Source organism: Ictalurus furcatus, chromosome 23, assembly GCF_023375685.1.
Source record: "Ictalurus furcatus strain D&B chromosome 23, Billie_1.0, whole genome shotgun sequence".
Taxonomy (NCBI): domain Eukaryota; kingdom Metazoa; phylum Chordata; class Actinopteri; order Siluriformes; family Ictaluridae; genus Ictalurus; species Ictalurus furcatus.
Window position 1 is genome coordinate 5,330,255 of NC_071277.1, and position 70,932 is coordinate 5,401,186.

Genomic DNA, 70,932 nt, shown 5'->3' on the forward strand with positions numbered 1-70,932 from the left:
GATGTCAGAGGAGACCAGTGTTGCTAACTAACTAACCTGGGGTTTGTTTTGGTTTTTGTCTATAAAGCAGCATCTGTGTTTGCTCTCATTATCTTCCTCATCAGCTGCTTGCTTTCCAGGGAATACTTCACTTTCTGGTGATAAGGGTTATTAGGTATTTTTGTTAAGTAGCCCTTGAAAATCTTGCTCTGTTTATATATATATTATAATATTAATTACCAATTAATATAAATGAATTTGTTAATTTTTCTATTGGCCATTACTGAGCCTGGAGCTCAGCTGGAAGTAAAGCATGAAGGGGAAAAACAAAGGACATTTTAAATCTGACACAACACGACTGAATTAAACAAACATCACTAGTGCGTACATTCATTCAACGTGAACCCCCTACTCATTCATACACTACTGCTTTAATATCCGTGCAGTTTGCATCCATCCGCCCTGTATGCAGGAGGAAACCACTGCTAGTCATCCTGTGGCAAGAACTCAAAATAAAGGCATCAATGGGTTTCATTCATGTTAGCTCTTCATGGTCTTCTGATTTGGAGGACAGCGTACATTCGGGCACATTTGGGTCAGGGTCTTTAAAGGAATATAATTGAAAAAACCCTCACAAAAATAGCAAGCAGGATAAAGCAAGATGGACGCTGCTTTTCTCTCCAGCGGATGATGCGAGGCGCGGATCAGTGAGCGCTCCGGCTATTTTTAGATCCCCATGGCTGCTTGGTTTTCAGCACACGTTCAGAATGCAGCAGAGAAGAGCGAGCCCCCTCGTCTCAGCCTCCTCCCTCACTGAGGGATGCCGCTGAGGCCTTTCAAAGGAGCACGCATTGTTTACAACAGCAAGTTTATCTACATTTTATGTACAGATGCTTGCCGTGAAAAGGTAGGCTTTGGTGGCAGTTTGGTGGCACCAGAGTGAGGGGGTACAAAGGCCATTTGGCAGTGGTCGAACTTACATCACAATAAGGGGAAGACGTAAAAGAAGGGCCACACATATATCCCCTTGTCTCACAACAGCATGCAAAGTCTAAGAGACGTGTACGTTAGACGTCGCTGGGCGTCCGTGCCCGCTGCACCACGCTGGCCGGGATGCAGCCGCAGCACACCATCCAGAGCGCCTTCTGGATCTCTTGGTTACGGAAGGCGTAGATGACGGGGTTGATGATGGAGTTGTAGGTGGCGGGAACCAGCGTGGCGTAGGTGTACAACGGCGGGTAGGTGTAGTCGGCAATAAGCGAGTAGACTGTGAAAGGCATCCAGCAGGCGGCAAACGTTCCCAGGATGATGGCGAGTGTGGAGACGCCTTTGCGCGTCGTGACGTAGTGCGGCGTGGCAGCCAGGAAGTGGTGCTGCAGGGCGATCTGGTGCGCATGCCGCATTACGATCTTGCAGATTTGCATATACAGCTGCAGCATGAGCCCGAAGAGCAGCAAGAAGGACACGGACAGAACAGCGACATTGTTCTTTGTGAGTGGTCGCACCACGCTGCAGGCATCCTCCTGACTCAGGCAGTTTACCCCGGTGACGGGCAGTAGACCAAGGCACAAGGACGCCCCCCACAGCAGCACTAGCATGGTGTAGGTGAAGGCAGCTGTGCGCTCTGAGTTGTACGTGAGCGCGTAATACAGCGACAGGTAGCGATCGATGGTGATGGCCAGCAAGCTGAAAACAGAGGCAGAGAACGAGGCCACCACCAGGCCGATCGTGAGCAGCTGGGCCGAGTCCGAGCGCAGCAGGTAGGCAAAGGTGAAGTGGAGCACCAGACCCACGCCGGCTAGCAGGTCAGCCAGCGCCAGGCTACCGATCAGCAGGAACATGGGAGCACGCAGAGCCGGGTTCTGCCAGATCACCAGGACCACCAGGGCATTCTCGCAGGCTATCAGGGTACCCGACGTGCACAGCACAATATCCCACGGGTTCACCAGCAGCTCAGCAGAAGACTCCGGGGGTAAAACAGCAAGTGGAGGAGGCGTTCCAGCCGTCAGGTTCTCTGTGCTCCCACCACCACTGCTGACCCAGCTGGGGTCAGGGGTCAGCCAGCTCGGGGTGACTGACACCTGCTCGCTCATTGTGCCTCCCGTCTGAAAGAAAACACACATTTACCATTTTAAACAACCGTATTCTCAAAAAACAAGGTTTCTTCAGACATCCTATACGCTGTATGTAGAACCCTAACACGGAGAGGTTCTGTTTTCAGAAAAGGTCCAAAGCAGGAAGGATACTAGAACACTTAACCATCCAAGGAGACACACACAAGGAATTTTTTTTTCTTTTTAAAAATGCAGGTATTTCATAAACACTTACAGAAATTTTCAAAGGAATCAAAGATTCTTTGGTTTCTGACTTCCATTAGGGGGGTTCTACTTCTACTTCTAAGGTTCTACACAGAACATTTAAGGGTTCTCCCAGAGGGGAGAAATCTCATAAGGGCTGTAAATCTCACTTTTGCCTAGAAGTGAGACATCACGATATAATTTATTTCAAGATGAGAAAGTAAAACGAGAAGTCGGCTGCTATATTATGGAAGTGCTTCAAAGTAAGCGTGTTGTTGGCGATACATTTCAGTTTCAGTTTTAACCAGAAACAGAATTTTGTATCACTTATGAGCGGCACAATCTGGTGTATATGTGACATTATTAATATTTTCATATATTTGGCTTACATACAGCCTGTGTAAAAGGAACATAAATCACCTGTTTTTCATTTTAGAACCCAAGAACGGTTAAAATATTGACTCTGCTCAGAAGGTTTTTATTATTATTATTATTATTATTATTATTATTCCATTTCTAAACGCTGCTTTGGACACATACAGAGTCTGAATCTCGCAGTGTTATAAAACTGCTCTTTAAAGAGGAATATGAACTATGCAATTAGAGGTCTAGTATCATTATTATCATTATCATCATCAACAGGCTGTTATTCTTTCTGAAACCATTATGATTATTACGAACGTTGTACTAATAACACTTTTTACTCTTGCTCTTGCCATCAGTTAATTATATTAATCTTAACACTATTGTAACCATTATAACAGACCTTTTCATCTTTTCGTATTGTTTAACTTCCTGTATGGCCTGATATTCTAGCGCTCATGACTACAGCACACTAATCTCTGATCCAGTCTGTCTAAATGAGACATTTGTTCAAATTTGAGGATGGTTGGACTTTATTCTATTTGAGTTTCCAATCATTCATATATACATATATGATATGTATGTATTTATATATATCATACATACATGCATACATACATATATATATATATATATTATATATATATATATATATATATATATATATATATATATCATCCTAATAAAATGATATGAATTGGTAATATTACAATCTAGCCCTAATTTTTCATCTTTAAATCATTTGAACTGTAACTCATCACATTATAAAGGAAATGTTATGACAAATGTAAACAGTCTCTATGGTACATTAAAGCCCTGGCTCAAACCCTGAGAGATAGCATGCATGCAAGACTTCACAGTCACTCTCAGCCTCTTTTATCTGAATCAGTATTCCTATCATATCGTATGTGGTTGAGTGCAAAATTTACCCCAAGCATACCCCTGGGACGACAGGAAGAAGACGCAATGCGGTTCATAGCAACACAAACCGTTCCAGTTTGTTGTTATTTCACATATTTCTTCATGATCACATTATAACTAGCTATGAGGACGCTGCGGTCTGGACCTCGGTAGTTTACAAAGGTTTTTTTTTTTTTTTACCTTTCACGTAGCTCATCTCAAGTTTTCAAATTTACACAGCCGATCAGGTAAAGCTACAATTTCCATAACGGGCTATAAATAAACACTTAACGCCAGGTCAATTTGAAGTTGCTGTTTTGTGTAACGTCACTCATCAACAACACGCAACGAACGAGATCAAATTCATTACTAACTAGTGTACTGATGGCAAAGTATCATCTAGCGTAAGTCGCAAATCAACAGGCTGTCACTTCAACCAAAACATTTAACTCAGTAAAATGAAAAACTAACAACTAACTGGACAGTTTATGGACAAACGGAAGGAAACTATAATGGAGGTTTTTTTTAAATTAGCAGGTGATGAATGTAAATCGCTCTGGATAAGGGTGTCTGATAAAGGCCGTAAATGTAAACGTAAATATAAGTGATGTAGTACACATTTTGCACTGTGATATATTTACTGACATATTATACTGATAAGGGCGCACAGTGGCTTAGTGGTTAGCACGTTTGCCCCACACCTCCAGGCTCGGGGTTTCCTCCGGGTACTCCGGTTTCCTCCCCCAGTCCAAAGACATGCATGGTAGGCTGATTGGCGTGTCTAAAGTGTCCGTAGTGTATGAATGGGTGTGTGAATGCGTGTGTGAGTGTGCCCTGCGATGGATTGGCACCCTGTCCAGGGTGTACCCCGTCTTGTGCCCGATGCTCCCTGGGATAGGCTCCAGGTTCCCCGTGACCCTGAAGGAAGGATAAGCGGTATAGAAGATGGATGGATGGATGGATTATACTGATAAAATAACACGTTAATGCAACCTCACGAAAATTTTGAGCCGGGTTACGGCCCTGATCACAATTAACAAAAAAAAACAGTCAGTATTTGGCGTGACTTGTGAGGGTCGGGGAAAAATTAAACCACAACAATTTTTAAGCTTAATTAGTGGTGCTTGCGTAACAAAGCATCCCTATCATTATCTCACATTCTTCTTCTTCTGGAAAAAACTTTGGCACATAATTTGTCCCACACCGTTTATGCGACGGACATCAGTGAAGGCTCAAATCCATCCATCCATCTTCTGTGCCGCTTACCCTTCAGGGGAACCTGGAGCCTATCCCAGGAGGTATGGGGAAAAAGGCAGGGTACACCCTGGACGGGTTGCCAATCCATCGCAGGGCACACGCACATACACGTTCACACTCTACGGACACTTTGGACATGCCAGTCAACCTACCATGCATGTCTTTGGACTGGGGGAGGAAACCGGAGTACCCGGAGGAAACCCCCACAGCACGGGGAGAACATGCAAACTCTGCACACACAGAGCAGCGGTGGGACTCGAACCCCAAACCCTGGCGGTATGGGGCGAACATGCTTATTGAGAAAAGATGTGCTAGGACTTTTATAAGCTATCAGACTTACACTGTTTGAACAGCGGACAAAAAAATTCGCATGTTTATGGCCCATAGGGAATGAATGAGGAATAAAACACGGGTGTCACAGCTCGGACGTCGTTTGGCTGACATGCTCGTATAATGTATCCTCTTGTACGTCTTAGGGAGTAGACCCGGAATGCCTTGGGGAGTAGACCCGGATCGTCGCGTTTCAGAATTTTCACCAGAAATGGTTGGAAAATAGTGTTATTCTAACCCCATAGACAAAAATGGGAACTTTTGGACCCCCGTAACTCCCACTCCGTCAGCGACACAGACATGAGTGACATGTCCAAGTGTTCGGCTAGGTCCAGATAATCAGAAAATCCCATTTGAGAATCGATCCCGTGTGGAATTTCCCGCTGGGTTTCACAATACACACTAACATAAAATGAGCAAACAGGCAAACAGATACACTGTTAGATTTATCTCTATAGAAAATCTTTGGCACCTGACTAGCACTAGTACCAAATTATTTACGCTTCAACAAACGCGTACACACATGAAGCGCCCCCTACTGACTGGCATGCGCAACTGCATTTCAGTGGCGAATTTTGCACAGATGAGCACCACTCACATTTTTTGTCATAAAATGTCAGTTCTAGTTTGCCTTATAACATACAGTCATTTGTATAGTTGTCTTGATTAGGGCTGGAACTAGCTGTGAGGACATTGAGGTCTGGGCCTCTATAGATTCAAAAGGTATTTTTCTTTTGTATAGAGTTTCATGGAGACCACCAGGTGGTTTGGGTCGAAAAAACTGCCACTCTTCTAAATGTAGATACTAGAAAAGTTAATAATAAGGAAGCACACTTTCTTATGAAGTACTGTAAGAAACACCATTTTTCCTAGAACACATAACTTATAAGAATCTTTGCTTTGTGTAAGTTTGCTCAACGAAAACAGTCCATTTTAATGTAAAACAATGAACATCTCAGATCTATTTACCATAACTAAATAAACTAGTCCACTAATGATAAGATTGTCAGAGCTACTGCATTGTTCTTTAATAGCCTACATAATCAGTTCACTGTGATGATGTTGTGATGAAACATGCAAATTACTCAAATTACACATGTGATGTGTTTTTGAGGCTCAGCTTCAATAAGGAGACAAAATAAATGCTATATTCATCCATCCATCCATCTTCTATATATCCTTTATCCTTTTCAGGGTCACGGGGAAACCTGGAGCCTATCCCAGGGAGCATCCCTGTCCAGGGTACCCCCTGGACAGGGTGCCAATCCATCACAGGGCACACAATCAAACACCCATTCATACACTACAGACACTTTGGACATGCCAATCAGCCTACCATGCATGTCTTTGGACTGGGGGAGGAAACCGGAGCACCCGGAGGAAACCCCTACAGCACAGGGAGAACATGCAAACTCCACACACACAGGGTCACAGTGGGAATCGAACCCCCGACCCTGGAGGTGTGATGCGAACATGCTAACCACTAACCCACCGTACACTCACAATTTTGTCTTTATTTTTAAGAAATAGTGAAACTGTTTGGAAATCAACAGGTAACTTATAGGCTTTCTTGCATGTAAAGCAAAATATTAAACTCAATAAAAGTAATAACGCTGTTATGGAAGAACGGAAGGAAAACATTACGCGGAATAAGAATGAGTTGTACACGTGTAGTACGCTTTCAGCATTGTGATGTATTATCCCTGACACATTTCTGCACATCATTCTGGACATCACTATAATTTACATCCGACTTTTTGATGCATGATACACCTCTGATTTGTTTTTAAATATCTTGCCTTGTTTTTTTTTGTGTGTGTGTGTTTTTTGTTTTTTTTTTTAGACCATTGTATTTTTATTTTTGTAATAGAGGTGCATTTTCCTGTTACACAGAAAGCATGAGGAGGAGGAAGGGGGGTGTTGGTGCTAACTTTGTTGTATGTTTCTATGATTTTATGCTTTAGACAAAGGACAAAGTCATGATGCTAATGGGATGCAGCTATTTATTTATTTTTTTAAACATAGGTGGGTTGGATTTACTAAAGATGGCACTGCTTCTCTCAAGGCAAGCATCAGTGAGATTTTATATGAGCTCTTAAGCTCTTAAAGCACTGCACTGCAATTATATAAAAAAAATCGTTTGACGTTTGAAGGCTTCTTTACTAATAAAATCACATAACCCTGATATTTGCACACATTTTTTAGAACTGGCCTGTTTAGTGCATGCACTATGCTGTTTTATACGCAGCCTATAGATCATACATCCAAGCATGCATGCATGCATATACTGTAGAATCTTTAAAATACCCCCCCTAGTAAAAAAAAAAAATTAAAAAATTAAATTTTTTTTTAAAAAATACTCGTTTACATCCTTCTATAAAGGAGTCCTACCGTGAAATTTTGGAGGTCGAGGCGCGTGATTCAGACGCGCTCGCGACCTTGTTGCGTGTCCATGTCCCCACGTCGGCGGCGGGGATCGGTGCCGCAAGAAGAAGAAGAAAAAAACGCGCTCGTTTATCACCGGGCTGCAGGCGCGAGGGACAGCATCTTCGCAGAGCGTCCTTCGTGCACGAGCACGAGAGAAACCGGATCTCTCCTCCTCCGCCCTCCTTCCTCCACGCACACACGCACGCACGCGCGCACACAAACACACTGTATATTGCGTTAGTCACGCTTTGTTTGCGTCGGAGGTCCAACTTGGAGAATAAAATCACAACCGACTGTCCAAAGGTCGCAGAAAGCCGGAGGAGTGAGTGAGGCTCTGTGTGGGCCGGGTTGCCAGACTGGATCATCCGTTTCTCAACCTAATCACGATTTAAATCTGTCTCTAGGGAGCTTTAAATCAATTGGAAATCAAATGAAATCAAATTCTAGCCTGTCTGAGCAAGGGAAATAGTTTTATGATGTGCCAACATGACAGCGCAGTTGTAGCTGCAAGTAGATTGGACAAGCAAGCACTGATTAGTTCATTAGTTCTCACAAAGCAAGACTCTGTATGTTAGGATCTCTAAGACACATGCAGAGCCTCCTCCTGTCTTAGTCTTCATGCAAGATTTATTACTGCATATTCATGACATGTTCGAAGAATTTACATCATTATGGAACAATAATACAATTTTATAATGTACAATATTATAGTGATTTTAATATTGGCCTAGTGGTTGTTGTAGAAATCAGAGAATCACTCCAATATGATCCTTGGTTGTTGTTGTGTTTTTTTTAAATCATTATTTTTTGGCTCATCAGCAGCAACTGGTTTTATTGGTGTCAGTTCTGTGTGGGTGGATCTGCTGAAGCGTTGAAACAGACCGCGTTTGCTTTTAAAGTTGCTCACTTCGCTGCTCCCCTGTGACTGTCTATTCTGAGGATGTGCTATTAACAGCACGCTGATCTGTGTCATCCAATCTCCCTTCCGATCATCCTGCATTTTTTCCTGTTTTTCTCCATCCTGTGTAACCCTTAAATTCCCTACAGCTCCTCACTTTTCGGTCTGTTTACTCTTCGAATGCACCGACTATGTCTGAGATAAGAATGTAGAGGAGATTGGGGTTAGTTGTAACATCCATCCATCCATCCGTCTGTCCGTCCATTTTCCATACCGCTTCTCCTCCACAGGGTCGCGGGGGAGCCTGGAGTTTATCCGAGGGAACTAGGGGCACAAAGCGGGGGATACCCTGGACGGGGTGCCAAGCCATCACAGGGCACAATCGCACACACATTCATACACAACGGACAATTTCGACATGTAAATCTTTGGACTCGGGGAGGAAACCGGAGTACCCGGAGGTAACCCTTGAAACACGGGATGAAAATGCAAGCTGGATTCAAGCCCCAAACCCTGGAAGTGCGAGGCAAACCTGCTAACCACTAAGCCACCGTGGCCCCTCGGGTTGTCATATATTTATTCGAAGTGAAATATTCTAAAGCTCCAGTTTTTTTTTTTTTACACCCGGTAAACTTCATTGAGACTGGATTCATTTTACATCCCATGGATGTAGGATTCCTCCCGGAATATCCCTGGGATTATAGTCCCGTCCAAATCCTACATACACGCCGCGCACAACATGTCCCGACGATCTCTGCTACTTCCTCCCAAGCTTTATTTTACTTCGTAACGTCTCTACAGACAGTTAACATGCAGTCGTATGTGACGGGATGAAAGGACATCGGGGTTAGAAGTTTTGCTTCCATTTTACACGTCAGTAAACGTAAATCGTTTGGATATCGCGTCAAACCCAATCGGCACAGAAATAAAGAATGGAAACGTCAACCGTTGCGCATTTGTCGCTTGTCGATGCGGCGCACACAAGTTCACAGAAAATGTCGCTTTCTAGTGTGAAGAAGATAGGGTTAGTGTCACCACTGTAGCCTGTCGATGATTAAAGCAATTGATAGCAGTACAGCTGACGCCTCTCCTCTACACACCGCAGATAGATTAATCCCAGACTAAACAGGTCGAACGTGTCTCATTGTGCATCTTGACAAATTTGCTCTGAACTTAATCAGCATCGCACTGCTTTACATTCCTCTGAACGGCCTGAAGGCGAATTGATTGAGCATCTAACGAGCACTTGAGTCATTCCAGACACTTTAAGCGATCGCTGAGCGGCCTCTGTGAGAATGGACGAGTCATCATGTCAAGCCAAAAAAAAAACCAATAAAAACCACACACACACACACACACACGACGGAGCTCCTGATGGATCCGCTGACACAGGCCAGCAGTGAGGTGGAAATTACATTTGATTTAAAACCAGGCTACGATCCAACAGCTCCGATTAGCAACAACGCCCAGAAATGATGGCACAGTGAAAAAATTTACACATTTTCAAACGTTTTTTTTTTATTCAAATGCCATAAATCAGCCTTGAGATGTTTGGTATCTGAAGTTCTTTAGTTTTGCACTGGAGCTCCGAGGATAAGATACAAATGAATATACATTTTTGTCCCGTCTTTTTATTATTATTATTATTATTATTATTAATAATAAAACAGAACAAGAATTAGAATATTTATTTTTTTTTAAACAAAAAACACAGAAATCCACAAATTTGAAAATGTGATGTAGGCGAATCTGGCAACAGTCCTCAACAAAAAATAAACAAGTTTATTTAAAAAAAAAAAACAAAAAAAAAAAACAAAACATCTAGAGAACATTTAACACATTCAGAAAGATAGATACCGATTTCAAAATAATGTCAACTCTTCTTAATTTTGTCTTTGGTGTGGGGTGTACAAATGTTTGCACTCGACCGTCACCCTAAATCTTTCCTACAGATATGTCTACAAGCTCAAATATGAACTATGTTATTATTCGCATAACCTCCAGCTTCCTGGTGTCATTCTGGGAGGCGGAGTGATACCGAACTGCACTGGAGTTAAAATAAATACATTTGAAAAATAAAACGGTGACGACAGTGACATTTTGTTCGTCCTCACAGATAGAATCAGCAAATCGGTGACTGCTTCTTTTTATTTTTTACTATTAACTGTTAGCAACAATAACACAGTAGCTTCAGTGCAGAACTAAAGAAGCAAGCGTCAGACCCCGAGCATTTTTACTAATAGCGTAAATGTGATATTTTTATTTCAACCTGATTTCACTGGGTTAAATGGAATCCAATTAAAAGGCTCACATTTATCTTTTATCTACATCTCGATCTATACGCTTTATTTCTTTTTCTTTAAAACAGAAAATTATTTCACAACAGGCCGTCTCAAGCAAACCCTCACACAAACCTGCCAAACACCTACAAAACTGTATCAAAAGTGCACCATAGTGTTATACATATTTTCAATGTTTCAATCTTTTTCACCTATATCAGTAATTAATATTATTATAATTTCATAATATTTATACAAATACCACTATGTACAAGGTAGAAATACATAAACCCACAAATAACCCCATATGTTCAGTTTATAGCCCCTCCCCTCTGTTCGGGACACGCCCCCTAATTTCCCCCCCATGCACAAGCCTTTGGTCAGAAACTCAGGCTTAGAAAGGTTGCAGCATGTCAGGACTGTCAGTATCACAGAGCCGAGTACATTTAACACATTTCAGCCAGTGCGATTAAACATTGTCACGATGTACACACAATGCTGTAACCGCATCACATCCGGATTGCCGCGGGGGGGAGGGGGAGGACGCTGGGGTGAAGGGTCGGGGGGGAAGAGGGAGGGGGGGGCGTCAGCGCGATCTGATCCAGCCTGCTCAGGGTGGGACGCAGCAGGACTCGGAAACGGAGGCCGGCACGTTCCGCAGGGTTCCACGAGGGGCCGCTGTGCTGAGCAATCTCAGTCTCTGGATTGGTAGAACAGGATGTAGCCCGACTCAGAGTTCTTGGAGATTTCCGAAGTGAGTCCGTAGAACTCCTCTATCGCCTGGGCGTCGATTTTCTGTCGAGAAAACCAAAAATAAACATCGAACCTAAAACATGCTGTCGCAAAGCAACCCGCGACTGTTGACTTTCTATATACACGTGCACGACACGGAGCCACGATTTCTGCGACAAATCAACATTTTAGCTAGGATGCAAATTACATAGGATGTGATAAAGCGACAAATCCAAAGGGCTGGCTTAAATCATTTCTCCAGCCCGTACAGGAGGTTTTTTGTGATTGTTGTGACCAAAAATGCTTGCTTTTGCTGTGGCTTTTAAAAAAAATAAAATAATAAAAACTAAAAATAATTAAAAAAAAAAAAAAATTGTGCTTTTCTTGCAGAAAACTACTTGAATCGGCAAAATCGCGATTGCATGAAATTATTTAGTGCGCTCTTTCGCAGTGTATGTTGCTAAACGAGACCTCATATTCGACACACATGAATTGAAAAGGGTGTTGGCTGAATGTGCGTTGTGGCGACGTCACAGGACGCGTCTCGGCCCGAATCTGCGGTAATTTAGAAAAATTGCGAGCGCCTCCGAATATTGCAGAGTTTCCTCGATTTTGCGTTCATTTCTGCCCTCGCAAAATCCTGGAGGGATTTCCGATTTCTCGGGCCAACCCTATGGCAAGCGTGGTCCGACGTTTTCCTCAGTTCCCCGCTCACGACTTTTAGTTCCTACCTGCAATTAGTTCCCGTTTACCACTTACAACTTGCTTTCCCATACGATACGTATAGAGACATTACAAAGAAAAATAAAGCTTGGATGGAAGTAGCAGAGAACGTTGGTGGCTCTGCACAGTCTACATACGTAGCGTCAGTGACGATAGTACGAAGCCAAGCACGTAAGATGTACACAACACACTCAGTACTGCCTGATTATATACTGTAGTATACAACCGTGGAAGAGTAATCATTTATAATCGCACTATCCAAGTTTCTCTTTGGAGTCTCAAGCTTTCTTCTTCATGTCTCTGGGGGTTTTTCCTGATGAGGGATCTAAATCTAAATCTCAATGTGTATTTCTCTAAAGCTGCTTTGTGATTGAACGAAATTAAAGGCGCTTTAAAAAAAAATAAAAGCATGCTGGTTTGGATCACATACATCTTGTGAATGTAGTTAATTACCTCTACGATGTCATCATCGAAAAGCAGCCAGAAGTCGTGACTCTTGACGATAGCGATGTAGTGTCCGCGATTGGGCCCGCTGTTAAGATGAGATCAAAATATATTAATCACACATAATACATGCCAATAATAATGAATAGAAATAAATAAATAAATAAATAAATAAATAAATAAAGTTCAAACATACTACTGAAAGAAAATGAATCAGGTACATAACAAGCATAAAATGTTCGGTTTGTTTTTGAGGTTTGTCAAACCAACCTCCCACAATGCACCACCACGGCGACGAGGTCGTAAAGCCTTTCGGGATTGGTCGCGTCTCCGGACGTGTTGAAGAGGCGGAGCTCCAAAGGGAAGACCACGCGGTAGCTTAGCTTAGTGTAGCGCTGGAGCTGCTCCATGTATTTAAATCTCTTCAGATGCAGGGCTAAAATCATGGGCAGCTTCTTCACCCTCATCCTACGACACACACACACACTTACCGTTAAAATACACGTAGACTGAACTAAAGCTCGAACAGAGGGGCCAGACGTTACAGACGTCCTCTTTACCTTTTGTGTGCCTCTTGTTTACTCCTACATTCCTCACAGTAGTATTTATATTCACTACACAGGGTCTCTGTATTACTGAAGCCCCTAGAGAGACAAAATGGTGGGTATTAAAACGTGGTTCAGGGTTAAACTACAAGCTGAAGTCGTCAATCAGAATTCGTGGTCAAAATAATCCAACGCGCTCGTGAGAAAAACCCGACACACACCTGAGGCAGTGCGTGATTGAAGTGTTCTGCTCAACGTCCACAGACAAATCCAGGAAGTCCTCGTCCTTGCTGCTTATCTACGAAATAAAAGAGAACGTTAAACGTTAGATACAAAAACATAACGTGAGTCTGATATCCGTGATTATTATTGTGTGTTATGAGGAGACCGAGCTTTAAAAGCTGACGTTTACTGTCCCCTCATACATTTCTCCACTAATCCAGGTTGCATTACCGTCTCGCAGGTGAGGCAGCGCGTCTCGTTGGTCAGCGTGCCCTGGAAGATCTCGTGTACCCATGTGGTGGACGGAGGAGTGCTGTTACTCTTCTGCGAGTCGAGCGTGCCGTTGGCCAGTTTGCCGTTCTGCTTGTCCTGCTTCTTCTCCTCCTGCAGCAGGTCGGCTATAGTGTTCAGCAGGTAGTTGAGGAACTCGTGTGCATCCTGCTGCATGTAGTTATCAAAGAGCTCTGCAACCCAGAGTGAGTGTTGTTAAACAGTGGATCGAATCAACGACAAATTTAAATTCACAAAACGATTTTAAAATTCTTTACACCGGACTAGGGCTGCAACTAACGATTATTTTCATAAGCGATTAGTTGGCTGATTATATTTCCGATTAATCGGATGGGGGGGCAAACTTTCAGGTTAGTAAAAACAAATGTGTTCCATTTGAGACGATATTACCTTTCTAAAATTCATAGACTAGACCAGTGGTTCTCAACCTTTTGTGAGCATCTTGGGACCCCTAGAATATTTTGAGCAAACAACAAGGACCCCCTCACGCCACAACAATTATAGGCTATATATTATACAGTCATTTCTATATATGTTGCCTTAATTTATTGATATTTAACATTAATAATATTAAAACTGAATCAAAACATTTCAAGATTTTATTTTTTACATTTTATTGTTGGTGCGACATTTAATTTGACTCTCTGAATTATCCTTTGTTTATTTTATCCATCAATGCAACACTTTAACTTGTCTACCACTCATAGGTTTTTGCAAATTATCATTTCATTTGTAAATAAATTTAAAATAAATCCATCAATGAACGATCGTCAGCTCAGCTAGCCTGATATTTGCGAATAACCAAATTGATTAATTTTAAAACATCTCATTTGAATGTTTTGATACATTTAACAAAATACACACACACACACATATATTATATATATATAATTTAAACATTTTTAAAACTTTCCTATGGACCCTCTGCAATTACACCACTGACCACTAGGGGTCACTGCACTAGACGGTAGTGCATAGTGTACGTCATTTGGGACACAACTTTAGAATTTGCTCTCCGAAGCGTGTTTTCGGAACAGAAGTAATGCAATGAGTAAATGTACCACGTGCAGACCAACTAATCGATAATGAGATTCGGTGTCAACGATTTTCATAATCGATTTTATCGATTAGTTGTTGCAGCTCTACACCGGACGCCATTTTCCAGACCGATACGACCGGTCGGCTCTTTCTGAAATCTTTTCACGCACTCCTTAGCTGACTCGTTTCCCCTCACCGTTCTCTTTGCGCAGCCGCGTGATGAATTTCTTCGGAGGGATGACGCCCACCTTCCTCTTCTGGTTGGCGATGCTGTGGAACAGGTCGGCCAGGCAGGTGAGCAGGTTCTCTTTGCGCCGCGGCTGACTCCTGTAGGCCAGGATCTTCTCCCGAAAAGGCCGGCAGAAGTACAGAGCCTGGAGCACAGAGTTGCAGTAGCAGGTGTTCCCGAACTGCGGGGTGAAAACGAAACGTGAGTCAGACGTGAACGCGGCGACGCGAAGACTAGATTAAACGTGCGCAGGCTTACGTTAACCAATCCAAAGTAGTGCTCGTTGACAGGGAACTGCTCCGAGCCAATTTCTTTCTCCAAAGCGGAGGCATTGGCGCCCTGAAAGATAAACATGCACGGCATGACGATTTCAGTGGCAATAAAATGTAAAACATCAGAAATTTTATTCCATCTTTTGATCAAAACTAATTCCAATCAATCAATTAAGTTATTACTTATCCAGCAAATCTTCCAAATAGGTTTCGCCATCAGACCCACGTCACCATGTGTAGCGTGACATCACATCACATGGTTTTAAAGAGAGGCATGACAAGAGGACTGACAGGTAAGTGGACTTGTGCTTTAAATAAACATACCTGTAACCCTGGGCTAACTCACAATACATAACATTTACATTCGCTGCAGGAAAATGTGACTAAAGAAGCCCAAAGCAGAGTTTTTTAAGGACATTGCAAACCAAAAACAATCACGTTCGATTCGATTTTTAATCCTGACCTACGCCACTTTTATATGTGGTACTAAATTCCGATACACTCTGCACTTTTGTGTAGCAATTAATCTCAGGTCCTGTCTGCATGCATACAGATATTTTTAAAACGTTGTTTTTAATCTACTGTTTTTCAAAAATCTCTCAATCCACACTCATGTGAGCCCAGTGACAGCACGGTAAGTCATAGTAACTGTGTGACACGCCTCAGGTAACAGTAAGAGTGTGTGTATTGAGTGGTACAGATGGAAAAACATCAACATACTATATGCATGCAGAGCATTTTCCAAAAACAAAGCTTTTTTTCCATTCATATGAAAATACTGAAAATGGCTTTTTTTTTTTTAAAAAAATATAGCTATACATATACATACATGTGTATTTTTTTTCTGGACGTTTTTGAAAAGTGTTCGAGCGACGTAAAACACCACTTGTGTGTGGATGAGAGGCCAAAACGCAGAGAAATAACTAGAGGACGACCGATAGTGGATTTTACCGATGACTTTATATACTGAATGAAAACAGAACAGTCAAAATAATAATGCGGAATTTGATTACGAAAATAAACAGTACTGACTGCACCATGAAAATCTACTGTATTATTTTTAAATGAAATAAACATTAAAATATATTAACGATTAATGGATATTAAAGTAAATAAAAGATATACATCTGAAGTGCGCTAAAAAGGAACACTCCAAATAACAAATAAAAACAGATATCCAAAATGAATAAAAAAACACTTTAAATAACACACCAAAATTAGTCGGTGAGTTTTTATCTTGCCTCTAGAGGCTGCTCTCGTACTGTATAATGACAGCGGACTCTACTTAGCTGCTCCAGCAACCAGGAAAAACAATCTGTGTGGATTTTTGCCGATAAGCCATCGCTCAAGCAATCGGTTATCAGGTAACCTGAAGTTATAACTTATTTATGTTACATAACTATGTTCTTTCTATATTATAAAAAATATGAGCGAGTGTACATGTAGAACAAGACCTCGGGTGAAGCATTCGGAAGGAGCGAACTTCTCATATTGCTCAGATGGAAAGAAGAGAAAATTTGAATCAGAGCATCATGTGATACTTGGTTTGGTTTCATACTGTATATAATTAAACAAAACAAAACAAAAAAAAAACATTGACTGAGGAATGGTGGGGCTGAAAACATACTCAACATACAAAAACTTTCATTCACTGGTAAAACAAACTTTAACCAAGTACGCGTAGAAATCACAAAAATCACCTGAGCATGATGAACACAGAGCCAGCACTAAATAAACCATTAGATAATTCTAGAAACTATCAAATCAACCATCAGTTTCTCTTTTTGTTTGTTGACCAAATCTCCGAAGCTTTCCGCTTCAGATGACTAGTTTTATCTTTTAAAAGCAGTTCCACTTCTTCTTTCTTTTGGTCGACACTGCACTTTTCCAACCTTAACCCTCATTCTTCTGCATGTGGCTCAGATCAGGCGTTCAGACTCGTGTCAGATATACAACACGTTAATATGATGTACGAATGTAAACGTCCTGGGAAAAGAAATCAGGTTTTTGCAGAAATCTAGAGAACATTTCAGAACATTTCTGATAAACAGACAGAGAGGTCTTCTTCCCCCACCTAAGTACACCATCTTCTTCAAAGGTGGAGGGGGGGGCAAACCTTAACTCAACACGGCGCTCATGATGTTCGTTCTAGCATGACATCTCTGACAAGTTCTCAGAAAAGTAAAACGATTCCACACCAGCCATTTCTTCTCTCAACCGAGGTATGAATAGAAAATGGAAAACTATGCGAGAAGACGCAGAGGAAAAAGAAACCACACCTACGATCCACGTTTACTGCTAACGGGCTGCTACTGTAGAGCATAAATGATCTAGAGGGCATTTAATTAAACAAACAGAAGACAAGCACAGGATGAGTCATCACATATTTTAATCAGCTTTTTTTTTTTTTTTTTTAAAATACAAACTTATTGATGTCCATAACACCGGTCCGAAACACGCATTTTACTTTCAGGAGCATTTTAAATACTTCAAATGAGATATGGTGTGTGTGTGTGAAATTAAATGTGTGTGCCATTATCTATCTATCTATCTATCGACAGATCGATAATAACAAAAATGGTGATTGTAATATCACACAGGTATGTGTTATGACAAGAATAAAGAGAGATTGAGATAGATAGAGATAGATTTACAGAGAGAGAAAGAGAGAGAGAGAGGGAGAAAGATTGAGAGGGAGAGCAAGAGAGAGCAAGAAAGAGAGAACGAGAGAGACAGAGAGAAAGCAAGCAAGAGAGAGAAAGTAAGAGCGTAAGAGAGAGAGAGAGAGATAGAGCTTGGATAAGGAGCCAGCATTTCTCTTTACTCTTTACAATCCATTAAATGTCAATGAGTCGGGCTTGAGGAAGTGTCAACACTAAAGAAATGGTACGGTCCGTTGTAGGGGTGTTCAAAAATTGTGATTTACGAGTCTTTCTGACACGGGTGGGGAAACATTTTTTTTTTTATCGTTAAATTCTACTTACTGCCTGTGATGTATAGGAACTATCAAACCTTTCCAGTTTACTTTATTTTGGGGGATAAAGTCTTAAATGAGGGCGTCAGATCCCGCCCAATAAGCCAAAGTGTGTTTCGATGGTGTCACCTACGCTACAAGCATCTTACACTATTACGGATGTATTCTTCTACCTCATATTATTATTATTATTATTATTATGATCTTCATTTTTTTACCCCCAATAACATCATAGCAGTACAGGATACATGATTAGGGGATTTATTACATACGAAGTGACCTTCCTGCGTCATTTTATGTCATGAAAAAAAGATTTAATCTCCATATTATTTTTGAACACAAGCAGTAGACAGTCTACCGCAACACCGCCATTAGTTTTCAGTGTTATTCACTGTTACAGTACCTTTCAGGGGAAAAAATAAGTAAACACTACAAACCCTACACTATAATCACATCCAACATAATCAATGTAATGTTTTAAATCGGGACGTGCAACACCGTCGTGCTTTACTGTTATTCAGTTGTCATTGCTGGCTGTGAATGTTTCATGCTAACCTACAAGCTGCAGCTTTAGTAGAGCACAAAACCGCAGACCTCCGCTTTGCGGTTACAGGTTTAAAACACAATCACACATGTGGAAAATCCCCCCAAAAAGCGCAATTAAACGCGAATTGTTACTCAGTTTACTACCAAAGCTTGTTATTAGGCCTACGGAAGCATCCATACTTGGCGCACAGGGAAAAAACAGCTCGCAACTGCAAGGAAGCAAAAAAAAAAAAAACCTGGAAGCTAAAACAGCTAATTGCTCTGGTTTTATGCTAAACAGGCAGGGGATAGCACAATAGGTTGTGCAGTCCATGTTAGAAACGGCAGTTTTATATTAAATTCGCTTACCATGGTACAAAAAGAGGCAAATTTGGAAACTGTCATTAGGATTTCCATTCGGCCAGCGCCATCTTCCACCCAATCACCGCGCGGAGGCGAAAACGAGTCCCCAGTCAGGACCGATCGCAGAGCTTAACCGTGGGCTGTGTCCTAAAACCCCTCTACATCGACAAATATGGCTCTACGTAGGACGCGGAAGTGCATCACAAACTACTCATGTAGTGCACTCATATGGAGACTGGCTTGTTATTTGGAATTCCGCCATGACGGACAAGCCACCGGGTCTTAGTGCTCGGTATTAAATCATATTTATCTGAGCACCTGTATGATTGAGATTTTTTTTTAAATAACAACGTTTCATTTCGTTTCTGATGCTGTTAGATGTACGCTTCATCAACTAAAAAAAAACACGCCTTCCATCTTGACGTCTGACGTATTCACTAAACTTGTATGCCATTTTAGATAGAAATGTATTCAACACTAGAGCCTTATCAACATTTAAATAGATGTCCGTGACCACTGACAACGGCATTTCAGCGAGAAAAAACAAACAAACAATCAGTTTAGGTCCAACCGCATAGCGTCACGTTTATAAAACGTGATTTTATTCAGGCAATCACTCGAGAGTCCTATTTTCCTCCTGAGAAGGCCGAGCTGCAGGACCCCAACATTCTCTTTCCGCCCTAACCGCCATCTTGCGAGCAACCGGGGGTAAGATGTACTCCCGTAATTGTTCTTAAAAACCGTGTTTTGCTAACATTTCTCGCCTCGTAATGCTCTAGAAACACGAAATAGTCTCTTCTGTTTGGTGTTGTTTTTAAAACGTGCAGCCTGAGTGCTTTTAAATGAGTTAAATAGTAAAATAAATGGAGCCGTGTAGCGTTCGCGTGGCTGAGCATGTGGGTTATGTGTATGATGAAAAGCACCATGGCGGTGATATTTTTCACTCTTTATTTAGCCCAGCGCGGAAAATGTGAATGTTCCGAATTTTATTAGTGTCCATGTGCTAGGCAATTCCTTATACAAGTTTACTTAATGCATTTACACATTTGTTATGCAGTACTCCGGTCTGATCTAACATGCGTGGAGTCCGAGTTAAATTAGAAGTCAGGATCAGTCATGGCTGGGTTTTTATATATATATATATAATATATCTATATCTCTAAAGTCATATTAGGCTTTTGATTAATGATGCAAAAATATCTGAATGTGATTAGAAATAGTCTTATAATAAGCTATCCATGAATTTGCTAGGGCCTCATCATCATCGTCCTCATCATCATAACAGCTTTGTCCTGGGCTGTCTTATTGCAAACTCAATCCAGTGATCTTTTATACTGTACAATTTTCAAAACTCTTAAATGTTACAAGGATATGTGTCTGATTATCTATAATCTCTCAATCCAGTAATCAGGCACCATGACGAACACAAGAGGCAAGAGGAGGGGAACCAGGTACATGTTTGCCAGGCCCTTCCGCAAGCATGGTGAGTGAAATAATAGGTTATAATCATTATAGGTGAAATTTGATCAGCTGTATTTCAGCAAAAAAAACCCCCACAAATGAACCTGTCTTTATAGCAGAACTCCCTTTACTCCACAGGCTCAGTTCCTCTGTCCACGTACATGCGCATCTACAAGAAGGGAGATATTGTTGATATCAAGGTAAGCAAAGAGACACGTGTGTATATAGATGTTTAAGCCTTAAAGTTTTGAATATTAAGTTTGATTGTGTAATGAAGAGGGGCAGCTTTAGATAGAGAACAAGAGCGTGTGTTGAGTTAGTCTCTTTACAGCAGCTGATTTGAGTATAGGATGATCACCTCCTTGCTAATATTCCAGGTTTGTGTACCGTTGAATTGACTAGGTCAAACACATACTCATTGTATTTCACAAGGACAATCTTTAGTCATAATGATCAAAAAGGCCTTACAAACTGACCACTATCGAACAATTTGATAACTAGTTGCAGTATTTTTGCTGAAGTTGTGATTTTTGACAGATTTTTGTATCTTTCAGGAAATTTAGATGTCGCATCCAGACCTTGAAAATGATTGATATTCTGTTAGCAAATTAATATAGACTTGAACATAATGACTAATTACTGTAAATCCTTTGTCACTCTCTAGAGACACCATTGTTTATTGCACTAACACATTCTCCTTAAAACATTTACAGTGTTTTGGCAGACGCCATTATCCAGAGCGACTTACATTTCTCATTTATACAATTGAGCAGTTGAGAGTTAAGGGCCTCGCTCAAGGGCCCAGCAGTGGCAGCTTTGCAGTGCTGGGACTTGAACTCATGACTTTCTGATAAATAGACCAACATCTTAACCGCTGAGCTACCACTGCCCTAAACACCTTACGTTTTCCTTCATGAACCATGGAATGGGTTTTTAATTAGAGGAGGTGACCCAACTCGAAAGTACATAATTTCTTACTTTACAGGCTGTTCAAACAATATCTGCTAATAAATATTTTGTTGTCGATTAGGGCACAGGAACCATTCAGAAAGGCATGCCTCATAAGTGCTACCACGGCAAAACGGGACGCATTTATAATGTCACACAGCATGCTGTAGGCATCATTGTCAACAAGCAGGTCAAGTAAGTACAACACTTGGTCTGGAATTAACTGTTAACTTTGTCGGGTGTTATGCCCAAAAAGTTTTGTGCTTTTCGTAGTGTTTGTGTGTGATTCTGCAAAGGTAGCAGTGTAAAATGTTTATAACAGTAGCAGATTACACAGTCAGAGGGGTTTCGTTGGTGCCTCGTACCTTCAGCTGAGAAACCGAGTTTGCTGCAGTATGATTTATGGGACTCTCGAAAGTTTTAGGGGGTCGCTGCTGGACACCTAAAAAGATTAGAACCACTGGCCTGAGGGATTTAGAGTGGGTAAAAAGAATTAAAAGTTAAGATTGTGGTATATTTTTTGGGGTAAAAAAAAAAAAAAAAATCAGCACTGAGATAATTGTCCTTTCACACATTTTTAAAAACCCCAATGCAGTGTGTTGATGTCATGGTCTAAAACCCCATCTTCACTTTGCCATGAGGACCTCTTTATGTCCTGTGTGGTCATTCCTGTGGGGGAGAGAAATCCTCCTTATGCACCCTGGCCAGACTGTGCCATGTCTACACCAGATTGTCAATAAGGACACACACATATATTTTATTTTTCCTGAATCAAAATCGAACCGCTTCACCTGTGAGCTCGTTCTCATCGACTTTCTATATTTTCTCCTTGCAAGGGGCAAGATCCTGGCCAAGAGAATTAACGTGCGCATCGAGCATGTGAAGCACTCAAAGAGCAGAGAGAGCTTCCTGCAGCGCATCAAGGAGAACGAGAAGAGGAAGCTGGAAGCCAAGGCCAAGAACTCCTGGGTGGAGCTCAAGCGCCAGGTACGCAGCGCTGCACAGCAAGCCAGCACACTTTCACAGTGGACTTTGTGTACTTATAAAGCATGTTATTATATTGTATTTTCCTCCAGTCTGCATGATTAGGTGAGAGTGTTGCTAATTAAAATATCGATCTAGAATATTTGCATCCAGGAGAGATGAACATTAGGATTTAGAGCTGCATGATGATGGATTAAAAAAAAATTAAAAAAATCACAATCTCCTTGGACAAATTGTACTAGGTTGTCAGGGATGGTGCTTAATGTATAGTATGTACAGTATTAGTGTTTTGTTAGTGAACATTGAAAGTACAAATTAAAAATGTAAAAGGCTGCTCAAGAAGTACAATAGTAAAATGGCACAGGTAGCTGTGTGCATAAACAAAAATAAGATTTTAAATGTATTGTATGAAATCAACAGTTTACAGTGCATTCACAATTCACCTTCTCTTTAGCCTCAACCTGGTGTAAATGTTTTAAATGTTAAGTAAAATATTAAGATTAAATGTAAAACGAATAAATGACATGGTATGCAAAAAACAGTTAAAACATGAGCACTTATTTAATACAAAATACTTCTAATGTTTGCCAACTAATTGGTGAAGCTATGTGCACTTCATTTTATTTTAATCAGGTAGACCTTGACAATTAGAATGGCTAGAAATCTATCTAGTTATTTATATTTTTTTAATAGACATACTGCAGTGCTACACAGGTTGATTGATTGCTCATGCTGCTGCTGAGCTGGTTCATAGGACCAATTAAGTGCTGACCTCTTTGTTTTACACATCAGTTTTGATTTGCTTAAATATTTCATTATAAATTTGTGGTAGTCTGTGTGATGCAATGTTTACACTGTTTGCCTTTCTTTTCCTCTCTTTCACCTTCCCATTCTGTCTTTCCTCTGCACAGCCCGCTGCCCCTCGTCCAGCCCACTTCGTCAGCACCAAGAACAACATGCCCCAGCTCCTGGAGCCCATCCCCTACGAGTTCATGGCATAAATCTGCTGACTAAATAAAGATCTTTATACACACGCATCTGTCTGGGCATCAGTTTTTGCTTCTTTGTCCTCATGTATTTACTACAAATTAACTTCTGTAGTAGTAAGGTGGGAATTGAGAGTTGTTAGTACCTGAAGTCGGTGTGGGTGACTCTAAAGTGGTCTCTGTTAGAGACAGGAGAATCAACATCATGTCTTTTTGTGAACTTTTCTGGCCACAACCTTCAGAATAATGAATGTTGTAATCTGATTGGCTCTATGCAATTTTCTGTGATGGGTTTTGTTGGAGTAAACAAAACTGGGCAAGCTTTTTCAAGTAATATTAGTCACAACCTCTTTTAAAGAAAAGTTGTTCAATTGTGATTCCTTCAATGGAAAAACATGTGTCAAACAACCTGTGAGAAAGTATGCGACTGCTGCATTTATGCACGTAGTGTACTTGATTCTTATGTGTTCACTCGTTATTAAATTTGCTCTGGGAATTTTGTTTAATTGCTATAAAAAAATTCTACAGGTTTCTTTAAACCAGTGCTCCCCACCCTGAGGATGCTACATATCAAATACTATGACTGAAATCTGTGAGGGGGTTTTGCTGCAGGAGGAGATGTTGGAGTGTCTCTGAGGGAGCCATTTAAAGCGGGTAGCATCTTCATGACCCGGATTCATTTTTACTGATTGTAACAAACAAGCTTGTGTTGTACAAATGTTTTGGATTCTCAAATATTTCATCCACGGGCTAGTTTTCAGCAACCACCAGGGGGCCGTGTTGGCAAACCAAACGCTTTTGCAGTTCTCCAAGTCAGAATTATTGATTGGGGACTTTTTGGCAGTGGTGTGTAGTCTTTCATAGAGGCAAAGTGAAAACAACTGGCCTTTTTTTTTCTTTTTTTTTTTTTTCTTTTTTTCTTTCTTTCTAAAGGTGTATTTTTAATATGCCACAATGCTGAATATGTACTACACTCTTTTCTGATTTTTAATGTTATGTTCCATTTACCATTTCAAATTAGACTCGAGTTAGACTGGTTAACTTTGTTGACTTAAATAGTTTGGTTCACAGTTTTCTCTCTTGTGTCACTGTTAGTTTACTTATTACTTCAAGTGTAAAATAAAATAAAAAAGAATGGCCCACAGCAAATGCACGGTACTTCTGCTAATTATTGAAACTTGCAAGCTGATTTGGCTAGAAATGTTACGAATAGTTTGTTTTATACAAACCTCTAATTGCCCTTTTTCCACTTTTGTATTCTCCAGCAATTTCACCAAATTCTGTATAAAGAAAATGAAAAGAAGAAAACATTTAGCCAGTTAATGTTTTTGAATCACCCTGTATGTGTGTTTCATACCTCCCACCAAGTGTAGCATCTTGTGTTATGTAAACATAATGGCTGATTAACTCTATGTGCAGACCTTCGGTCAGTTAAACCAGTCATCACTTTTGATTGGGTAATATTTGGAATGTTACATTTTTCTGGATATTGGACTAAATTTGACAGCTGGAGATTAAAATGTGGGAGGTAAAAATCCAGACCTCATTGTCTTCATAGCTACAGTATATTTGCAAAATGTATGTGGACATTTTGCATGTGGACACCCATATGGGGTTCTTCCCCAAACTGTTGCCACAAATTTGGATGCACACAACTGTATATAGGATGTTTTTGTATACTGTAGCATTACAATTTCACTTCACTGGAACTAAGAGGCACAAACCTGTTCCAGCATGGCGATGGCCCTGTGCACAAATCGAGCTCCATGAAGACGTTGGAGTGGAAGAACTTGAATGTCCAGCACAGAGGCCTGACCTCAATCCCAATGAACATCTTTGGGATGAACTGGAACACCGACTGCACCCCAGACCTCCTCACTCAGCATCAGTGCCTGACCTCACTATTGCTCTTGTGGAATGTGTGAATGAACACAAATCCCCACAGCCATGCTCTAAAATCTAGTGGAAAGCCTTCCCAGAAGAGTGGAGGAAAAGGGAAATAAATCTGGAATGAGATGTTCAACAAGCAGATGTGAGTGTTATGGTCAGGTGTCCACAAACTCTTGAACATATAGTGTAGCTATAGCCATGGTAGCAGGGTGTTTTAATCCAAAACCTGTTTGCCTCTCCCAGAAGGTTATGATTTCACCATATATGGATCATTTAGCAACATAATAACCACATCCAAATCGACACAAAAATGACAGCAGGAACAAAATCAATGATTTCAACGCCCATGTCAGTCGGTGAAATCATTTATATTGTGATTTTGAACCGAATTGGAAAGTGGTGGTTTAAATTAAAGAGGGAATCCACTGGTGCAAAACAGATTATAAAAGAGCTAATGTTCTGTATGGAGAACAGTCCATGCTACATCTACAAGTGTCTTCAACCTATTTTGACATGACAGGAAGTCACAGTGCGCGTTGATTTCTCCGTGGAAGCTTCACAGGATATATACAGTTTTGTAGAAATGTTTACAGCAATGTTTGCTGAAAAACTGCATTGCCTAAGAAAACTATATCATGTGTTTAAATAAAACTATATGGCATGTCTTTATGTTTTAAGTAAAGAATAATACATTTATGGATATACAGTGGTGCTCAAAAGTTTGTGAACCCTTTAGAATTTTCTATATCTCTGCATAAATATGACCTAAAACGTCAGCAGCTACATTACATTTTTTTAAAAAGAGAGAATGTACAGAAACAGATGCTTATTAACATATTTGTATTATGTGGACCACTTCAGGTGCGAACATCTAATGCGGTGTGTGTGTATGTGTGTGTGTGTGTGTGTGTGTGTGTGTGTACGGCCCACCTCTGTGTTGACGTTCTTTGTGTAACCAGAGTGGCTGAATGGTTGACTGGATATCTGACAAATATGTTATCTCATCCCTGCTCAGTAAATTTACCCAATATTTACTTCAATTAGGGTTTCCTGAGATAGGAGCCACACATATACGTGTGTGTGTGTGCGTGTGTGTGTGTGTGTGTGTGTGTGAGAGAGAGAGAGAGAGAGAGAGAGAGAGAGAGAAAGAGAGAGAGGCCTGATTTATTACTGTTTTCAGAGACACTTCTATTTGATGTTATACACATATCAAACCATCCTCACTCCCTTTAAATTGCTATATTGTATGAGGATAATGAGATGTTGCTAAACCTTTGTCTAATCTGCTTGACATCATGAGATATCAACAAATCCGTTCCTGTCATCTGACAAGAATCAACAGCATTGGCACCTGTGTTGTTACTCTATGCTGGACACACAGGCCTGAGTGTGAGTATGAGTACAGAGATGATAAGGTGAAAGGCTCAGCGATTTCTGTGAGAATGTACGGGAACAGGCTGATAACCTCAACGAATGCTGTGCATATCCGTTGTCCACAGAGGGCAGATGATAATGTGTCCTGTGCTATCATGCTGGTGTTGGTACAGCCACATATTTAACCAGCTGAATGCATGTGACCGGGTCTCGCTGAGCCAAAAGCCAAAGCAATCCATCAGCAATGACACGTCGGCCTGTTATTGATAAGTGAATGCTTGCAACTGGTAAACGGCAGCTTGTTAGTACTAAACATCTGGTGAACGTGCCCTGGATTTTCCTAAATTCATCTTCAATTCAGGGATAAAACTACTGTACATCCTACACAGCTACGCAGAGTTAAAGGAGTTAAGTTCTATACACCACTTCTGGAGTGCATGTGTGATCATCACAGACAAGAAGTACAACTGTAAATTATAACTACAGTATAAACTATAACTATTACACTTCATCAATCAAACTCATGGATGAAAGAAAATATTAACAAAATAATATCCGAGAAATACAGTGAAACGTATTTCCGGTTAAATGTAACTATAAATGGTTAAAGGTATGGCAAGTCGTTCATTAATAAATTACAAATTACGTCTAATTGTAGGCAGATGGACTTGGTATAAGAGGAAAAAAACACTTCAGGACATGCTGTTAGAATAAAATAATCAATTTTCCATGGAAAATATAAATTTTCCATTTCCATTTTCCATTTTCTGTACCACTTATCCTTGCTGGGCCATGGGGAACCTAGAGCCCAGAGCCCAAGGGGCATGGGACATAAGGTGGGGGACATCCTGCACCTGGTGACAATCCCACACACATTCACACACCCATACATACACTACGGTCACTTTTTTTGGACATGCCAATCAGCCTACAATGCATGTCTTTGGGCAGGGGGAGGACTGGGGGAGGAAACCTGGGTGCCCAAAGGAAACCCCCGAAGCACTGGGAGAACGTGCAAGCTCCACACACGCAGAGCCACGGCCGGAGTCGAACGTCTCAAATTATGAGGCACTTCATGTGAGTCTAAAAGACATTCTGGACCTTGAGTGTCATCCATGGCAGGCTGAACGGAAGTACCATGAATTTTCATATGGTTCCATGTATAACCAGTGATTTCCCATGAACGCACCACAGCACCAGTGGGAGTTCATGAGTTCCCACTGTGACTCCTGACCTTCTACTGATAACCCATGGATTCTTTTGGGAATCTAGTTTTTTTTTGTCAACTGCTACCTCAAGTTGTACTGCTTGTTCATCTAGTGTGGTAACCATAAAATGTGTTAATGTTACAGTGTATGTTAATGTACAGTATCTTTTTCAGATTAAATGAACTTGATATGCTGATGAATTGCTGTTTTTCTGAACTGTTGTGCTATTCAAAATACACCAATCAAAGACCAAAACCTGAGAATGGCTCAAATTAGCCTTATACCACAATTCTCAAATCGGATTGGTCGGAAAGTGTCTGACAATAATACTGGCTGTAATTCAAATGATTAATTTATATTAATGCACTCATTCTAATACATTAGCGTTTCTAAAGTTACCACCCGTCCACAGGAACTTGCCCATCCATCCATCCATCTTCTACCACTTACTCCTTTTCAGGGTCACGGGGAACATGGAGCCTATCCCAGGGAGCATCGGGCACAAGGCAGGGTACACCCTGGACAGGTTGCCAGTCCATCGCAGGGCACAATGACATACACACTGACACACCCATTCATACACTACGGCCACTTTAGACATGCCAATCAGCCTAACATGCATGTCTTTGGACTGGATGAGGAAACCGGAGTACCCAGAGGAAACCCCCGCAGCACGTTGAGAACATGCAAACTCCGCACACACAGGGCCCCGGCAGGACTCGAACCCCGGAGGTGTGAGGCAAACGTTCTAACCACTAAGCCACCATGCGCCCTCACAGGAACTTGTATGACTGACAATGTACTATATACTGTAATCTAATTAGTAATTAGTAGTGATAACAGGAACTAAATTGTTGCATGCATTGACGTTCTACAACGTTAAATGCAAAAATAAATGGTTAAAAAGCATGGTGTCGTTCATTAAAAAATTCAGTTGTAATCGCTGGCAAACTGCTGTTGTATAAGAGGAGTAAAACACTTTATACACTGGGTTTAAAGGAAAATAATCCACTTCAGGGTGATAACAGTGACACTGCATCACACCAACCCATCCTTGATTATTTTCTTGCAACAGCACGCCCCCAGGTGTTTTATTTCTTATATATTATTGCAGTCCAACTAGATTGTACAAATTGTGTAACATGGGATTTGTGGCACGTGACTCAGTTCTCCCAGCAGTGCCAGAGGAGCTAAGAGGTGCTGACTCATAAGCAGTTACTGATTGAATAAAGCAAGAGTAAATAGGCTCAAGGGAAGGGGGGGGGGGGGGGGAGGGACGTGGGGTTGTGCTGGGGAGTGGATGAAAGCAGTCATGGAGTACGAGCTACTTAATCATGCCTGCTTGACACTCACAGATTGAGGCCGTCAAGCAGCGAGGCAGCCATATCGACCTTGCGTTACATATTAACCACCGGGACAAGCAAACACACAAGATTAGGTGATAGGAAGACGAGACATCATGCTGTCTTGACTTCTTCATTCGTATTTCGATTACAGTCCCTCTCTAGCATCTGTCTCTGTGCTTCGATCCCCAGTTTGTAGTGAATAGCCTGTACAAGAAGCAAAGGGCTGATTTGAAGGTTTGACTGAGAGCCTAGCTGCTTTGAAACTACACTATGAATTAAACTCCAACACTGGCCAGGAGCCAGTGTTTGTCTTTTTTTTTTTTTGCTTGTTGCTGGTTATCAGTGCAGAGCCATGGTCATTCAGATACAGAGAGTTTTATTGATCCTTTCCACAGAAGGGTTGGGACACTGCAGGACTGGATGGGCGGGAGGACGAGGGAGGGCAGGGATTAGATAGCAGGAAGGTTGACTACAATGTTATTGTTTCGTTTGCAAGATGAATACGGCATGACTATAGCTAGAACACATGGAAATGGAAGATGTTTGGGTTTTATCTGTGAAATGTTCAATTCCATAATTTCATGCTACAAGCTAAAATAGCTAAGCTACAGCCAAACTACTTTTTTGATCAAGCAGTCACAAAGAATAAGTAAACAACTACACTGAACTGAGGAAAATCAACTGTGGCATTTTATCGCACAAAATAAAATTCACAGGGCTCACTTTACGTTCTTTTCTGGACATATAAAGCTAGCTAGTTTTGTCATGCTAAAAAACAGCTATTTACTGGACAAGCTACAGTATTTTGAAAATAGCTCAGCTACTGCCACACTACTAAAAATCGTACTTAAGCTTTTAGCATCGCTAGCTACATATATACAGTTTGTATATATATATACAAATATATATATACACACACACACACAAACTGGGGCATCTTTACTTTTAAGATGTAAAACAGACCTATTTAATGTTATAATATCCCCCTATCAGGCTGTCTAGTAAATAAAAACATAAATTTGATATTTAGGTTGTTGAGCTATGTTGATTATCTATGTTTATATATTAAGGCATGGGTGAACAAGATGTACAGCATTTGCTAGTTCATGATTTCCATATCAGTTTATCTGCATTATTTACAAACTTTATTGTCATTACTATCATTATAACCATCAGCTGCAGTGTTGACTAGGGTTGAGGGACATCAAACGATATGATGAGTCACCACTGAGATATAATGCTGATAAACAGGGCTGCTTTGCGACTTTATACATGCACATGGCTGCTGTAAATCAGACATATCAGTAAGCTTTACCAGTAATTGATAAACTATGATTGTGCGTCATAAATTCTGTGTATATATGTGTGTGGGTGTTGTGTATTATTAGTCGATCATGAATGACAGCCCTTCAGACACAGACAGATGTGTTCCAGGAGCCAGTTTGGACAGTTTAATACCCTCCATCAATCTTTGTCAGACTATCCCAAAGACCTTCATTCACAATCACGTGGTTTTACAGGCCAGCGGATGTAAAGAGGGTAGTTTAGGCACACACGAAAAAATACTGTGCTAAATCAGTTTCACTCAATAATTAGAGTGGAAGTTATATTTATGTCCACATTATACATTTTAACATTAGTTCACATATTATATTCATTGCATTTTCCAGTGACAAGTGAATTTTACGGTTTCATGTCATTATCAAGAGATAACATGTTATTCAATTCAATTCAATTTTATTTGTACAGTGCATTTAAGAGTTGACATTGTCACAAAGCAGCTTTACAGAAATGTATAAAATCAGGATATAGATTTTAAATTTCTTACATTTAACCCTAATGAGCAAGTCAGAGGTGACGATGGCAAGGAAAAACTCCCTGAGACGATATGAGGAAGAAACCTTGAAATACTTGAGACATCTCTTGATACTGAGACTGAGCAATTGTCCGAAGATGAGATAATAGAACTTTTTGTTTCCTGTTATAATGTTAGTTGTTTTGTCAAGATAAAGAATTCAGGCATGTTGAGATTTATCATGCCATCTGTTTAAACCAAAGTTTATGATGAAAGTACTATGTTACCTCTTTGTAATTTTTCCATCACTGATTTTACTCTTTGCGCCACATCCCCCCCTTGTGCCATTATCTGAACATTTTGTTAAGATCCAAAAGTTATCCAATCATCTCTGGAAGATGCCTCACAGCTCCAGCGTCCCTGGGTCGATCGTGGGTTACTGTCTGTGTATAATTTCACATTAACCCAGTGTCTGGGTGAGATTCCTCCGGGTTCTCCGGTTTCCACCCACCAACAAAATACATACTGTTTGGTTACCGAGTGGTGACCCTAGATTGCTCGTAGGTGTGTATTCATGTGCACGTCACTCTGCAATCCCAACCAGGGTATATTCCCACCTCACACCCAGTCTTCCTGGGATAGACCCCAGATCCACCACAACCTCAGGATAAAGCTCTTACTGGAGATGAATGAACGAGTCTTTGGTAGACCTATGAAGTGATAATGAAATCATTCAACTGAACATTATGAGAAATCAAACAGGTCATCCAAAATACTACAGAAAGCGAAATATGTAAACGCATGGGCATTTAGTGAATTTATTTGCTCAGGAAAGTCATGACAATGCAATGAGATCATAAGTAAACAAAGGAAACAAATTCCCTCCTTAATTTATTTAACTAATTTTATACATGCATATTGTGATTTACATAAAACATGTAAAAGAAATTATATAAGAACACAATAAAATACATCATTCATATTCTTTCTTTCTTTCTTTCTTTCTTTTTTTTTTTTTTTCTTTTTCTTTTTTCTTTTTCCTCTCTCTCTCTCTCTCTCTCTCTCTCTCTGTGTTTACGAGTTTGGCTAACTTCTTGGCTAAGTTAGCCGTTTGAACATTTTATACCGCTCGTGAGGAAGTAATGTCACGTGATACGCACGGGTCTGCTTATGCTAATTAGGAATGAACTATAATAAGTTGCGGTTACCTAATCAAATTCGTCCAAATGCTTTCTCGTTTTTCATTTATTTATTTATTTCAAATTTACTTTCCCGTACATGAATTGACTTACAAAGAGCTGTCATTGTACTAAATCTCCATGTCTAAATGTCCTCGTTGTGCCTGCACTAAATGCAGTTGTGCGATAATGGTACAGTCCATGGCTAATAAAAAAGAAGCGAAACAAGGCGCGTTGTCGTTCGGCAAGAGGGAAAACTGCATGCCACCGACTGAAAAACAAAAAAAAAAACAAAAAAACACAACCCAGCGTGAATACAATGGGAGAACGTTTCAAAGATCCGACTAAGAATTTCGTGTGTTCCTTCTTAAACTGTAAAGCTTCATTTTCCAAGGCATGGAAGCTGGAAGCTCATTACTGCAAACACACTGGGCTGGTAAGAGACAAAGCAGGAAGTAAAGAGCATCTCTGTGACTCTCTTTCAATTCAGATCCAATCAACCTTCTCTGAAACCTTTGTCTTCCTCCATTAGAGACCTTTTGCATGTGATAGCTGTGATAAAACTTTTTGCACCCGTTGCCAGCTCACCAGGCACAATCTGAGCCACAGTGGGAAGAAACCATACCAGTGAGTCCTCCTGTACCCATCATCTTCCTCTATAACCATCTACTCCCTTCTGTTAAGCTTAATTAACTCTGTGTTCACTCTAATACCCTGCAGATGTTTAGAGGATGGATGTTCAGAGAGCTTTATCAGTACTGCACGGTTAAAGAACCATGTTGAACGTGTGCACCAGCACAAGGAGAAGCACTATGTGGTGAGTATAGTGAGCAACACGCACCATTGCTCTGGCTTGCACCCATGAGAACCAGTGTTGGATTGTAGTCTTTTGATTTGATTTAGTCATGGTGTTTCTCATTTTCTTAAATTGCCCCTCCTTGTTTCCTTGGAGGGAGAAAGCGAAGCAAGGAAACAAAATGAAACAAGGATTTGTAGGACTCTAACACCATGAGTGCTTCACTTTAGTGTTTTTTTTTATTTTATTTGTTTAAGGGAATTCATTTGTTGATGGTACATTGCATTATTTGTATTAGGCCACAGGTTCCCAATCCTGGTCCTGGAGAGCTCACACTCTGTCCTGCAAATTTTAGTCACCTGATTGAACTAATCAGTTAACGTGGGTATGTTTGAGCATGAAAAATACTAAAATGTGCACTCTGGTTAATTTTAGTCTGTTTTACTCTGATGTAACTGGCATCACTTTTTTTTTATATCAAGATTTATTAATTTTAAGGTTTTCATTGAAATTGTCATTCAAGACAGGAGCTCATGTGAAATGCAGTATGTGCAGATGGAACCCCCATATAATCCCAAACTTGCAGTTGGTCCCTTTTTTTCCCTCCTTAAATGCAGTACAGATTGTGAACTCCTGGAAAACTTAAAATATCAAGCAGTTTTGTCATGGAGTGGAATTTTTCTTGTCTTCAAAATCATTAAGCATTTGTGAGCAATTCTATTCAGATCAAAGCCATGTGAAATGCTTTCCTTAGATTATAATGTCTTTGCTGTTTTTCATTTGTTCTCAGTGTGACTATGAGGGTTGTGCAAAAGAGTTTCGTAAGAAGAAGCAACTGAGCTCTCACAAATGTGAGCACACGAACCAGCTACCATTTGAGTAAGTAAGGACCGATTGTACCTTTTTGCATCTCGACGTCTCAACTGTGTCTGATTTGCTCAACTAAACTCTTACAGGTGTCAGTATGAGGGCTGTGGGAAGAAGTACACCACCTCTAAAAAGCTGCAAAAACATGAGAAAGTGCATGATGGTATTATATTTGAAAGGGAGGAAAAATTATTTACAAAGGCCCTTGTCTGTGTTTTCACCCTCACTTCACTTCATTCTAACGTTGAACTCGTAGGTTATCCGTGTGCTGAAGAGGGCTGTGACTTCCAGGGAAGAACGTGGACGGAGTATCAGGCACACAGGAAAGCAGCACACAGAGGTAACCTGCTCCATCTGAGGATTTCTTGTGTTGTGTTCTCATGCTTTGAGTTTGTAATCTCTGCTCCTCTTTGCAGAGGCTCTGCAGTGTGACAGCTGTGTGAAGGTTTTCCATAAAGCCTGGTTTCTAAAGAAGCACAAACTCTTCGTGCACTTGGGCGTCCGGCGTGTGTTTAAGTGCACCAAGGAGGGCTGTCAGAAAACCTACACCACACATTTCAACCTCCAGAATCACATTCTTTCCTTCCACGAGGGCATACGCTCCTTCATTTGCCCTCATGATGGTTGTGGGAAAGCGTTCGCCATGGAGGTGAGAAACCTGAGACCGAGGAGAGGTTACTAATCGTTTATGCTTTGATTAAAAAGAATTTCCTTTGCGTTTATAGGGAAGTCTGAAGCGACATGCTGTAGTCCATGACCCTCAGAAGAAAAAGCTGCAGGTAAACCTCTGGTTTAAGGAATACTTGAGTTGTCGTTGTCCCCTGCAACCCAAAATCTATCAAGTGCATCTCTAGTGATTTTACCATTGACATGCTGTTTCCCCTCACTTATAATGGAAATCTAAGGGCACTTGGAGTGTGGTTGTAGGAAAATAACTCACAAGAGTACTATGAAAGGTAAAATGAACATGAGTAAGATGTGCAAGTATTCGATGAATCTAAAGTAGAGATAGTCCAAAATAAAACTTGAGTAGACTAAGTATTTGGCCCAGTACATGATTGAAATCAAATGTGAAAGAATTAATATATATGATTGCAGAATATAGTTGCTGGACTTTTTTTCCTTTTCCTGTCTTCAGAAGAAGACCAAACGAGGACGTAAGAAGAAACTTGAACCAAAGACGAATGTTTCGGATGCCTCTGAGCTGTCTGCACAACTGCACGGGCTGTCTCTAAACACGTCCACGTCCCAGAACAACCCATGAACATCGTGCAGTCAATGAGGACTTCCTAGTTGACTTCAATTTCAGTATCCAGCATAATATAATTTAAAAGCACTACTACTAATAAACTCACTTCTCTGCACCTCTGGTTTTGTGTTCAATTAAATGTTCAGGATTTGGATGGTGAAGCGAGCTGATTCTTAATTTAAAGGCTGTAAATAGGAAGGTGCTGCTTCCTCCTCTTCAGTTCAACCCACAAGTTTTGTGTGTTTCAAGTCAGGGAACTGGGAGGGTCATGGCAGGACCTTGATTTTGTGGTCAGTAAACCACTTGTGTTGATTTTGATGTATGTTTGGGATCACTGTCTTGCTGGAAGATCCAACCACAGCCTGTTATAAGCTTTCTGGCAGAGGCAGTCAGGTTTTCATTTGATATTTGATCATGTTTGATTCATGGTGCCATGTATCATTAAAAAAATGTCCAGGTCCTCTAGCAGAAAAACAGTCCCAAAACATTAAAAAGCCACCACCATGTTTAACTGTGGACATGAGGTACTTTTCCATATGGCTACCTCTGTGCCAAAACCACCTCTGGTGTTTATTACCAAAAAGCTCTATTTTAGTTTCATGTGACCATAGAACCTGATCCCATTTGAAGGTCCAGTAGTGTCTGGCAAACTGAAGACATGAGTTTGTTTTTGGATGAGAGTAGAGGCTTTTTTTTTTTTTTTTTTGGGGTGTTCTTGAAACCCTTCCGAACATGTGATGTAGGTGACTTTGGATTGTAGTTTTGGAGACTTTCTGACCCCAAGACGCAACTAACTTCTGCAATTCTCCAGCTGTCATCCTTGGAGAATTTTTGGCCACTCGAACCATCCTCTTCAGTGCGTTGAGACAGTATACACAGATGCCTGATTCCAGGTTGATACATATTTCCAGTTGTCTGGAACTTGATTATTTCCCTGATGGTGGAAATGGGCATTTTCAATGCCTGTGCTATTTTCTTATAGACACTTCCCATCTTGTGAAGCTCAACAACCTTTTGCTGCACATCACAGCTATATTCCTTGGTCTTACCCATTGTTATGAATGATTTAAGGGAGTTTGTCCTATGTGTTAACTCATATTTATACCCCTGTGAAACGAGAAGTCATGGGTGAACAATTTCCTGTTCCTAGTCACCCAGGTGTACTAATTTTTTTTTTTTAAATATCAGTGGGAATATACTTCAACTATATTTTTCTTGTATGAATTCATAGGGGTGCCAATAATTGTTGTACACTTAACAAATTTTTTTAAATTTATAAACCTGTGGTATTTGCAATTATTTGATATCCATGAAAGAGTATTTTTGTGTTTTTTTTTTTTTTAACAAAAGGTTAAACAATTTTTCACAGCCGCCTTTGCGCAGATTTTCCAAGGGTGCCAATACTAGTGGAGGGCATTGTAGATATAGATAACATGTAAATTGTGTGTGTGTAGCTCTAAAACTGGTCTTGGTTGTACCTTTGGTTTGCCCTCACACCTGCTAACTTTATTCTAAAGAATAAATCATGGCATGTAAAGTTTGTTTTTAGTGCCTGGGTTTAATTATTTAGATGTGGGATTGTGCTTAGTAAACTGTATGTCTCTCTTTTTACGTCAAGACGTTGCTTTTTTTGTGTAGCAAAGCCAAGGGTTGATAATCTCAGTAAAAACCAGGTCAGATTTGCTCTTGGTAAACGTGACTCATGTAGGCTTACATAAATCAACCCAACTCTTTAAGCCATGACCTCACACCCACACTGCAAACACTGAGCGTTATCATACACGTGTCTGTGGGAAAGATTTATTTATTAAACACCTGTACACATACACATTTTCAAACATCCTCACTCGTATTCACATTCACTCACACACACACACACACAAGATAGAGATAACATCTATATATAAAACCCCTGGCAGGGTGGAGTCATGAGAAGGCCTTAAGGCTGCTTTCCAGAGGGGCGGGGCCTCCCTCATGGGCGTGGCAGGGTTCTCTAAGGCCGGGTTTTTTTTTTTTAGCATCGAGTGAAGCGGTCAAGTTTTTGAGACTCACACTGACACTATGGCATCCGTGGCAGAGCAGAAGGGACACAGGAATGATAAAACGCTTGGATACGAGGACGGAGAGACTACGCCAGGCTACCCGGCCAGGAGACGACTGTGAGCGCCACCCGACTGCGCTGCTCCTTCAGCATGGGCACGAGGGCAGAGTGACTCATACCCGCTGTGGGAAGTCCGTTCACCGCCACGATCATGTCACCACACCTGTGGGCAGAGACCGGAATAAGATCCACCATTAAGACATGAGCAGAGTGTCGGAGAAAATCATGTGCTCAAAAATGCGATATTTAACTTAATACAAATTTTATTCGGAATAAATGCAGGTGCAAGCGAGTGGTCAGATATGAAGCACAGTGTGATGCATTTGCAAATGTTCATTCATTCATCCTTAGTAATGGTCTGGTCAGTTTTCCAGTGTTTCCACAAGCATATTTAATAAAATAAAAGAAAACCCTTCAGATTTAGGCCACTGAACCTGAATACAGATAATAATATTTGGAGCACTAAATAGATACAAATTTAGATTTTTTATTCTTAGTACTTCTGTAAAAAAAAAAAATAAATAAATAAAAATTGAGCAGGGCAATATAGAAGCTCAGCTTGTGATTGCATGAATCAGCTTCCTCAAACTTACCAATGCAAATGAACACAGACCCTGCATGCTAATCTAAGTAGCTAGCAAATTAGGCTTATGTTTGTGAGGCACATGTTGTTAATCATCGTGATATAAGGCAACAACTGCCATATAACAACTGCCACATGGTGACAATTTTTTTGATAGGCAATAATACAAAACTTCTATTTTCCTAAATAACTGGAAAAGGTACTGGCACCCTGTCCAGGGTGTACCCCGCCTTGTGCCCGATGCTCCCTGGGATAGGCTCCAGGTTCCCCGTGACCCTGAAAAGTTGTTGTCGAATGTCGGACTCACTTCAGGCGGCCGTCGTAATAGGCAGGAGTTCCTAACACAATGGTCTTGATGAAAAACGCCTGGTTGGTGTGGTTGTCCTCGTAACCGCCGACAATGCTGAAGCCCCAGCTACCAGGATGACTCCGGCGCAGGACAATCTCATGGCTACTGTTCAGGTAGCTGAAAATAACAAAGAGTAAATAATGGACATTGTGCTGAGTATAAAATATGTGAATTTAACCTCACTGACAATTTTTATTTGGCAATTAACACTCCATATGGGTGATGCAGAGGGAAACGATGCTGCCTCATAGCACCTGAGGTTCGATCCTGAGCTCAGCTTACTATCTATATGATCTCCCCATGTCTGCATTGATTTCCTCCAATTTCCAGTTTACTTCTGTGCATGTAGGTTGATTGGCTACGCTAAGGTGTGAATGTGTGTGCGCATGGTGACCAGTGAAAGCGGGGGGGGGGGGGGGTTGCCAATGTTTTCATTGCAGTTGCTATTCAACTCACAAAAAACAGGCTTTTTCTTGATTCTTGCAAACTAAAGTGAAGTGATAGTTTATTTCTGGGAGACACATGATTTATTTATTTATTTATTTTTGTCAGGGCAGGGATCCTGCCAGGTGAAAAATATATATATGACAATGACAAGAGAAGTTTTTGGGATTTCGAAAGTCCTGTAGTGTCCCCTGGGCAATTTCAGGAAACATTTCAGAAGGAAGGAGATAAAGAAGATAAAAAAAGAAAGAAGATAAAAAGCAGAGATGAAAGTCAGCCCCACAGATGGTTAAAAAAGAAGGGACAGCTGCGGACTGCAAGGATGGGGGAGTGAAGGAAAATTGGATGGAGGTGATTTGGCACAACAACACGCGAAAGGAAGGAGACGGACAGGTGCAGAGGAGAGGGGGATTGCGGAAGAGAGGCACAGTGAATGAGAGACGGAGGAGACTGAAAGCCCTCTGTGTCCCAGCCTCATAGGGAGAGATTGTGATTTTATAACATGGCACTTTCAACCGATAAACCAACCGTGCACACACACACACATACACACACATATACTGGCACACAATCCCTTGGCCTAAATCTCAAACATGTGACTTGCGTTTCTCGAGTCCTCTTAATCAAAATAGCTCCATTTCCTCGTCTCGTCTCGTCTCATCTCTATAACCGTCCTTTGTCTCTGATGACACTCTGTTAAGGACACGAGGAATAAGGAGGTGAACTTAACACCCGGCACACTCATGGCTCTCTGCCACGCCACTCTCCCTGGTGTCATTATTATTTGGATCACTGCTCACTGAGGCCAGGTAGCTATTTTTAAATCATCCCAGCAGAACAATTGTTACCGCTCCGAAAATAGAAACGCTTTGGATCCGTGTCTTCTGTGCTTTGGGGACCAGATGAGCTAAAAGCAGAACTATTCATCTTCTTCATTTCTTTAACAGCTCCCACGAGATTTCCCGTCGCATTCCTTCATTAAACCAAAAGGAACTGGAGCCTCACCTGGGGAGGCCGAGCCACATGACCCAGGACGGTGACCAGCTGGCGTCGTAGTCGCTCTCGTGGTGAGGCAGAAGGCCCTCGTCCTGTCCCGGCTCGTCCACCGTGCTCACCTCCAGTGCCCGCAGCTGCACAGAACACGAGGCGGCGCTAGATTTCAGTGTGCCTACCGCGTCACTGTGGCTTAGCGATGTCAAGTCCTGACCGTTGATGCTCAGCAGCACGTCTCCTGAGCACACAGTGAAGTGAAGTTTAATGAGCCGAGTTTAAAGACACGCACGGCAGAGACAGGCCTTCCCATGGAACACATCATCATCATCATCATCATCATCATGACCTCAATACTTAATCATAGTGTTATTTGTTATTTTGTTATCTACAGATATAGTTGAAGTACTACAGCTTTACTTATAGTCAGTTACAAAATTTTTGGCACCCCTCAAAATGAGTGAGAAAAAATGACTGTACAAAATACATTTCACCCACAAATTGTAGAAACTACTTATATAAATCATTCTCATGAAAGCCTTTTCTAAAATAATAGTATTTCTTCCCTCAAAAAAAAAATTTTTTAGTTGACAATATTCATTTTAATATGGGTTATATTTAGTTTTATTATTTTGTTAATTTTATTATTCTCTTATTAGTTATTACTAATTATACATTATTTATTAAAAATACATTTTTTGAGTTTATTTTATTTGTTCTTAATTTTTGTGCTGTTTAATGCATTTTGATGATCATTTGAAATGTATAAAATATACTACAATGTATTATTATTATTATTAGTAGTAGTAGTAGTAGTAGTATATGTGCAGTTCGTACTGTTTTGAGATCTATTAACAATCAAATAATTAAAAAAAAAACTGTGATCGCAATATTTCCATGGAATGCTACAAACTGCTGCTTTAATGACATTCATACAATCTTAGAAGTTTACTTGTTATCTACGGTGTTGTAAATCTGGAAAAGACAGAGAGAGCAGACAGCCAGAGAAGACAGCGATGTGACTGACCCCGGTTGATTCGTCCGTCCCGTGACAGGCAGCCATGCGGTTGGACGCTCGTGACGAAGATGGGCAGCTCACCGCTCTTACTGCCACGCCCCCCAGCCACGGTCATTCCCAGTGACTCGTGCGGCTCCTTCTTCACAGTGATGTGTTTTTCCTTGCAGGTGACACACTGAGAGAGGTCCTAACACAAAAATAAAATGAAATTGAAAAAAAAAACCATACATGTAAATTGCAGATCTTTCTAAGAGAGGAAGAGGGAATTACTAAAATACTAAACATGGCCTAAGAACATCTCAGCTTTACCCAGTGAAAGTTTATACAATATGTAGAAATGTCCATGGTTATGCTATGCTATTAAATCTGCTGTTCTGCTCTATTACAGAAAACTGGCTTGACCTCTTGTTGTAACAAAGCGGAGTTACTGTTATAACAGCACATCCCGAAACGTTTTATTCCTCTTAAACCAGAAAACACGTTCATGGAGGACAATATCAAATGCCTATTTATCAATTTGAGCTTGAGGTAATAAGGATATTTTCATCTGTCCGTTATTTTAATGCCGAGATATCAAAAGAGGTTGTCTTCTTTTAAATTCCATGGTTCGCGTCATCTTATACTGTCTTCCTATTGGTGGATTTTGGACGGGTGTCGTAGCAGCACTTAGGCTATGGGATTGTAACATTGTAGTATTCTAAGACCGCCGATTTCAACTCCAAATAATTTCTTCATGACGTACGATTTTGGTCTCCAACAGCAAAATCGTACAGTAAAAATCTTACAGCGTAAAGCCGAATTAAGACGTTACTCCTGCCATCCCTGGAGTCCCATTACTGCTCCTTCTACACCATCAATCACATCACTGATCCATCCAATAGGAGTCAATAATTACTACTGAGGACAAAGAGGAGGCAAATCAAGAGCTGCTGTAAGAGAGAGAGCTATAACTGTCGAAGACTTTCTAACACTGCGATTTGCAATATCCACACACACACACACGCACACACACACACACGGACTCACCCTGTATGTGGAAGAGCGACTGAGCTGCAGGTTGGGTGTGGGATTTGGCACAGCCGTGTGGTGCACCGGAGGCAGGAAGTGTTCATGGCACCAGCTATCGCGGGCTGAGCTCGAGCCCGTGTGTACAGCCATGGTCTGCTTGCCAGGCCGGCTGATCAGCAGATTCACTCTCTCTCCACTGGCCTGAAGTGTTACAGTAACCACAACGACATCATCAGTGTCTAATGCTATTTAATGCTTTAAACTTTAATGCCAAGCCACTGAGGTGTTGGCTTCTGCCAAGTGTAACTTCACTGATTCCCGCTACTGTTCCCTGCTCGGGAAGGCATTTAATAATGCTTAAGAAAGCCCCAATCAGGACAGAGTTATTCAGAGATCTGTTTTGAAATCCCATCTCCTGCCCCTATCACATGACCGCTATCAACCGAGGACATGCTAACACGTGCTTTCTCCAAGACACTTTTTCCACCAATAAAAATGCCAGATGACCCAATTAACATATGAACGTGGAATGATTGACAGTCGCGTAGGTGTTTTGATCTCTCCGATATTAACTGACACGCTCTGGAAGCCCCGCCCCCTTCCCTCATTATGCATTAGTATTGTACTGTTTGGGATGTGGAGAATATTTTGAGTTCATTAATGTGAAATAAAAAAATCTCTTAGTGCATAACGATTCACAAATCATTTTATTATGTTTATCTCAGTGGGATTTATTTCTGGACAGCGCTTATATATGCAGTCCCTTCTGAAACTATTGGAACGGCAAGGCCAATTAATTTTGTTTGTACTGTATACCAAAGATGTTTGGGTTTAAGATCAAAAGATGGATATGTGACGAGAGTTTAGAATTTCAGCTTTTTTTTTCCTGATACTTACATCTAGACGTGTTAAACAACATAAAACATAGAACCTTTTGTATCAGACCACCCAATTTTTAGGTGAGCAAAAGTATAGGAACAGATAAGCCTTGAAGAAAATTCAAGCAAATAACACTTAATATTTGGTTTCTATCCCTTGCTTTCAATAACTGCATCAAGCCTGTGACTCATTGGTATCACTATATTGTTGGTTTCTTCTTTGGCAAATCTTTTCCAGGATTTTACCACATCCTATTTCAGTTGCTGTTTGTTTTGTGGGGTTTCTCCCAGTCTCATCTTCAGGAGGTGAAATGCTGCTCATTTGGTGATTGACTTGGCCAGTCACTTCCACTTTTTCCCCCTGATGAAGTCCTTTATTGAGTTGGCAGTATGTTTTGGATCATTGTCTTGCTACATGATGAATTTCCTACCGATTCATTTGGATGGATTTCTCTGTAAATTGGCAGACAAAATGTTCCTGTAAACTTCTGAATTCATTCTGTTGCTACCATCATGAGTTCCATCATCAGTAAAGATTAGTGAGCCTGTTCCAGAAGCAGCCATGTAAGCCCAAGCCATGACACTACCTCCACCATGTTTCACAGATGAGCTTGTATGTTTTGGATCATGAGCAGATCCTTTCTTTCTCCTCACTTTGGCCTTTTCATCACTTTGTTAGAGATTAATCTTGGTACCAGAACTTTTGTGGCTCATCTCTGTATTTCTTTGTGAATTCCAATCTGGCTTTCTGCTGATGAGTGTTTGCATCTTGTGGTATGGCCTCTATATTTCTGCCCTCAAAGTCTTTTCGAAAGGTGGAATTGTGATACCTTCACCCCTCCCTGTGAAGGTTGTTGGTGATGTGGTCTTTGGGTTTTTCTTCACAGCTCTCACAATGTTTCTGTCATTAACTACTGTTGTGTTCCATGGCTGACGTGTTCCACGTCTGGTTTCTGGTACGCCTGTGGTTTCTTTCTTTTTAGGACATTCCAAATTGTTGTATAGGCTATGCTTGTGCAATGCCTCTGATAGATTTTCCTTCTTTTCTCCGCTTTAAAATGGCTTACTTTTCTCTCTGGTCTTTATGTTGGTTTATCCTTTTTAACAACAAATGCAGTCTTTACAGGAGAAATCTAGGGCTCAAACCAAGAGTAGATACTCAGAGCTATTAATTCTTTAAACAAACAATTTAACAGGGCACAACTGGGCAGCAAGCAACACCTATCATTCATGTGTTCCAATATTTTTGATCACTTGGAGAGAAAAAAAGTGGGTGGGTTCAAACAAAAAGGTGCCATGCTCTGTGTTCTTTAACACATCTAGATATAAATAATCGTATCATCTCATATTCATCTTTGAATCTCAAACCCAAATGTCTTTAATGTATAGCGAAAACAAATGGAATTGGCCTCGCTGTTCCAATACTTTTGGACAGGGTGGTATATATGACTTGAAATCTTTCCTGAAAGGGAAGCCTTCTATTGTAAAAGCCTCATAAATGCTCTTCCAGAGATTGCTCTAGAACTTTCTTTTCTAAAAAATGTACATTTTCACCAGCCTATTCACATTTATCTCCCCCTACCTGTATAATCTGAGCGGCCTGCTCAGGTGTGCCGTGCCTCAGGTCGTGCTCGTTCACCGCCAGCACTCTGTCGTTGCTGTGCAGGCGTCCGTCCTTGGCAGCCAACCCCCCCTCCAGCAGTTCCAGCACGAACACGCCGGACTCGTCTGTGCGCCGCACCAGCTTGATGCCCAGCTGTTCGGTAGAGTCCCGCTTGTGCAGGGTAATGCGCAGACTGCCTGGGCTGCCCTCAGGCACTGCAGGGGCAGGAACAGCAGGCACGGGCGGAGGCCGGGCACTGCAGCGGCGCTCTCTGAGCACAGTCAGCTGTAGGGTAGCACACGGACGAGCTAGTGTGGAACGGGCGAGGTTATGCGGTGTGTTACTGATGTCTACATTGTTCACCTGGAGGAAGAGGGGTGAAGGACAGAGGGAGAGTTGTAATGCCTGAAAAGCAGCTGAATATTAATTGACTATCAAAATGCAAAAGGATTATTGATGAAATTTACATTTATGCGAATGCATGAACACACGTCGCAATTAGAACATGCAGATTCACAGACCGAGTGCTCGAAGAACTGAGAGGGTTCTGTCAAATACACTAGTACACTAGTAGTGAGTCACTAATTAAGACATTTTGAGGACAAAGTTCTATTCCTAAAGGAATTAAAGGAGCAAGTTGTAATATTTAGAGCTCTCTGCTGCCTGTTAGGAGACTTGCAATTACAATGAAAACACTGACGACACTTCTTTTTTCCCTTTTCCTATGTTGAAACTACTGTAGGTATACCTCATGAGTTGCTCTTTAAGGAAAATAGGATGAGCTTAGCCGGACTGGCTGGGCGCAAAGCTCATTTCTGGGCCGGAAAAATGTCAACAGGAGCTTTAAAGAAAGAAACTCGCCAGATCTTTTAAACTGTAATGTTGCGAATTGCGGTTTTTAAAAAAATTATGTGATTATACAGGTCTAGAAACATTTGAAACATTACTAACGGCACCTTTAAGCCTATTTGAGATGGTAGACTAGCTTTCCTTACCTGTAGTATTTGGTCACCTGCCAGCAGCCTCCCGTCTCGAGCAATGACACCGTCACGGTACACCTCCTGGATTACAATGTTTATAAGAGGCGTCTCGTTGCCCCCAACTATGCTTATACCCAACTCCACGTAGGGGTTTGAGCGATGAATCTCAATGGTGGTGATCTCGCCTTCAGGCAAAGACGGCAGCTTTACACAACCTGGCAGGCGGAAACAGTACATCCATCATTGACTCTGGTGTATAGATAAGTGCATTCATTCATCTTCATTAACCGCTTTATCCTGGTCAGGGTTGTGGTGGATCCGGATCCTATCCCAGGAACCCTGGGACTGAGGTGAGAAATGAGATGCCAGTTGATCGCATAGCACCATGAACATACACACACCTAGGGGTATTTTAGCGTCACCAATCCAGAGGTATGTTTCCATAGAGATGCAGCATGGAAATAAAAAAGCAGTGAATATAGTCATACCCTCTTCTGCTGATAAGGGCAGAGACTCAACAAAGTCCCACCCTGATGACGCGGAGCTGCCGGTACGGAGAAGGTGGATGCAGGGATTACTGAGGGGACGCTTTACACGTGGAGGGATGCGCTCCAAACCTTGGACACCTAAAGAAACAAGTCTCAGGTCAAGCAATTCCACGCAGTGTTCAGACCGTCGCCCTTTGCGTTTTAATGTCTCTGGACTGAATCACTGTATTCGTCTAAATTTCCCATGAGGACAATGAGGAACTGAATGAAACTTAATTACAAATAGACACGTTCTCATGTTCTGTCCCATGCAATCACGCTGATTTCCAAATTTTATTTTTTTTGTGTAGTCAGTGATCCCTTTACCTGTAAAATTAATAACATACACCCCTTCAGTACAGATTTATTTTCTGAACAATACAGAAATACGACTATTCCAAAATTAACCTCATTAATAAAATATGTATATGAAACTATATATGAAAATAACTACGGCTATTTATCAGCTCCAGAGCTTTTTAGTCCTGAACTCTCTACTGAGAGAACACACTACTTTTTTGTTTTTGAGGTTTGGACTAAACCTATTTAATTAAATAATTAAAATAACCACAAGAACTTTCCACTGGTTAGTAAGGTTTCTGACACAGGAAAGTATTCAGGACAGAGGAGTTTCTCTACAACACAACAAGCTGTGTGTGTGTGTGTGTGGAGGTTTTTCTTTTTTTTTTGTCTTCAAGAGAGAGAAAATAAAGAGGCTTGTGACTGAATGACTGTTTGTTTATAGCTGTTATCACGTAAGTAAGAACAGGTATTTGTTTCATGGACATTCTCTACTATTAAATGTAACTAAAAATGGTTTTTAAAAAAGTGTTACGTTTCGTTTCAGTAATAAATTCAAAATTGTAATCTTTTATACCAACTTGCCGTGGTATAAGAGGAACAAAACACAACGTGTACCTTTTTATTGCTTTAATTGCCATTCCTATTCTGAAAGTGTAGTTTTGTTTTGGTTAATTCTTCCTAACGTCCGATATAAAGGTGGGTCTTGATTGAACTGAGCGACTAAATGAGCCCTCTGATGGAGCAAGAACCAAACCACTGGTGACAAAGTGCAGGTCTGGCAGCAACACTTTGTTGAGAAAAGGCTGTGATGTAACTCACTGTCTTCCTCCGTGCTCTCCTCAAAGGCAGGGTTGTCGACGCCTCGCTCCTCCGTCCACACGGGCACGTTGCTGCCATTGCTGCAGGCGTTGGAGCCAGCAGGTGGTGGCGATGTGCACTCCCTCAGCTCGGTCTGTGGAGATTTGGAGGCGTCAGTCACCACGGTTTTGTCCTCACATCCCTTAACCTGGGTGCCCTCCAGGACCGCTCTCTGACCCTGCGTCCCAGCACACCTGCACACACACACACACACACACACACAATATGTTATTTACTACACACCAAAAAGTGATGGTGATCCCAAGAATCAATTTTTACCATTACTTGATTATAATTGACAATTTACAATAAGTTTCATTCACAAACTCTACACAGTCTCCTCATCAATTAACGAATTAACCTTTCAAGCTAGAAAGAACCTAAAATCTGCAAGATGTTAATAACCATATTGTTTTATACAGTGATAAACACAAGCCTCTCTCACAAAGGCTAGAACGAAATCCAGACGCAGGGCAGAGTTTAAGGGCCCACTTTTCCCTCTTTACATAGTATTGGAAGGTCTGTATTTGCGTATTGGAACATGATTGGTGCTTATATTTTATGACGCAATAACGCGCGTTCAACACATCTCAAATTTTCCAATGATGAAAATCTAACTAATATAATCTTTTCATTGGGATTGCCTCGATGTGTCCGTCCATCAGGACGTGCCTAATACAGCTCCTCCACGAGCTGACAGGGGCATCCTGTTCCCGAGCCACCTAAGCTGGCTCCTCTCAATCTGTAAAAGCAGTGGCTCTACTCCAAGGCACTATCACAGAGAGTAAGGCCAGCAAACACCTCATTTCCCCCGCCTATACTTGCAACCTCATTCTGTCGTTCACTACCCACACTACCATTGTGACCATTGATAAAGACAGGTAGTGTCGATTGACCGGTGCACAAACAGCTTCATCCGCAAAATGACCTCCTGCTTCACCACAACATACCGGTACAAAGACTGTATCACATCACTGACCAGATCCGTTTTTCAATCTCAGGACTGAGATGCTCCCTTCAGATGAGGTGAGAGTCCTGAACTCTGGCAGAGATGATTTTTATTAAGTAAGTTGGGATCTTGTTCATGAGAGAGAGAGAGAGAGAGAGAGAGAGAGAGAGAGAGAGAGATTTGAGATTTAAAATCACTTTCCAATTACTGTCTCAAAACCATATCCACTGGGTCTCTTTTTTTTTTTTAAATACAACTATTCTACTCCAAAATGAGTCAGAATAATGAAAAATGAAAATTAATGACATAAATTGTTAACATAAATGTAAGGAAAATTGTGTTACTAATGATTAGCTTTCGACTCAGCACTCCTTTTATGAAGTTCAAAGAAGGTTTTTTAAAAATTCCATGTTCCTTTTTTTTTCTCTCCGCACGTTAATCAGAGTTCATTACGATTATGGATATATGATTATGTGAGCTCTGGTGCCTGGTTATGAGCTGATCCGAGTACCATGGCTTCAATAAGAGGGAATCCACCACAAAACAAAAGTTATAAGATTCATATAAAAATGTAAATGAAAGTCTAAGTAGTTTGATATTTAATCACACTTGTCCTGAAATAAATGGTTGTAGAAACAAAGATAATTTGCCAGGAAATGATCTTAAAAAAAAAAAAAATCTTTAGATTTTCTTTCCAAATCATGTTTGGCAGACTGCTTTTGAGAAGGTTTTTAATTAGAAAAAAAAAGAAGTTTTTTTTAATAAATAAATAAATAAATAACAATTATAGTGACATTTTTAAACATCATATTATATCCAAACCTACAATAATATACTACATAGATTTCTAATCATAATAAAATGAATATACTGCTTTCATGTGCTATCAGATTTATTGCTAGTTTTTGAGCTAAAATGTATACATTAATGTTCCTTCTAATTTTAACTTCTAAAAATGGGTAGCTTTTAAAACAAATTTGTCACCCGAGTATTTTACTGACATATCATTTCATCATGCCAGAGAAAAAGTTTCATCGGTTAGTGGTAGGTAAACACAATATCTAATTATTTGTTGATAAGTAAACTTTCAGCATGGAAAAGGAAAGAACAGATTCAGCAGTTGACTGAATTATATTTTTCGAAATACAATATCCATTTATTCATCAGCAATTAGGCAGAGACACATTATTTACATCGCTATAATTAGCGTAAATGTTAGGAATATATTAAAATCAAGCAAGCAAATCAGCAGTCTCTTTTTTTGCTTTTGATTCTGGAGTGCAAGCGCATGAAAACTAGACTCAATACTTTGTTCTCAAAGCATCTTCACTGAATCCAGACTGTCTAAAATCTAAAGTCTACATGCCCAGCCACAGAAGTTTGGCACAATCCACTGACATCTCTTGCCAGACGTAATCCAAGCCAAACCGGAGCACATTCAAGGAGCAGCACTACTTTCACACTGTATCGCAACTGTTAATCCTGAAAGCCAATCAGCTTATCTCAGAACATCAACCGAAAATGCATGGCCCGGTCTAAAACCACTCACCATAGGCCTGGGTTGCCTTTGGCAGTCTTGCAAAAGAAGTAGTTGAAAAGCTCTCTAGAGTTGAAGTTTCCCAGCATGGCTGCAGAGGACGAGGAAGCGGACGCGCAGTTGGCCAACACATTCCTCAAGGGCTCTGCTAATCTCTTGTCACATGACTAGGAGCAAATAATCCCCTGATGAGATGGCAGATCAGGCCAGGCTTGGCTTCAGGTCCAGAGAAAGCATTCGCATTGATACCTGTCCACAACTTACGTAGGTCAGTCAAGCGTCAGTGGCGAGATCACATTAAAGGGATACTTTATTCCCTTTATGTGTTTATTCAACGTATTCTCTATCCACTATGTCTGAAGTGTATGTGTGCCTATCCCAGGGAACTCGGGGCACAAGGCGAGAGACACCCTGGAAGGGACGCAGGGTATAATCGCACAAACATTCCCACACTACAGACAATTTGGAAATGGTAATCAGCCTACAACACATGTCGTTAAAATGGGGGCGAAAACTGGAGTGCCTGGAGGAAACCCTCGAAGCATGGGGTGAACAAGAGCGGAGGCGGAACGCAAAGCCCCAGCCCCGTAGGTACGAGGCAAACGTGCTAACCACTAAGCAACCGTGCCCCCCCCACCCCACCCCCCACCCCCCTGCTTTAGGATTGAATTATAAATAAAAACAGGTTTGCTGTTCCTTTCTCAGTCTTCCTTTCTCCAGCACACGCACTACACATGAGGTGGACGAGGTTGGAAAATGCCAAAGTATTCCTTTAAGCCGATGTTGAAACTCACTGTGCTCTCCATATGCATACTGTGCTCTTTACTGAAGTACTAACGTGCTGGGAGTGAGGTGAGGGAGCTGTGTGTACATGCTACTCTTTGTATGCTAGGTCAAACGCAGCATCTGAAGTGTGCACTCTTGTGTATGCTCTTCAGTATGTACCGAATTACATCTGTGGGTCTTAGAAGAAAAAAGAAAATGACACCTCGTCTGAGAATTGCACAAGTAGCTTCACAGTGGTTGCATAATACTTCTGAATTTTAAATATCCATATTTCTACTTCTGTATATAATTTATATACGTGAAGCTGCTCTGAGATATGGTGTTATAAGGAGTGTGTGTGTGTGTTAGCAACGATTTTATTTATTTTATTTTATTTGCTATTTTTTCCCCCCTGAATGTTACAGCTTCTGTAAATTTTTAATGTGATCAATCTGTTAAATTTAGTAGGTGTTTGGAGAATGTGATAATTTTGTGAGACTTTTATCAGGAAAATTTAACAGTGCCAATGCAGTTAGCAGTTGATGCTAAGCAGTAAGCACTGTTATGTAATTTTAGTTGTTCTGAATCTTTTCTTAGGAATTTACCAACAGATCTGAGGAAAATGTTGGTATTCCTGACAATTCTGTCCCGTTTCTGTCCCACTGTGCCTTTACATTACTGTATAAAACAGTATAAAACATGCTAGTCATGTACTAGCTACCTAAAGGATTAGCCTAAGTGATTAGCTAGTTTGGTGCCTAGCAACAGTGTTCTCACCACATTAAGCACTTGAACAGCAGGTGTATCATGTCACACGTCCAGGTCGAATGCACAAATTCATGCTCCATAACTTTTTGAAGAACTATTCAGTTCTAGTATATATTTCAGAATGTTGCAGGAAGGTTGTTTTTGTAACGTTATAACTTAACTTATTAAGAACTTGTCAAATACATTACCAAATGATTTGATAACGATGTGTTGTCTGAGAAATACCTGTGAATTAGGTATTGTGCGTGTGTGTTTGTGTGTACCTGTGTTTGAGATGTGCCTCCAGGTCACAGCGTGGCATGCTGAGGGAGCAGACCGGCGTGAGAGGGCACGTGACGGACAGTTTATCCAGCAGCTTGTGCACCAGGATGCTGGAGCGTCGGCAGCCCTGCAGCTGCAGCCTGGCACGATCCAGTGGGCAGAAGTCACGCTCCTGCAGGAAGCTGCGCAGGCAGCGGGCACAGAACGTGTGGCCGCACGGCGTGTCCAAGGGCTGCACCAGCGGCTGCAGACAGATGTGACACACCAGGTCATCGTCCACCTCCAGCCTGTAGTTGTACAGGTGGTTCTCCCAGGAGCGGTGGATCTGCCCACACTCCGAACAAAGGGCCTCCAGGAGAGCCTCGCTAACCATGCTGGCATCCACACCTTCGCCGAGGCTGCCCATCATGCCACTCGACACACGCAACTGGCTGCTTATGGGATCGTCCACTCCATGGGCCTTAGAGAGAGCACGAGAGAGATAAACTCCATGGTTGTGAGTTCAAATCCCAGGACTGCCGCTGCTGAGCCCTTAAACAAGAGCCTTTATTCTTAGACTGGATTATGCCTCACTTCTTAAATAAATTTTTTAAAAATCCGCCGCTTATCCAATATATAGTATCTACATTTAGCCAATACTGACCTAAAACACCGTACATGTTGTATATTCCAAAACACGGACATATTTTATGTTGTATTTGATGTTGACTAGTTTGTGTGAACACTAGACACAAATTATCTCCGGTAGCACGTGATGTTTCACGTAAGTTTTATATATATCCTTTGTCAATGTTTTGTCATATACTAACCTCTCTGTTAGGCCTGTAAATGTATATGTAATTAAATATCCATCCATCCATCCATCCATCTTCCATACCTCTCATCCTACACAGGGTTGCAGGGTCACCTGGAGCCTATCCCAGGGAACTCGGGGCACAAGGCAGAGGACACCTTGGACAGAGTGCCAACCCATCTCAGGGCACAATCGCACACACATTCACACATTGAAGACAATTTGGAAATGCCAGTCAAGGTACAACATGTCTTTGGACTGGGGGAGGAAACCGTAGTACCCAGAGGAAACCCCCGAAGCACAGGGAGAACATGCAAACTCCACGCAGACAGGGTGGAGGCAGGATTAGAATCCCCTACCCCAGAAATGTGAGGCAAATGTGCTAACCACTAAGCCACCGTGTCCCCTGTAATTAAATAATAATAATAATAATAATAACTAATAATAGCATGAACTATTTTGAGACAGTAAATTTTATGGAAATGTTTGTAAATAAAGGTATATCTTTTTATTGAATGCAGTATGTTAACTTGACAAAATGACTTCTTGTTTAGACTCTCATAGCTCGGACTGAACAAAATATCACACAATAATTCCATAAGTACAAACTGTCACTTAAAATATGCTTTTCAGAATATTACAATCCACTGCTGAACCCTTAAACGTTCATTTACAGCTGAAACAATAACTGACTTGCATTTATTTGACCTAGAAATTATTCCTTTTGTTAGATCATGTGCATTCGAAGAAACAAAGAAACACTCGTCTGGAGCATCTCAGACTGTTCGGGATGAAAAGGATCACAACATCCCGAAAAAAACATTTTACCGATTACTGGGTACCTTTCCACAATATCAATATTGCAAAAGCAAATGATGACTACGATATCACTTAAGCAATAGTAGCTCATACTGTCCAAACCTACTGGCAGCGAGCAGCTAGACAACTGTACCTCCATTCCTCCTTTCTGAGTATCCATGGCAACCGGCATCCGTGCCCACCATCATGGTTTTATAAAAATAAAAAAAGAAAGAAAGAAAGAAAGAAAAACACGGAGCGAGAGACTGCTGTGTCTTTATCTCTGTGACTGCACGTCTCTGTCTCTTTATCTAGCAGCTGCATATGCATAATTCATGAAGATACAAGGCTCCTCTGTTCCCATAACAAAGCCTTGTCATCGTCTCATCACATACAAACACACACACACACACACACACACACACACACACACGGTATTCCAAGGTATTCCTAGGACACTTTCATGCATCTATTGCTCTGAATTGTTGTAAATGAAGACATTTAAGTAGAAAAACACATGCAATATAGAAAGTGGCATGTGCAATGTTATAGGGTCTAAGTGTTTTCAGTGTTTTAAGTGTCCCTAATGAGGTTATTGAACTGCCTGATGGTCCGAGTGCTAATGCTTCCGCACCTTCTTCCTGATTGGATTTTCGTGCTGTATGTGTGAACTGTGGTAATGAATTGTTTGTACACTGGTACATTGTATGTAGGCTACTAAATTGCCTGTGCATATATTAATAAATAAATAGGACTGAGCAGTAAATAGCCTAATTCTAACAAGGGCCTGGCTGCTGTATGTGCATCTAGGAGAGAGAGAGAGAGAGAGAGAGCAAGAGAGAGAGAGTGAGAGAGAGAGAGAGTGAGCGACGACATTACATCTCAGTGCATGTTCTCTACTCATTGTATTTTAAATTGTGTTCGATTCGTATCCACAGAGAACCTAATGTACACTATTTATAAACGTTGTTGGTTTATAGTCCACCTTGGAATGAGAAATGTTAGGCACAAGGACATGTAATCAAACTGTTATCTTTGTTAGTGAGCTGTAAGTCACCAAAAATGGCAACTCCTGCACAAGATGTTGCCTAGAAAGTCACACATTAGTTAGGTTTGAAGGCTGAAGGGCAAAAAAACGTCTCAACTTTCTGGAATGGTTGTATCCTTTTGTTTATCATCTCTCTCTCTCTCTCTCTCTCTCTCTCTCTCTCATGTCATGTCATGCTGCTTGTGTGGATAATAGATACATCTTCCTTCCTATTGCCCTTGACTGATGATGTTGATGATGGTGATGATGATTGTGATGATGATGGTGATGATGATGGTGTCAGTTTGTCTGATCTGATCAAGAGCATCATGAAGGAACCATCACATAAATGATCCTAGTATAGAGAAGGTATTTTTTGTACAACTGCCAAGTCAGGATATAAATAATGGCACCTTTCAGTGTCATACGGACACATATCTAAAGGGATATGATCAATTTGAGCCTTTTTCTTTGGATGCAAATTTGCATATATGACAATCTCTTATTATATTATTTTATTTATGACCGTCGTAAATGTGTCGGCACAGCCTGTACAGAGACAGTGACGTCTCATTTAGCAGCCTAGATCTGACCGTTTTATAGGGAATAACATGCTGAATATGCAGTATATTATACTACCTTATCGCGCGGTTCCTCCAAGCGATAAATTCCTGCCCCGAAAGGGGACGATATTGAGGATTTCGGTCACATCCGCCGCATCCGCTTTGGTCGCGACAGGTCTCTATGCGCTCAGTGGCTCCTCTGCTCCTCTGGCATGGCCACGCCCCTTATCAACAGCTCTGTATTGCGATTGGACAGCTGCCGCCTCTTTTTTCCCCCCTTCACGCTCGCTTCAAAGGCTGTCAAACTGCCAGACGTGCCCCACAGCAGTGCCTGATCAAAATACTACGGTTGTTTGGGATTCTTAAAGTTTTTCTTTTCTTTCCAGAACACAAAATATGTAATACATCATATTAATACGTATTTTCATGGCTGTTTTTGTACAAGTTTATGAATTACAAAGTAATTCGTTTAAATAATTGAAACAGGAACCTCGTTAGAAATTAGGAACTGGGTCCTAATCGGGTCCTCCGCTGAACAAAACCAAAACAGTTTCCAATGCAAAATGAATCGCTAATAAAAAGCCGGTGGTGTTTACATGTCGTTTGCGTAATGGCTGGGAATGATGATGAACTGGAAAGGTAGGTGACTTCTAGCTGTTTAATAAAAACAAAAAACAACAACAATAACAACAACAAAAAAAGCCCAAACAAACGCGTCACACCGACGAATGTCAGTATAATTAGCTAGCTAGCTACTCTGTTCCTAGCTAGCTTAGTTCTTTATTATTATTATTATTATATTTTTCTACCAAAATGCAACACTTACTTAAAGAGTACGTTTTAAAAGGCGTATTTTTGCCTCTACTTATCAGAACCAAATTGTATACGTCAATACAAGAGTTTATTTCTGTTACACTTTGGTACGTTTATTCAAATATGCAGTTGAAACAAGCGATCATTAATATGCACTAATTTGCATGCTAATTTGCATATGCAAGTGCGTTTACTAGAATAACTATATAAATGGGATGATGACACACCCCATGGTCAGAATTTCACACAATAGTTAATTAATCTATTATTATTCTTACTTAAAAATGGTGCCTGTCAAAGGTAATTAATTAATTAATTAATTAATCCATCCATCCATCCATCCTTCCTCCATCCACCCTCCTACGTTTATATCCCACTTTTTGTGAAAGTAAAACATTTACAAACAGCACAACTAAAAGATTGATAAATGAGGCCCATTGTTTGTAACCCTAACACAGCTTGATATTAGTTGGGCCCTAATGCAAAGTGTTAAAAGCAACCATATTTTTAAACATTTGTGAGATAAATGAAAGGCACAAATTTTAAAATGTAAACAAATATTAGTGTCATGTGAATTCCCAACACACAATGCAGTCTTCTTCGTGCTGCCATGGTTTATAAAATGAAGGAATGCTGCTTTCTCCCATACAGACGTGCGGTGGAGGAGCTGCTCAAAGAGGCTAAAAGAGGCAGAGTGCGTGCAGAGACCATGGGTCCAGCCGGATGGTAAGTCCATCTCTTGTTACTTTCCTGAACTAATTTATTATGCATAACAGTATATGCAGTTGTCTTAACGAAGACGGAACTTTACTTTGTGGCTTTAGGATGAAGTGTCCTCTGGGAAGCACCAATAAACGCTTTCTGCTGAACAGCCTGCGCCCGTGTTCTGCCGAGCGCCAATCTGGGAGCCAGTCAGCTACGGCAAAAGGAGCCGAGGACAGCAGGGAAGAGGGAGGTCGAGGGTCACGTCACCACCCTGAGGGCAGAGAACACGGCTATAGAAAAGACACCAAACACAGAAGAGAGCGTCATCGTTCTTATTCCCAGTCTTCAAGGCCCCGTGATTCATCTACGAGTGAATTAGCCTCCACAGGCCACGCCAACCAATCAAATGGATCTCGTTCCCGGTCACCTATCAAAGAACGGCTTGCGACGAAAAGATCCACTGACAGGACTCAAAAATGACACACTACTTTTTCTACAGAGTAAAATGTACTCTCTAAGGGCTGATTTATACTTCTGCTAGGATGCAAGAGAAACAGGAGAGAGATTTACCGGTAAGTGAAAAAGCCAATGAGCTGATGTGCACACTTGTATAATCTTAACATGGCTCTTAAGTATACTGCTGATCAAATCCACTATGAGAAATGCCAGATTTGCTAATTGTGATATTTTTCCAACAGGCTAATGCGGTTCTGAGAACTGGATTAATATCGATGTTGGAAAATTTGGCTCCTGTTTTGACATATCAAGACTCGAAATGATGCTCCATGAGGCAATGATTGGCCAACAACAATGATCACAATGATACAGACACCTGGAGAAGGCACAATGTTTCTTTTTATTCATCTTTGGGCAGAAATTTTTTAGTTTGGTTTAGGGATGTCACGATACCAAAAATCTAGTAGTCGGTACCGATACCACCAAAAGTACACGATACTTGATATCAAAGTCGATACCATGGTGTGGTATAAAAATAAAATTAAAAAAACTCTCCTGGAGGACATCCTCCTCTTGCTGATACTGGCAAAGAGAGCACGAGACAGAGAGAGAGAGAATTTTAGTTATCAAACACTGTCTGACAATGAGTCTCCGGAGGTGCACTCCTAAACGTGCGCGCACACATGCACACATACACTCACACACCCCTTATACTCTGAATGCAAGCATTAGTTTAAATTCACTGATATGGTGGCAGGCCGAAAAGATTTATTAAAAGCATGAACATTTGAATAATTATTTGTGACATAAGGCTACATTTAGCTGACAGGACACGGGCTGATTGGCAATGCATGGTGGTCCATTAGGAGGTAGTTTATAACATCGCAATGCGTTAACGTCTAACAAATAACTGGCTATCGCTAACATTACATGGAGCATAATGTTAGCTGGTTTCACGGCTACGCCTCAAACAAATATAATATAGGACCGTCTTTCAGGTGCTTTGCCAAATTCCAGGTGTTTCCTCGCTTTGTTTGAAATGAACGATAGCATCGGTTGCACACCAGAAACCGATTCTAGCTTTCCTCTCTTTTCCTCTCAACGAGTCGGGGCGGAGCTAAACTTGTTAGGCTTAGCTGATCTTCTGTAGTTTTTCCCGTGTGCTTGTAGGCGTTCCTCTTCTTCTTCACCACTTGTGGACCGACTAAAACACTTGCGCGTATTTGCTGCCCCCATCAGGTCCGGAAGAATCGCAATCTCTATACTTTCGTTACAAACGGTACCATTGGTACTGCAGAAAAACAAGTACTGTCACGTTTTAAGAATGGTTGTACCGAAGTATCGGTTCTCGTGACATCCCTAGTTTGATTTGTCAAAAACCTTTACCCACAACGGAACAAACCAAACTAAAACGTCCTGCCAGATTTACAAACATTTCAGTAACACTGATTATTCTTCATACTTGCCTGTTTGTAACATGTTCACAAAACGCAAAGATGATTTAGTGACCTGCACGAAGAAACCTCTATAAAACTTACAGAAAGCTCAAAATGACGATTAAATAAATGTAAAAGCATCTCGTTCATGTCCTCCAGTAAAGCAGCTCGGCCACTGCAGTGCATCAGTTACCACAGACACACTCTTACTCCTTCTCCTGTTATAGGGTGTCATTACTTTTGTCGTAATTGAATGCCTTAACCTTTTACCGGTAAATTTGTTCGTATCCAGTTTGTCACTAAACGAGTCAACTAAAGTGAGCGAGTCTTAGACTGAGTAAATCCTTTTGGTGGTTTATTCAGGTGCACCTGAATAAAGCAAGTCTTTTAAATGACCTCAGATATTTAAATAAATAAGGCTCAAATACTTTGCTATTCCTTTGTTTTTCTATATTTTCCGGTTTGGTGCCGCTGCCCCCTAGTGCACACATTCACACCGTGAGCAAATCTTTTGGCAGATGTGAATGTCTGCACATTGACGCCTGCACGTGTTTACACATTTACAGATGCAGAAGTACAAATCAGCCTGAAGTCGTCAGCTGTCTGGATTGCCGTTTGCTCTCTCAGGTGTATCAACAGATGCAGGATTTTTTTCTTAATTAATTCTACACACTCAGCTCTTGGAGCTTGAACTTGTTTTTATATTTTTAATGCCATATACTGCATAGCTCAGCAATACGATAAGATCTCATAATAAATATATGACGCACGTTTTTCTCTGAGCAGCACAGGTTTCTTAGTACTGTTAAACACTGAGTCCAGTCTACTATTAAACAGCAGTGATGATGAAATAGCACTTTTATGAACTTTTTTTTCATTTGTTTCTTCGTCTTGAATATAATCGGTTTGTAGAGGTTTCATGCAAATCCCTGGAAAGAGAAAGCAAATTTTTTTAAAAAATGAACACTTTTTTTTTTTTTTTTTTTTTTGCCCTACTGTGATTTTTTTTTGTGTGTGATATATTTTTTTTCCATGTGGTCTACAAAAAAATGGCTTAACAGAATATGTAGATAAAATGTAATAAAATATCCCTGGCTAATCTCTACATTCTTTTAAAAAATGTCAAAAAACATTCAAGGACACCTAGTTTCCTAAATGGAGGGGATACCTACTTTAGGGTTCTCCTGAGGGGCAACAGAAGAACCCATGGGAAGAAAGTTTCTTAAGACTGAACCTTTTATAAGCGTGTATTAGATTATATTAATTATTATTGCAGTGTATATGCTTAATGGTAATCCAATAATTATAATAATTATTATTATTATTATTATTATTATTATCATTGTAATGTCGCTGATGTGTACATATTAGGGCAGTTGAAGTTCTGAGCTCATGACCAGAATGTTGTGAGTTCAAATCCCAGCGCTACCAGAGGGGAAAAAAGCTTTAAGCCTCAGCTGCTCGGATTGCTTCACTTGTTCACGTTCTTTGATATGACCATCTCAAACCGAATAACTGTAACGCAGTCACACTCAACACTTGCTCAATTTCAAATCATGAATTAATCATTAAAGGCTCTTAGAAAATGAAATGTTTTAAATGAGCCACTTTTCTCATCAAACAGACGACCATGCCGAGCCTCCTCCAGTTCACTTGTTTTCTATTTGCTTTCTCTTTACAAATTTTGCGCCCTCTGTCAAACGATGTGATTTACGACGTGGTTATGTTTCTTCCATGGACGACTTTGAATTCAATCGAAATGTCATTATCATTCCTTTTGCGTTACTCTCAGTTCAACACTGTTTGCGCAGGCTTTCGTTTGTCGCCACTGGGTAAGCAGGTTTTATCGCCTCACTCTGACATGGATTAGGTATGTATGTGTTCAATCGCCAGCCTCCCACTCTTCTTATTGCCTTAAAAGCAGGTAAAAAGGTTTCCACCACAAAAAAACAACAGATATTCATTATTCCAAGTAACGAAAATGGTTGAATAATGTATTAAGATTTTACAAGTGTAAAGTTTGTTTCTCCATTTCTTGAAATATCGAAATATTCTCTAATAACTTGTATCGCCTTTATAACCGCCTTCAATCTATTTGCATACTTTCTGAGCTGCTTATAATAATAATGTACAGATTTATTACAATATCAGGGGTGCAAACCTTTGCACTATACATATCCGTATGTTGTGGATAAAATGTACAATGATCTGCATCAACCATTTGTTGCATGACATGAGCTCATTTGCAAATGTGTGATCTTCAGTTCGTCTCTAAGGACAGCGACAAAATCAAAGTGTTACGACTATTACAAAAGGCGCAAACATTCACTGATGCTCAAGAAGGCAACACGATAGATTAACAGCCAGCAGGATTATCGGTGTAAATTGTTATTATTTTGTTTTCTGGGAAACATGTAAATATCTTATGCAACTTCTGAAGGGCAGTACTACATGGGGAAAAAAAGATTTTTAGACAAAATAATTTACACTGATCATCCAGTTCAAAACTTTACACCCTCTGGCTCTTAATGTATCGTGTCACCTTCTTGAGCATCAGTGAATGTTTGCACCTTTTGTAATAGTCGTGAGACGAATCCCTCAGTTGTCCTCAGTGTGAAAAAAAAAAAGGATCTTGACATCATACAGTCGCTGTTGGAAAGGGTCAAATATACAGAAGATGCTAGAAAAGTAAAGGATGAGCAGGACCTGGAGGATTTCTCTGAAGAACAGTGGGCAGTTTAACTGCTCAGGACAAACAAGGGACTCATGAACAACTATCACAAAATATAAACACAGTCGTTGATCATCCAGGTAACAACACACAGTATTAAGAATAAACTTTTGAACTGGTTCATTTGTGTAAATTCAGTTATTATTGTGTCTTGTGGATTATACGTAAGCATCTGTTATGTGAAATAGCTTATTCAGGACAGGATTAAATAAAAAAACAAAATCCAATTTTTATGATCCCTTTATTCTTTATTTTAGTTTGCAGATTCTGCAAGGTGTATGTAAACTTATGAACTCAACTTTATTTATATTGCAGTCATATTTCTTTGTCACCAGGGTGGTGCCCTTATGCTTTGTACGTGTAATATGTTTCACCTGGAAATGTGGATTACGTAAAAACATGATTTAAGGTACGTAATTTGTTTTTAAAGTAAAGATGTAAAGATACAATTATATGTAGCGCTCTAGGTAAAAGACTGACGCTAAAGGTTCAAATTGTGTACACATTAGGGGACCCACCCCAGCGATAAATAGTCATATAGTTTTTTACTGAAAGTACAGGATAATGCTTCAATCAGGATTCAGTTTAAAAGTAATTGTTTTTGTTGAAGTAATGGTAAGCTCTAAGTCTTTCTATGTTTCTGCTTGTGGCCACCCTATTGTAAACGGTTTCACGATTCATCCCTTTCTTTTTCTGTAAAAGCTTTTTAATCACCGCCTGAGCTCAGCTAGCAGTGCTTTTTAAAATTTTGTATTTTCATCGCTGGCTGGGCAACGTTCCACTCCATATCACTTAAGACCATTTAGGCTCTCATAACGGCCGTAGATGTGCCATCAAACCGCGCCGTCTCTCTCACGCTTCATAAACCTCATTGTGCGCCTCCAGCATTGCCGTAATCACCATGGATAACTATTTCCTTCCCTTTCAAACGAAAGTCATATATAAACACCATTAAGCCGTGCTACATGCGGCCAGCGTGAGAGGAATGGGTTTGCTCGTACTTTTATGGCGCGACATCGAGAGCCCCATTTTAGATACGACAGAGTGCCATTATAGCGTGTGAAGAGGTGCAGGCAAACACAGCATTGTATCAGACGGTCTGAGTACTGGACAGCCACAGACAGGTTAAAAAGCAAACTTTTACTGTGTATTGACTTTTACTGTGTCTCTATTTTTCTCATTTAATTACGTGTCAAAATAGACATTCACTGTATATTATAAAACAGGATGTCCATTATGCTTCCATATAGATATATAGTTAATTTAGTTCAATATTCCAAAATATACAGTGTGGTGCAAAAATCTGAGACCACATTGAGCATCTGTTGTTTTTTTCTTCTTCTTTTAAAACTGGAAATAACAAAGTTTTAGAATTTAAATTTTCAAAATTCTAAACCAAACAGATAAAAAAAAAGAAAATGTGCAACATCTTGACTCTTCAATATTCAAGATTTTTTTTTTAAAATCTAGGTCACTATTTAAATTTAAGCAAATTCATGATATTGTTAACTCCAAAAAGGTCAGATTTTCCATTAGTTTAATCCATTACCGTTGAAGCACATGTTCAGACGACACACCGATGGATTTAATCTAACACGGATCATCAGGTTTTACACAAACTTGTGGCGTCCGTGCCAGCTCGGCTGCACGCTGTCATTAAAACAAATCGGGGACAGACCAAATACTAAGAAACTCTGAAATTCATGTAAATATTTCTAAGATTCTACTTTTCACTCATGTTATTACTGATAATATCATTTGTAATGAACACATTAGTGTTAAATTGAAACAGAATACCAAACAGAAGCGTTTTCACTAGTGCTCTCAGACTTTTGGATACCACTGTATATAAAGTTAAAGTACACGATCCAGAAAAGTAAAAGAAAGACACTTCAGGGATCACATTATTTCAGCCTCAGGGTTAATTCATGATGCTAATACTGTTTTGCACCTTATACCAGTGGCTAAGCAGGAAAAAGTGACACTAGCCACAGTATAAAACATAAATATAATATAAACATAAACATAAAACTGTACTTTTCCTTGTCACTTTGGTGGTACTATCAAGGATACACCATTTGTGGCTTTAGTATGTATCTTTCATCTTTAAAAAGCATTTAAGAACCTCTGATCTGTCTGTAAAGCTTTACTCTGAAACCTAATTAAAGATACTTTACCACATGCACTTTCCTGGGTAAAAAAAACCCCCCAAAACAACATACTAATGGTATGTACTCAGCATGTCCGCTTGATAGTACCAGCCCAGCAACAAGAAAAAGTACAGTTTGGTACCTTTTATTTTTGAGAGTTCTGTCTTTTATTTTGACTAAATGCTAGCATAGCTAACGAGTAAGACAAACCAGTTAGCATTGTGATGAAACTGGATGCTGAAATCATCATTGCTTCAAGACAGTGTTTGTCTAAATAATACCATTTATACATAAATACACAGTTCTACAAAATAGCAGATACACTTCACATAATAAATATATCAATTGAAATAATAATTGAAAAATGATGGCCATTAGCTATGCAAGGCAGGCTAGTTTTGCTATGTACTGTTGGAGATAATAGTAGGCTATGTCATACAGTGTAAGAAACCATATAGGTGATGATTCTGTGTTAAAATACTTTCTAAAATGACTCAACCTAGTTTGAGACAAGTGTGTGATAATTCTGGCATGTTGTTTGCTAATTGTTGAACTAGGCCCTATATAGTACTTTCAGCTACATTAGCCTCGTTGCTCCGATTGTAAACTAAAGAAGTTAATTTCAGACAACAAGCATGTGTTGGCTAAATCACTGACTTGTTATAGCGTTGAAAAAAAGAGCTAAGTTTGTAAAGATTTTGCTGCACTAGCAATGGGTCTTCTGAGTAATTTTTTTTAAGTGATTAAGAAAATTACTCAATAAAAGTAAATACTTAAATAATTACTTTTTTAAATACAATTAACACAATTAATCTTAACATGTACTATATCTGATGATTGGGTTTTTTTTGTATCATTTTGTTAACTAACCGACTGAGCTATGCTGAATTGAACACCATCTCGAAAAGTAACGTTAGCTGGCTAGCTAACTTAACCAAATGCTGCTGCATATTTTGAGTTCCTTGCTCATCGTGTTTGTTATCTAGCTAACTAGCTCGTGATAATTCATTCATGGTTCTAGCAATCTAGCAAAGATGCCACTTAGAAATGATACGGCCAGCTAGTCTACCTCACTAATGACTTACCTGTGCACATTTCCACAGGTTGGATGTTGAGATGTGAAATGCCGATATCTTCATGGGGTTCGGCTCACATCATTTGCACATCATTATCACATTACTTCCTTCCAAGCATTTAGAACTGAAGAGTATACCTGATAAATTGGGCCAGGGATGCTCATCTGTCTCCCATGTCTCAGACATTGCTGCTAAGCGTTTGGCACCTGAAGTGTGACAAACTGCTTTATTTTGACTGAGTCTTGAAATTAAATTATTTTACCTTTGGACAGACTGTCTTTTAGACGGCGTACAGTCTTCTGAGACTAAATGCATTCTTTTCTTTTTCTTTTTTTAAAGTCCTAGGATTTAATTAGTTACAGTGAGATATGTACTTAAGTATTTTAATTAGAGTACATGTAGTTCATCATTCAACCCTGGGTTTTAGACACTTAACGTTATGTTTTTCTCATGTTGGTTATATACTGTATTTGGTTGGTTATATATTGTATATTCTATATGGTTTTTCTGTAAAGGTTTCCATTCCGTATAATGTTTTATGGCAAACATCTCAATTCTAATCCTGGAGCACCTTCAACCTGAACACATTTTGGTGTTTCTGCTGTTCCCAACTCACTAACGAGCCTGAACTAGATTGAACTGGGGGAATTAGAGGAAGAAAAAACACCAAATTGAGCAGGCCAGTGGTTCTCCAGGACCAGGATTGAGGGCCGTTTTAGGGCGTTTTTCTCTCTGTGTTGGTGATGAGTATGTGGTTGCTCAGTGTCCATCCCAATGTACATTTCAGTGCTAATTGAGTTCTTTGTCACACTCCATGATAATTGGTTTACTTCGAACATCTTGGTTTTATTTAACCATGAGGGCTTTAGTTTAATGGACCGACAGCAGGAGTGCCTAATGGTAGGTAAACTGCCGAGGGACGTGGGGCAACGGGTAGAGAGGAAAATGTGTTCTGCTGATTGGTGCTGGTGTCCATAACAGACCGTGCATAAGAGTGAAAGTTAAATGGGCCGTTTGATGCGACATTTTATAAATCTCAGGCGTTGCCGTGAGCGTGTGAAGCAGGTCTCGTGACTCATGGCTTTTTCTGTAACCTTGGACTGGTTTTCTCAAAACAACAACAAAGGAAAAAAACAGTAAACTCACTGCTGGACAGAGATGAACACTAAGTTATTCAAGACAGTATATGTTAACACTGGTCAACTTAACATGATTTGACTTCTCTGGCTTGTTTTCATCTCTTTGTACATCTGTGACACATCGGTATTGTTTTCTTCATCCACCTTGTCTTGATAAAGCAATTTAGACTGAATTATAAAAGTCCTTCTTTATTTGCAGTAAGAGTTCATCTAATACCACATCCAATTTTGGAGCAAAGTTGTTATAGTATTTAAACTGCTCAAGACATTAGTGTTTCAGCAGCACAGAATGTAGATGCAGGAGTCTTTCTCTGTCTCTCACTTTGTGTCTCTTCACTCGCCCGAGACAACTGCAGGTGTAGCCTTGATAAGTCATGGACAAACAGAGATGTTTGTTAAAGCCATTGATCTGAACACGGCCGGTCCTGTTCAATTATTGGCGAGCCACGAAGGAGACACGAATGAAAACTTGTTGTCAGCTCTTTGTGTAAACAGTGACACCAATGGCTAAGGTGAAGCAGGGTCACATGGTGCCGGTGACACACCTACTGGAGGCCCTAAAGCGGCGCCAGTCGCACAGGTACAGCACAGGAGTCTAACGCACAGGGACAGGACGCTGTTCCCACACCGTGCATTACAGGCATGAATCGGGAAGAACATTACTACTCGGCCAGCCACCTTTACAAGGACTCCTGTGCCTATCAGAGACCACACAATGAGGAGTACAGCCCAAGCCCGCCGCCGTGCCTTTACATGACCAGGCAGACCCAATCCGTCTACGCTTCTCCTGCCTTAGTCACCCAGGACCAACACCATCTTCCTGATATCACGTCCTATGTGCCCGGACGAGAAGACCTGGCAGTGTCTCATCTGCCCCACTCACAAGCTCAACAGCTGCCCCTTCAATCTTTCACGGGTTACGGAGACTCTCTGGACCTGTGCTCTGAACGAAACAGGTGCCATCTTCCTTTCCCTTGGATGAAATCGACAAAATCTCACACGCATGCTTGGAAAGGACAATGGACAGGTAATGGGTGTACTTTGCCCAATACTCTTTACCTACAGATTTCTATGTACGTTTTTTGTATTACGGTCTTAAACCTAAAGTTGAGTCCTAAATCTCTAAGAATCTGTTTAAACTCTAAGAACTGTTTGAATAAATTAATCTGGTCATTTAACCTTTATCTTGTGTAGGCAGTTTTAGATTGGTTTGCCATGAATAGGTGACTTGATTTGTTATAGTCTACCATGGAGGCCTTTGTGAAATGCTCAGAATAGTCCTCTAATGCAATGTTAATTACATGCGTTAGCATAAATAGCGTCAATGTTGGATAGTTCAGTGATTGGAAGAATGGTGCAGCCTATTCCTTGTATTCATTATACTCCTGGCATTGGCACTGTCATTATAACTTTATTAGGATGGAATATTTTTGTTTTGGTACTTTTTTTCCGGCTCTTTGTACGATTCTCAGCCCTCGTTTACCAGCCTTGGTGGTCTTGCTAATATCATTTTATACATTTGTTTAAATGTCAGCAAATGGTAAAACTAAAACTTTGCAGACATCTGATAACTTTTTTTTACATGTATATTATATATCTAATTGTGGATATTATGGTAGCCAGTATGTATATAGATCGGTTTTGAGGGCCTTGTAAAAAAAAAAAAAAAACAACAGTATGAAGCCCAAAGGGTAAGGCCAGAATGAAGCTTTTTTTTTTTTTTTTCATTTTTAAGTTTCAGCTTAATAAAAAAATTATACAATTTAAAAGAATGAACTGAAATTTATGTGAATTTAATTTTCCTAGTAGTTTATATTATGTTATATTATATTATAATAATATTGTATAATAATATATATAATATTATATTATATTAACCTGCATTGATGCAGCAAATTAATTTGATGATAAAAAACTAAATAAAAATAAATACAAGTAAAGAATAAAAAAACCACACTTATCCTGTACTTACTACTATTAGTTAATTATTATATAATTATTGCCCTAAGGAACACCATCATAAAAGGAAGCGCTTACATTAAAATACGTCATTTACAAAGATTTTAGGGTTTTAAGAGAGTAACTGATTACGATTAAACCTTGTTTCAGATCATCACTTGTAAGCAGATATAGACAAATACTGCATTTCAGCAATGTAAGCATTTAACAGAACTTAACTAGACACGGCATTACATGATAATGCAACAATTATTCAAAGTTAGAACATTTCATTCCAACACCTGGCTGTTCCATGTAACCCTTATGGGTTAGTGAGAATATTTTCCTTAAATAAAATGTGTTAAGTCACATTTGTTTAAAAGTTGCCTTCAGAGACTAGAGGGGTTAAGAAGCATAGACAAGGGGTCCATCATTTTTAAATTTTAGGTTTAATAACAGTAGTGGGGACTCTTATTAAAGCCATTACAACTATTTTAAAGTTATTGTAGCTAATAGTTATTAGATTATAGTAGCCTAAATAAATATTAAAGTTTACAGTCTTCACTGTGTCTAAAGTCATTCAATTAAAATGAGTTTAATAGCCTATAAATTATAAAATCTGAGTAAATTCATTTGTCTAGCTCACTACCGGTACTGGTAATGTTGTACAACAATATAACTATGAAACATTTTTAACACAGTATAACTTGTTTGGATGCTGTGGGAAAAAAGTTCAGGAATAAACAGCTCTAACAAATATATAAATACACCCTCACACAAGGGTATCCGACTGTACCTTTCCTCGTTGCTGGAGTGATACCATTAAGCGTGTGCCTTTTATCGATTTAGTATGTATATTTGACATAGAAATGTGTATGTAGTGTATCCTTACACAAGGTTTACTGTGTAAATGAATTATGGTCTAGTTATATATGTTAAATCTTTTTGAAAGGTACACTATATCAACATTTGCAGGTAAAAGATACTAAAAATATATTAAAGGTACGAAAGATAAGGGTACTTCCTAAGCAACAAGGAAAAGTTAGAGTGTAGATAAATGTGTTAGCTTTAGAAGTTTGGCTAAAAATTAGATGCAGTTTTTTTGGGGTTTTTTTGTAGCACAAGTGCAAAGCAACAAAGGAGCAAATATAGGACACTTAACATGTCTTGGCTGTTTGATTACATTTAGGACTAGACAAAATCTGTAAGCTTTTTATTATTTTTTTTTTTTTTGCTTTAACATAGCCTACAAAGATGCATGCATATACTTGATGTCCCATAATTCCCAACTTCATAGGGTTGACGTATAGTTTTATATTTTTTGAGATAGAAAAGGGAATTTGATAGGAATTTGTGTAAATTGTGGACATATTGAGCAAGCTCTCTCTCTCTCTCTCTCCAATTATATATCTATACCTTATATATGGGAGTCTAATATAGAAAAGGAACGTAAATATACAAAGTGTAGGTCTGGAGTTTACTGACGCACCTATGAATTAGAAACCTGCCTCATGTTTATAAAAGAAATCTGTTCTATAATCATTTATATATATAGGCCTATAACTGACTCCGACTGTCTCGTGCGTCTCGGCAGGTCCGTACGCGGTGGAGCCCGAGGAGAACAAGCGCACGCGCACGGCCTACACGCGCGCGCAGCTGCTCGAGCTGGAGAAGGAGTTCCTCTTCAACAAGTACATCTCGCGTCCGCGGCGCGTCGAGCTCGCGCTCACGCTCAGCCTTACCGAGCGCCACATCAAGATCTGGTTCCAGAACCGGCGCATGAAGTGGAAGAAGGAGGAGGACAAGCGGAGAGCACGCGGGACGGATCCCGAGCAAGACTCCTCCGTCACTTCCGGCGACCTCAGAGACGACGCGTGTGGCACGCACGCGGCACCGCCTTCACCTCTGCAGTCTCACACCGCGCCCTCGGTTCCGCGAGACCCCGCCTGAAAATCTTCAGCAGTGCTGAAAGGAGATGAAGCACGAAATTCAGGAACATGTGCTTAAATACAAAAAAAAACCCTCTTGGACTCAAAGTTGAACTTATATACAGATGTATATAAAAGCTCCAGGCGACGTCATCACCAGGTCATTGTCCGGCATTACTGCAGAGGAGGGTGAACACTGCTAAAGTGGGACACGTGTGAAAATAGCACTTTGTCTGTCACTTCACAGGACACGTTTATAAAATGCTTAAGATCTCGCTTACACTGTTCAAATGCAAAAAAAAATGAAGAAATATCACAACACACGTGCAATGGCCGTTTTTACAGCCTCTGTTTATCACCCTGTGAAACTGTTACTGTGGGACAACTATTGTTTTTACTCTAAAAAGAAAAGGAAATACAGATGCTAGGAATCTAATTAACATATAATTAACATTTCATTCTATTTGATTTGGCTTCAAATACATGTATATATATTTAAACACACACACTATCATATATATATATATATATATATTCTATAAAACAATGCATACAGCATACAGTGAAAAAACTCTTTACTTCCCAACCATCAACTCAGTAAAGATCACAGAAGTATACACAGGTGAACATACAGTGCTTAAGTGTCCCACTTGACCAATATTCACCCTACATTACTGCACTTCAGATCACCAAACTAAACACATCATATGTTAGATTCAATTCTTTGGCGTAAATTGAAATGTACAGATTTCCCCTCCCTGCTGAAAACACAGTCATACTGGTAGACCATGTTTTTCAGCTGGTAAGTTATTTTCCAACTAATTATTGATCAATAAATGATTGATCTTTTCTAATTACGTTACTGTTCTGTTATTTTCCTAAAAACAACATGCCTATGGTAGAGCACTAGTGGCAGTAATGCAGTTTCTTTTCTGAAAGCAGGTATCATCTGGTAACTGTGGTCTACAAGTTTGAGCACCTAGGGTTGTGTTTTGCTAGCTGGTCAGACCAAGCTGGATTTTTCAGTGCAACAATAAAGAAGCTTAACATGTCATGGATAATGTATTCTACATTTTGGAGAAGGGTAAAATTAGATTTAAACAGGTTTTTTTTTCCTTTTTTTCTGAACTATTGATTTACACATCGCTCATAATGTTATTTACAGCTTTTGTTATTTACATTATGTACTACATTATGTACTGTATTAATAACAAAAATAATAACAATAATAAATAAATAAACAAAAGAGCCAAAAGATTTCCTTTTGGTTACTGACTGAGGTGAAGGTTGGGGTTAGATTTAGGTGCAGGCATAGGATCATTTCAAATGAAGTTCCTCACAAGGATAGTAATCTTTTTTTTTATTTTGTATGATGATATTATGGCTCAGACATCAACCACGACCAGTGTCATGATTATAAATGAGTATGCAGACTGTACCTTTTAGAAATAAGTGAACATATACTTTTTAAGGGGAAATTGGCCTTTCAACCTACCTATTCTGCCCGGTGTTTTTATACTACACCATACATTATATTACAGGGAAAGCCATTTAAAACCCCTCTTAATGTTTTTATGTTAGTCATTTCTTTTTTCTTGCATGTCTTCCCCACTTCCATACTTAAAATACAAATTGATTAGTGCAAAATATTACACATTTTCAACCGTAATATCATGTTGAAAATGTATAATATTTAAATCTAACTAAATCTGCATCACGGTGGCTTAGTGGTTAGCATGTTCGCCTCACACTTCTAGGGTTGGGGTTTTGAGTCCCACCGCTGCCTGTGTGGGGTACTCCGGTTTCCTCCCCAAGTCCAAAGAAATGCATGGCATGTTCAAAGTGTCAGTAGTGAGTGTATGTGATTGTGCTCCAGGTTCCCCGCGACCATGTAAGATACGCGGTATAGAAAATAGATGGATGGAAAGCTGTAACCTGTCTGGTGTAAGACAACCTGCGTTTTCGCCACTAGAGGGCAGTAGGAGCGTTTATATTTTCATGTGGACGCTGTTTATTTCAGATTCTGTGAACAGAATATTATGAAGATGAAAACAAAATGAAGATCTCTAATTTATTATAAGGCGATTGCCTTATGATCACTATACTATATTTTTATGTTATATTATGTCATGTCTATCCATCCATCCATCCATCTTCTGCACCGCTTATCCTCACTGGCTCGCGGGGAACCTGGAGCCTATCCCAGGGAAGTGTTATGTCATGTCTTGTCGTGTTATGTTATTCATAATTTTGTATATTTACACCAGGCTGCTGTACATTACACGAG

At 40.2% G+C, this 70,932-nt stretch overlaps 6 protein-coding genes and 1 long non-coding RNA gene across 8 annotated transcripts in view; 4 read left to right on the forward strand and 3 right to left on the reverse strand.

The window, feature by feature from the left end:
• gpr12 (G protein-coupled receptor 12) overlaps positions 1 to 2,251 on the reverse strand; it is a 3,163-nt gene extending 912 nt beyond the window's left edge. Inside the window, exon 1 of the mRNA XM_053611696.1 lies at positions 1 to 2,251. This exon is cut by the window's left edge and continues 912 nt beyond it. Within this exon, the coding sequence (XP_053467671.1) occupies positions 1,047 to 2,102 (1,056 nt within the window). The 5' untranslated portion in view covers positions 2,103 to 2,251 and the 3' untranslated portion in view covers positions 1 to 1,046.
• Positions 2,252 to 8,425: 6,174 nt separating this feature from the next.
• On the reverse strand, positions 8,426 to 19,527 carry usp12a (ubiquitin specific peptidase 12a). The gene is made up of 9 exons (XM_053611675.1): positions 19,095 to 19,527; positions 15,213 to 15,293; positions 14,922 to 15,135; positions 13,628 to 13,860; positions 13,396 to 13,472; positions 13,190 to 13,273; positions 12,900 to 13,097; positions 12,639 to 12,717; positions 8,426 to 11,525 (listed from the first exon to the last, which is right to left on the reverse strand). The coding sequence occupies exons 1-9, from the start codon at positions 19,140 to 19,142 to the stop codon at positions 11,424 to 11,426; spliced, it is 1,116 nt and encodes a 371-aa protein (XP_053467650.1). The 5' UTR covers positions 19,143 to 19,527; the 3' UTR covers positions 8,426 to 11,423.
• Positions 19,528 to 19,653: 126 nt separating this feature from the next.
• rpl21 (ribosomal protein L21) lies at positions 19,654 to 23,516 on the forward strand. Its single transcript, XM_053611676.1, has 6 exons — positions 19,654 to 19,796; positions 20,493 to 20,571; positions 20,688 to 20,749; positions 21,580 to 21,692; positions 22,334 to 22,484; positions 23,393 to 23,516. The coding sequence occupies exons 2-6, from the start codon at positions 20,505 to 20,507 to the stop codon at positions 23,480 to 23,482; spliced, it is 483 nt and encodes a 160-aa protein (XP_053467651.1). The 5' UTR covers positions 19,654 to 19,796; positions 20,493 to 20,504; the 3' UTR covers positions 23,483 to 23,516.
• Positions 23,517 to 32,510: 8,994 nt separating this feature from the next.
• gtf3ab (general transcription factor IIIA, b) lies at positions 32,511 to 36,834 on the forward strand. Its single transcript, XM_053611821.1, has 8 exons — positions 32,511 to 32,694; positions 32,791 to 32,885; positions 32,979 to 33,075; positions 33,845 to 33,933; positions 34,011 to 34,261; positions 34,338 to 34,570; positions 34,647 to 34,700; positions 35,060 to 36,834. Exons 1-8 carry the CDS (start codon positions 32,578 to 32,580, stop codon positions 35,183 to 35,185), a joined length of 1,062 nt encoding a protein of 353 aa, XP_053467796.1. The 5' UTR covers positions 32,511 to 32,577; the 3' UTR covers positions 35,186 to 36,834.
• Positions 36,835 to 36,893: 59 nt separating this feature from the next.
• On the reverse strand, positions 36,894 to 54,562 carry lnx2a (ligand of numb-protein X 2a). Of its 2 annotated transcripts, XM_053611819.1 has the most exons (11): positions 54,350 to 54,562; positions 51,095 to 51,552; positions 46,774 to 47,006; positions 45,613 to 45,750; positions 45,140 to 45,339; positions 44,124 to 44,507; positions 41,682 to 41,864; positions 40,665 to 40,842; positions 39,653 to 39,878; positions 38,162 to 38,320; positions 36,894 to 37,434 (listed from the first exon to the last, which is right to left on the reverse strand). In XM_053611819.1, the coding sequence occupies exons 2-11, from the start codon at positions 51,499 to 51,501 to the stop codon at positions 37,299 to 37,301; spliced, it is 2,244 nt and encodes a 747-aa protein (XP_053467794.1). In that variant the 5' UTR covers positions 51,502 to 51,552; positions 54,350 to 54,562; the 3' UTR covers positions 36,894 to 37,298. The 2 variants fall into 2 exon arrangements, with proteins under 2 accessions (XP_053467794.1, XP_053467795.1); XM_053611820.1 differs by lacking the exons at positions 51,095 to 51,552; positions 54,350 to 54,562 and adding an exon at positions 49,311 to 49,898 and having other exon boundaries at positions 36,897 to 37,434.
• A 235-nt stretch (positions 54,563 to 54,797) lies between these two features.
• LOC128599980 (uncharacterized) lies at positions 54,798 to 55,963 on the forward strand. The gene is made up of 3 exons (XR_008384497.1): positions 54,798 to 54,912; positions 55,738 to 55,812; positions 55,911 to 55,963. It is a non-coding gene; the product is annotated as an uncharacterized LOC128599980 (long non-coding RNA).
• Positions 55,964 to 63,329: 7,366 nt separating this feature from the next.
• On the forward strand, positions 63,330 to 69,156 carry pdx1 (pancreatic and duodenal homeobox 1). Its single transcript, XM_053612158.1, has 2 exons — positions 63,330 to 65,806; positions 68,312 to 69,156. Exons 1-2 carry the CDS (start codon positions 65,422 to 65,424, stop codon positions 68,665 to 68,667), a joined length of 741 nt encoding a protein of 246 aa, XP_053468133.1. The 5' UTR covers positions 63,330 to 65,421; the 3' UTR covers positions 68,668 to 69,156.
• The last annotated feature ends 1,776 nt before the right edge of the window (positions 69,157 to 70,932 follow it).

Excerpts from the sequence above, each read along its gene's own strand:
- usp12a (XM_053611675.1), bottom strand. The coding sequence starts at position 19,142 with ATGGAAATCCTAATGACAGTTTCCAAATTTGCCTCTTTTTGTACCATG. Across the intron at positions 15,294-19,094 it reads TTGCCTCTTTTTGTACCATG|GGCGCCAATGCCTCCGCTTT; the intron begins GTAAGCGAATTT and ends TTTATCTTTCAG. Across the intron at positions 11,526-12,638 it reads TCGATGATGACATCGTAGAG|AAAATCGACGCCCAGGCGAT; the intron begins GTAATTAACTAC and ends TTTTCTCGACAG.
- rpl21 (XM_053611676.1), top strand. The coding sequence starts at position 20,505 with ATGACGAACACAAGAGGCAAGAGGAGGGGAACCAGGTACATGTTTGCC. Across the intron at positions 20,750-21,579 it reads GAGATATTGTTGATATCAAG|GGCACAGGAACCATTCAGAA; the intron begins GTAAGCAAAGAG and ends GTTGTCGATTAG. Across the intron at positions 21,693-22,333 it reads ATTGTCAACAAGCAGGTCAA|GGGCAAGATCCTGGCCAAGA; the intron begins GTAAGTACAACA and ends TCTCCTTGCAAG.
- gtf3ab (XM_053611821.1), top strand. The coding sequence starts at position 32,578 with ATGGGAGAACGTTTCAAAGATCCGACTAAGAATTTCGTGTGTTCCTTC. Across the intron at positions 32,695-32,790 it reads ACTGCAAACACACTGGGCTG|AGACCTTTTGCATGTGATAG; the intron begins GTAAGAGACAAA and ends TTCCTCCATTAG. Across the intron at positions 34,701-35,059 it reads CTCAGAAGAAAAAGCTGCAG|AAGAAGACCAAACGAGGACG; the intron begins GTAAACCTCTGG and ends TCCTGTCTTCAG.
- lnx2a (XM_053611819.1), bottom strand. The coding sequence starts at position 51,501 with ATGATGGGCAGCCTCGGCGAAGGTGTGGATGCCAGCATGGTTAGCGAG. Across the intron at positions 45,340-45,612 it reads GCCCTTATCAGCAGAAGAGG|GTTGTGTAAAGCTGCCGTCT; the intron begins GTATGACTATAT and ends TCCGCCTGCCAG. Across the intron at positions 37,435-38,161 it reads TATTACGACGGCCGCCTGAA|GTGTGGTGACATGATCGTGG; the intron begins GTGAGTCCGACA and ends CTCTGCCCACAG.
- pdx1 (XM_053612158.1), top strand. The coding sequence starts at position 65,422 with ATGAATCGGGAAGAACATTACTACTCGGCCAGCCACCTTTACAAGGAC. Across the intron at positions 65,807-68,311 it reads TTGGAAAGGACAATGGACAG|GTCCGTACGCGGTGGAGCCC; the intron begins GTAATGGGTGTA and ends GCGTCTCGGCAG.